Here is a 72089-nt window from a genome sequence, read left to right on the forward strand (position 1 = left end):
AGTGTTGGTGGGGAATACGTGTAAGTCTATGGCTGATTCATATCAATGTATGACAAAACCCACTGAAATGTTGTGAAGTAATTAGCCTCCAACTAATAAAAAAAAAAATTTTTTAATTTTTTTGAATGTCTTCAATATTAGAATTGGGGAGGACAATCTGTTAACAAAGAAAAAGAAGTTGTAATTATTTTATAGTAAGCATTTTTTCAGGTATATTTATTAAGTTACTACTCTGAGAAAGGCAGTATGCTAGCTCTTCTGGTATATCAAAATGAATATATAAGTCAAAAGGGAAATATAGGCTTCTCAGATTACTCAGTGGTAAAAAATCTGCCTGCCAATGCAGGAGATTCAGGAGATGCAGATTCGATGCTTGGGTCAGGAATATTCCCTGGAGAAAGGAATGATTATTCCCCTGAGTATTCTTGTCTGGAAAATCCCGTAGACAGAGGAGACTGGTGAGATACAGTCCATGGGGTCACAAAGAGTTGGACTAGACTGAGCACACATGTATGCAAAAGAGAAATATAATCTCAAATTATTTATTGAAAAACTACTTTGTGTGTGTTGTTACTTAATCTTAAGTTTATTTGAAGAAACTAAATATACACAAAGAATTCATATCCATTTAAAGTCACATAGGGGATTCCATGGCAGGATTTTGGCTGCTTTAAAATCAGGTCATGGTGGAGAATTTTGACAAAATGTGGCCCACTGGAGAAGAGAATAGCAAACCACTTCAGTATTCTTGCCTTGAGAACCCCATGAACAGTATGAAAAGGCAAAAAGATAGGACACTGAAAGATGAACTCCCCAAGTTGGTAGACGCCCAGTATGCTACTAGAGATCAGTGGAGAAATAACTCCAGAAGAATGAAGAGATGGAGCCACAGCAAAAACAACACCCAGTTGCGAATGTGACTCATGATGGAAGTCAAGTCCGATGCTGTGAAGGGTAATGCTGCATAGGAACCTGGAATGTTAGGTCCACGAATCAAGGCAAATTGGAAGTGGTCAAACAGGAGATGGCAAGAGTGAACACTGACATTTTAGGAATCAGTGAACTAAAACAGACTGGAATGGGGTAATTTAACTCAGATGACAATTCTACCTACTACTGTGGGCAAGAATCCCTTAGAAGAAATGGAGTAGCCATCACAGTCAACAAGAAAGTCCAAAATGCAGGACTTGGATGTAATCTCAAAAACAACAAAATGATTTTGTTCCTTTCCAAGGCAAACCATTCAGTATCATGGTAATCCAAGTCTACGCCCCAACCAGTAATGCTGAAGAAGTTGAAGTTAAACAATTCTATGAAAACCTACAAGACTTTCAGGAACTAATACCCAAAAAAGATGTCCTTTTAATTATAGGGGACTGGAGTGCAAAAGTAGGAAGTCAAGAGATATCTAGAGTAACAGACAAGTTCGGCTTGGGTGTACAAAATGAAGCAGGCTAGTGGAGTTTTGTCAAGCGAACACACTGGTCATAACAAACACCCTCTTCCAACAAGACAAGAGGAGAGTCTACACATGGACATCACCAGGTGGTCAAAACTGAAATCAGATTGATTACATTCTTTGCAGCCAGAGATGGAGAAGCTCTTGTTAGCAAAAACAAGACCCGGAGCTTACTGTGGCTCAGATCATGAACTGCTTAATTCCAAATTCAGATTTAAATTAAAGAAAGTAGGGAAAACCTCTAGAACGTTCAGGTAGGACCTAAATCAAATCCCTTAAAATTATACATTGGAAGTGAGAAGTAGATGCAAGGAATTAGATCTAACAGACAAGAGTACCTGAAGAACTATGGATGGAGGTTCTTGACATTGTACAGGAGGCAGGGATCAAGAACTTCCCCAAGGAAAAGAAATGCAAAAAGGCAAAATGGTTGTCTGAGGAGGCCTTACAAATAGCTGTGAAAAGAAGAGATGCAAAAGGCAAAGGAGAAAAGGAAAAATATCCCCATTTGAATGCAGAGTTCCAAAGAATAGCAAGGAGAGATAAGAAAGCCTTCTTCAGTGATCAGTGCAAAGAAATAGAGGAAAACAATTGAATGGGAAAGACTATAGATCTCTTCAAGAAAATGAGAGCTACCAAGGGAATGTTTTGTGCAGAGATGGACACAAGAAAGGACAAAAATTCCATGGACCTACAGACACAGAAGATATTAATAAGAGGTGGCAACAATACACAGAAGAGCTATACAAAAACATCTTCATGACCCAGATAATCAGAATGGTGTGATCACTCACCTAGGGCCAGACATCCTGGGGTGTGATGTGAAGTGGGCCTTAGGAAGCATCATTATGAACAAAGCTAGTGGAGGTGATGGAATTCCAGTTGAGCTATTTCAAATCCTAAAAGATGATGCTGTGAAAGTGTTGCACTCAATATGCCAGCAAGTTTGGAAAACTCAGCAGTGGCCACAGGACTGGAAAAGGTTAGTTTTCATTCCAATCCCACAAAATGCTGACAGCCACACAATTGCACTCAGCTCATATGCTAGCAAAGAAATGCTCAAAATTCTCCAAGCCAGGCTTTAACACTACATGAACCTTGAACTTCCAGATGTTCCATCTGGATTTATAAAAGGAACAGGAACCAGGGACCAAATTGCCAACATCCGCTGAATCATCGAAAAAACAAGAGTTCCAGAAAAACATCTATTTCTGCTTTACTGACTGCACCAAAGCCTTTGACTATTTGGATCACAACAAACTGTGGAAAACTCTTAAAGAGATGGGAATACCAGACCACCTGACCTGCCTCCTGAGACGTCTCTATGCAGCTCAGGAAGCAACAGTTAGACCTGGACATGGAAAAAAAGACTGGCTCCAAATTGGGAAAGGAGTACATCGAGGCTGTATATAGTCACTCTATTTATTGAACTTATATGCAGAGTACATCATGAGAAACACTGAGCTGGATGAAGCACAAGCTGGAATCAAGATTGCTGGGAGAAATATCAATAACCTCAGATATGCAGACGACACCACACTTATTGCAGAAAGTGAAGAAGAACTAAAGAGCCTCTTGATGAAAGTGTAGAGGAGAGTGAAAATGTTGGTGTAAAACTCAACATTCAGAAAACTAAGATCATGGCATCTGGTTCCATCACTTCATGGCAAATAGTTGGGGAAACAATGGAAACAGTGAGAGACTTTATTTTGGGGGGCTCCAAATTCACTGCAGATGGTGATTGCAGCCATGAAATTAAAAGATGCTTACTCCTTGGAAGAAAAGCTATGACCAACCTAATAAGCATATTAAAAAGCAGAGACATTACTTTGCCAACAAAGGTTCGTCTAGCCAAAGCTATGCTTTTTTCCCATCAGTTCAGTTTAGTTTAATCAGTCGGTTATGTCTGACCTACTCTTTGTGACCCCATGAACTTCAGCGCGCCAGGCCTCCCTGTCCATCACCAACTCCCGGAGTCCACTCAAACCCATGTCCATCGAGTCAGTGATGTCATCCAACCATCTCATCCTCTGTCGTTCCCTTCTCCTGCCCTCAATCTTTCCCAGCATCAGGGTCTTTTCCAATGAGTCAGCTCTTCGCAGACATGTATGGATGTGAAAGTTGGACTATAAAGAAAGCCGAGCACTGAAGAATTGCTGCTTTTGAACTATGGTGTTGGATAAGACTCTTGAGAGTCCCTTGGACTGCAAGGAGATCCAACCAGTCCATCCTGAAGGTAATCAGCCCTGAATAGTCATTGGAAAGACTGATGCTGTAGCTGAAACTCCAATACTTTGGCCATCTGATGCGAAGAACTGACTCATTGGAAAAGACCCTGATGCTGGGAAAGATTGAAGGCGGGAGGAGAAGAGGATGACAGAAGGTGAGATGGTTGGATGCCATCACTGATTCAATGGACATGAGTTTGAGGGAACTCCGGTGGTTGGTGGTGGACAGGGAGGCCTGGTTGCTGCAGTCGGTTGGTTCGCCAAGAGTCAGACATGACTGAGCGACTGCACTGAACTGAACTGACAATTCCTAATGAGGTAATTGTTATGGGAGTAGGAGACCACAGGGACCACAGGCGCCAGTGAAGCCTTTGTATGGAGGAAATAAAATGAATTAGACTTGAATAGGCTGAAAGGGTGGAGACAATCCAAAGAGGGCTGAGACTGATGTGAGAACAGAATTTTAAAAGCTCATTTGGAAACTTGCTGTGAGTAGAGGAATGAAAGTGGGAAATGGGGGACAGATTGACCATGAATGAATGAAAGAGTCTTGCTGGAGTGACTAATGGATAGAGTTTGCTTCCTGATGTTGACTGTTTTTAGAAAGGATGAGCCAAAATTCCAAAGAAAGAAAAATGTGGGCTTGATGCATCTATCTTTTAGGGATCATGGCTGCTGGAAATAATTAATTAAAAGTAAATTTTTATTCAAGCAATTTTGCATTTCAGCTTTTCTTCTATTTTCTACTTTAATATGATGCTAATAAATCCCACCTTCATTTAATTCTTTCTGTAGCAGCTCCCTCTTTCGTGTATTCTTTTAATATTGATTCCGTGAGCCACTCCTAATACCAGTTGAAAGATTTGAAAAGGAATAATTGGCTAAAGGCAGAATTAATGAAAGAGTATATTAAATAATCCCAGAAAGTAGTGATTACAGAGGTTGGAATATCTGGACAGCTTGAAATCCACAAAGATGATTTCAACATTTCATTTTTTACTGTGTGCCAGTTTAAAAAGTCTTCTATAGGTATTTACCTCTAATTTTCGTTAAACATTAAACCTTTTTTTTGTTCTAGATATTCCTTCCTAATCCTTTTTTATATTTCATTCCATTTTCTCCTCAATGCTTTAGTTTCTACTCCATACCTTTTCTAAATTTTCTAAATTGGAAATATTTAGTATTAGCCACTTCTGTAATTTCCTCCTGTTTCCCCTTTGACTTCCTTGTGTATGAAGTTTTTAATTAAGTTTCTTTTTCTCTCATCATTTTCTTTTGTTTGCAATTTTTAAATGTCTATTCCTGGTTATTTTTTCTGAGACAGTAAATTAAGTGAAAGTCTTTCTCTTAAAGGGAAGGCTCTTTATAATCTAAAATACACAAATACATTAGAAAATTATTAATACTGTATACATTCTCTTGATACTAAGAGCATGAGTATTATAGTGAGAAAAATTATACACAGTCATATATTATACTATTATTCTAGCAGATGTATATAGTTTTCATTAGACTGTTCTACCCATATCTTAAGCATTTGGTTCCATGATCCTCAACTGGGGGCAAGACTTGTTGCAAACAAATATCCCCTTTTTAATAAATTAATGCTAAGCCCTCTTTGCTCTTTGGGAATGTAGTTTTGTTCAGAAAGGAAATTGACCTTGTTTATTGCTTTCTTTCTTTTGCTGCCCCGAGTGGATTTTCATGCTTGTGAAAATGAGATACTGGCAGGGGCCAGATTAAAAGGAGGAGGATATTGGGCCCATTTCCTCCTCTGACTCTGCCAAACCAACTGCACTCTTATAAGTAACCGTCCTGCTCTTCCAGGCTTGAGCCTCTCCTGTGCAGAAAATTAAGACAGCATCTGAGGAGGTCTAGGACAAGGACAACCGTCCACCAGGGACCAAGCTAAGATTGGCAGACCAATTTTCACTTGTGAACAATGCCAGAATTCAACCCATACGTCTCCCATGGTGAAGCACTGTAGCATGTCATTAACCCACTGAGCCACTTAGCAGCTTCTCTCTGCTTGCTGTCTTGTGAATTAACATCTCAGCTGCCACCACACAAGACCCCGGGTTGATTTCTTTTAGGAGTGTGGCTGAATGAATAGCAGTTCTCTGTAACAAGTGATCAGGGCATAGCACTTTCAAATTTTCAACTGAAAGCAATAGCAATTTGCCATTCAGTCCTATCTTGTCATCATCATTAGGTTGGGAAATCGCAATCCTAAGGCTCCTTGCAATGTGCTGTCAACCTGATATCTTGTAATTTTAATATGTCTCTGGTTAATAATTAATTACTTTAACTCAGTAGGTGGGATCTGAATTTGGCTTCGAAAAAGAAATCCCTCTGAGCTGAAATATTCTTTGAGACTCCAACATCTTATGAAGTTCCCCCTCAATCAGCCTCCTTGCCTTCTTATTTAAATGATCTGCCATATAATAAAATCTGCATCAAAAGCTCCAAGCTTAAAATATACAACAAAAAGCTGCTTCTGGGTGAAGAGTTTGGATCTAAATCAAAACGTTTCTGTGTGCTGGCCATTATCACATGCAGTTAACTGCTGGGAAATACTGATGTTCAAAAGATATGGGGGAAAAAGGCATCTGCTTTCTCACGCTGGTGTATATTTGTCGTCTTGATAAAAACGCAAGGCAGCATATGCAGAACTTGTGCGGAAACGCCATTCACAGGTCATTCCTTTGTATTTGAATAATTTCTTTCCAGGTGCTGGAATGAATAGCAGACTCGGGGAGGGTTTGAGCACCTCCCTGTCTTAAGTTCTTCCATGACCATATTTTAGTGTCTCATTCATTTTTTGATCAAAGTAAACCACTTTGTCAGGTCTTCAGAATGAAGGTACTGTCCCTTGACTTTCCTGGATCATAAGCTATAATGTAGAAAGGTTTCTCACATTTTTGTCTGATGAATTACTGAAAATATAGCCAAGGTAAGAACTTACTAACTCTTTCTCTCAGCCCAGATATTTGGTCTACTACATTTAACAAGTGGAAGGATATGTGGGTAAATTAAACGATGCCTACCATAAATCAAGTCTGTGATAAATCTGAGTGATATTTCCACTTGCAGGTTCCAACTGTGCTCTGCATTCCCATAATATTAGGTGCACTGGCTGCTTGCTCTCATATATACCTGCCCAATGTTGAAATTCAGGAACTCTGAGCATTATTTTATTTCTATCAAGAAAAGCTTAAGACTTTTCAAAAGTTATTCTGGAACTATACAAAATCCTTAAAAAGTCTACAGCATGCTGAAAACAGAAAAAAAGTCTATATGTAAATGTCTATGTGATATTATACCCAGAGATGGTCCCAAGGCTTAATCTCATATTCAGTTACAATTAAGTACTAGTGATGTGCTTGAGGATCCACGTTGAGGCGGACAGGCTATGACCAGCCTCTGAAAGTGCAAGTTCATTGGTAAACCAATGGTGTTTGTTATTTAGTAGAAGGTGGAACTATAGCTCATACCCCACAGCCTTCACTCGGACCCTAGGAAACTGCTTGTGATAGACCTGTGGTGAAGTGCATATGGTAACCAGCTGGCAAAAAGAGAATTTCAAAGTCTCAATACATATTTTTTTTTCTTAAATTCGTCAATACCTCCCCTCAACCAAGTCTTCTCAAATCTCAAAGACCCTTCAGAGGTAGCCAAATTGTTCTTTTTCTGCAAGAGGCACTTTTATGACTACGTATATTCTTTTTTTTTTTTTATTTTAATAAAGATATATTAAACATTAAAATATCTACATTAAACATTACATTAAAGTATCTTATGAACTCTGGTAAGAAACATGATTCATCATCATCCTAAAAATGCTGACATAAATATGACAATAGTGATGATAAAAAAGATTAAGATGAAATTTCTTCTATAGAATTCCTTTACATATTTGATCTGTTGAGAAAAGATTAGAGATCAATTAGAATTACTCTGAGATTTAATTTATGACAATTTAACATTTTAATATCTTTGAACTTTAATTTTGTGAACAAAGTTTTAATTATACTGTTTGATCAATTTGCATTTATTGAACATCTACTATATAGCAAGTACTATACCAGGCTCCCACAAAAAGCTTAAAAGAAATGACCCCTGAAATCTTAACTCACATTAAAACATCCCACAAAGTAATTGACAAAGGAATAATATGGGGGGAAAAGTTTTCTACAATGGAATATTACTCAGCCATAAAAATAATGAAATAATGCCATTTTCAGTAACATGGACGGACTAGAATTTGTCACACGAAGTGAGGTAAGCCAGACAGACAAAGACAAAAAGTCATGTGATATTGCTTATATGTGGGGTCTAAAAAGAAGTGATACAAATGAACTAACTTACAAAACGGAAGTAGAACCACAGGCATAGACAACAAACTTTTGGTTACCACAGGAGAAAGTCGGGGGATAACTTAGGAGTTTGGGATTAACATATACACACTACTATTTAAAAAAAAATACTGCTAAGCATCTTTTGCAGCACAAATACTGCCAAGATAATAACAAGAGGATATAACACAAGAAAATTAAATGCCTTTTTAAGTGGAAAAATTCAGAGAACTCACAGTAGCATATAAACTCTACACAGGGCTATTATGTTTTCTCCTGCAACGTATAATTTTTACAATGTGTACAAACCCACAAGTGATAGTTTAAGGCAGAGAAGCTGCTTCCAAAGTGAGAATAGTAAACTGAACTGAGATTTACTACTTTGGTAGTCATAATGCTGAGGTTAATGCTGCCTGGGATGAAAGGAGTGTGCTCAGTGAACCTTCCAGGATACCCAGGATGCAACGCGGCTTTTTACAAGAATGTGCACAGTGCCTCTGATGCTAGGAAAAGACAGACTCACACCACGTGCTTTACCTATTGGCGCTGACACATTTACTGTTTTCCCAAGCACTCCATATTTATAAATACAAATGGTTTACAAGAAGACTCTCAATTAAATAAAACATTTCCTATCTGGAAGAGTAAATACTACAAACAATCTGAAGCCTTAACTCAAATGGGGACAAGCAGAGGTTACTTGCTGCAGTAGCAGCTAGAATTCTGGGGAGAGGCTCCAGAGCAAAACAGGAATACATGAAGAAGGCAGGAAATAGTAGGAAGGCAAAGAAAGGGATGTGGAGAGGTACTGAAATTCCATGGATGAGGCTGTACTGTTAGCTCTTCCTACTTCCCTGTTCTCTGACAAAGCCCTGCATGTGATGCAAGGCCCAGCAGAGATTTGGTGCTGCCAGGCTGCTCCAGCCACTGTGGCCTCATCTTTTCTCTGCCATCACTGTGGCCCTCACCCAGATTCCTTTCTTGTCAAACTTGTATCCAATCACCCAAGCCCTGTGAGTCTATGACCTCTTGGTCAAACTGTCTGTTACCCAGGACACAAATAGATTGACGGTGTCAGATAACATGGTAATTTGGTGAGGGTGGAGACAGTTGGAGCACAGTAATGCCCCTTTCCCCCACCATATGCATCCTTTAAAGTATCAATAAATGTCCTTTATCCATCTATGTTTCTCTGTATCTCCAAGTCACCAGAGGGCAATTGAGTGTGATTCCTATCTTTTAAAAAATTCATTTCCTTTGATCTGTTCATTCTCTCTGGGAAGCTAATGGCTAGAACATTTGAGTCAATTCTCTTTGTCTTGGGGGAAGAGGAGTAACACAAAGCTGGGTGATGATAAAGTGGGCTGTATTGCTCGATGGGCATCACAAAGAATGTCGTGTGCGCTGAAGTTAGAGCTGTGACACTGCATGAAGCAATGGACATCCTGCAACCACATCTTAAATTCAAAACCATTTCTTCTGGAACTGATTAGTACCCAACTAATACATACACATAATAATACTCCCACATGCTTGATGCCTGCTGACTCTTTGAAAAACCTTGTTCACCCGTGTCTCAGCTGCCACCCTCCCCCACCCCTGGAAACTCTCGGGATCACTATGAACACACTGAAGGAGAAGCAGTGGCCTTTCACGAAGCTAGGACACGACCGTGAGAGTAATGGAATGATGCAGGGTTCACCCCAGACACCCAAACCACCACAGCCACTTTATCACACACCCAGACACAAAGATTTGGGTGAATGCTCTCAGTAAAAATTATGAGCTCATACGGTGGAGGTGGGGAGGGGAGGGAAGTTTACCTGTTCAAAAAATATTTTCTGAGAGGTTATTATGGGTCAGGCACTCTATTTTGAGTAAAGCAGCTATTTTACATAGAAATAAACCAATCTTCTTAAGAGGTTCAAGAACTGTTGTGCACGTTGGTTGGCGATTCCTGAAAGCTTTTGTAACATCACATCTTTCTCCTGCTTGTACCCACTTTATCTCTTTCCTTGAATCGGGGAGAGAGAAAGGAGTCAGAGAGGCAGAGACAGACATACAGAAAGGGAATCACCTTTGCATTCAGGGATTTGCTAACGTTTTCAGGTGAGGGCACAAGAACTCAGGAGGTGCACCGCTTCTCCAGCTCTTGTTATCTTCTTGCAAGTTCTGTACATTGGACTGGGCACGTGGATCTAACACGCAAGTCAGTACCCTTGTAACTTTCTATCATGTATGTTTAAAGAAACAAGAGGTCTGAGTAGGAAAACGGCAGGACCGGGCGAGTGCGGCTTGCGGTGGGACCTGAACTTGGGATTTCAGCCCGAAACCTCTGGCCAGGGCTTGCGCGGTTTCAAGACTCTGGACCGGACACCCGCCCCTTGCGCCGCCCACTGCACGCCTCCACTCGGGCCCAGCTCCCGCTCAGCTCCCTGCACACCCAGCCCTGCCTCCGGGGTCCACCTGGAGGCGCCGGAGCTGGGGCTTGATCTCCGGAATCAACCGCTCAGCCTGGGCGGTCCAGATCCCCTGGGCTGCGGCTCCTCCTGGAACCGTAGCTGCTCCCACTAACCTTTGGAAGAGAGAAAAAACTGTTCCAGACCTTTCTGTGTACCTCAAGTGTGGGAGGAAAGGACGTGAGCTTGTGTTAGAAGGTGTAGACATTGGGCTCCTCAAGGAGAGAGACTGATCCGGGAACTCTGAGCCCTGCAGCCCCCACTAGACCCCGGCCGCCGGCAGCCGTCCTTGGGGAAGTGGCAGGAGGGTCGGTGCGTCGGACCGGTAACATGGCCGAGGCAGCACTGGACGCCGAGCTCGCTATAGGTGCTCTTTCCCAGGATCTGATAGATGATTCATTTTTATACGTAATGTTTTACCCCACTCTATAGCTCCGACTGGTTAATGTTCAACCCCGGGGCTTCGAGGGGCAGCTTGGAGGGAGGCAGCCAGGGAAGACCCATTCAAGGAATTGGCCGCTTGGGAGGAAGGCGAAGAAGCCCCAGAGAGGGTGAGGGGGATGCGGTGTGGCGGGGTCGGGGGGCTCTCCTCCGGCCAGGGCCTCGCTAAGCCGCCTCCCAGAGGGCAGACAAGCAGGCGGATCCGCGGTCAGAGCCCAGCGCGCGTCCCTGGAAGCGCAGCCGGGAGGCCGCGCCCTGGCCGGCCCGACCGCCCACGACGCCGCCGCCCAGGCCCTGAGCGGCGCGTGCAGGGGCGGCGGGCGCTTCGGCCCAGCGGGACTCTGAGGGCAAAGCTGCGGCTCCCGGGCCGCCTGGGTCCGACGCTCGCCCGGGGCGGCAGGCAGGCTAGGCACGCCGCGGGAGGCGGGGTGGGGGTGGGGGGCGGCGGCAGCTGCGGATTAGATTCCGGTTTTGTTGTCGGGAGGGAGCCGAGAAGAGTCCCCGGAGGTGCGTAGGTTGCCCTCTGGGCCGCCGCTTCTCCGGGTGCCTCTGAAAATACCGTCAGGGTCGTGCGAGGCGGCACGTCTGGCCACCGCCCTTCTCCCACGTCGCCGGCCAAAAAAGTGGAACATCAAGATAAAGCAGCTGTTGTGGTCAATAGCAAGTGGTGCCGGAGCCACAGTTCGGGCGGCAGGGAGGCCCAGGGTGATGCCGCCCCCCGGCGCGCGTTCGGGTGGAGCGGCGGCTCCGCGGCTCCCCCGCAGGGCTGGGCCGCGCGGCCCTGCAGAATCCAGGGGTCCAGAAGGCCCGGGCCAGCTGTCCAGGCTGGCACTCCGGGCGCGGGGCGCTTGAGGCAAGCAGGCTCCGGGCTGGGGAGGGGAGCTTCGCGCCGGGAGCTGCAGCCCTGAATTTGCAGACCGGAGTTTTTCGCCCCTGTCGGAGAATCTGACAACCAAGATCCTGCCTCATCAGATAAGAGTGGCTCCTGTGATTTCACGGGTTTTAGGCTGGGGTGGAGGCATTGAGGTTAGGAGAGCCCTGTGAATGAACATCCCCCGGAGGCCCAGCGCCCGCCTAAGAAGGGTTTTATTTTACTTTCTTTTGTTGGATATTATCTTATTTCCTAACAAAGTGACCTGTCCTCTGTCGCCCTGGGCTCTGGCAGTTGGCAAATCCCTTTCTGTGGCGCTGGGGACAGCCGGCAGGGTCTCCACCTCTGCCGTGCCCACATGCAGGGGTGTATCAGTCAGACTCACGGTCCATCCAACACGGGCGGCCGCGTGAAGTGACATTGGAGAAGGCTGTGCCAGTTCATCCGGGAGGACCGAGAAAGACGCCATCAAGTTGCATCTGGGTGCAGTAACCCCACCCAGATATCCGCCCAGAGAAGCAGGGTTGAGTGGGCTGGGTTGTTGATACTAACCAGAACGGAGAAAGGGCCCCCAAACCAGGTTACCATTAGTCGTGGTTCCAAGTCACGTTCCATATGCTGTTCCACCGACTTTTCAGGGACAGCACAAATGACTCCAGGTCTCATCTCCCCAAAGGAACGAAGATAAAGCTTCCTGCCCAGGACTGCCTGCAGGGGGGACTGCGGTAATAAATGTTGACCTGCAGCAAAAATCGATTGAGTGGGACCGAGGTGGTGGCAGTAACGATGGTTGGGGGAGTGGGGGGAGACCCGCGTGGAAGCGGGAGGGGCGAGGGAACCGACTCCGGCAGCTTGGGAACTAGACTTTTCTCACTTGAAGGGAAAAGGAGGTGCAGAAAGGGGCTGAAAGGCGAGCCAGGGTGGGTTGGGAAAGCGAGGTGAGGAGGGTCATTCTCCCTTCTGGGAGTCCTGGGAAAGGCCGACTACGTATATTCTTAAACTGTAATCAGACTGAAGTATTTGGGTTTTTTAATTTTTCTGTGTAAGGTTTAATGTTTGAGGCTATTAATTCATAGCTAGATTTCCAGACAATAAAATATACTATCAATAGGGCAGTGGTGTGTCTCCACTAGGGGCTCAAAATCAAAGCTCAAAGACTTCAGCTAAAAATATGGTTAGGGTGGAGAGGGAGGTGGGAGGGGGGATCGGGATGGGGAATACATGTAACTCCATGGCTGATTCATGTCAATGTATGACAAAACCCACTGCAATGTTGTGAAGTAATTAGCCTCCAACTAATAAAAAAAAAAAAAAAAGATACTCCTCATACATCATAAAAAAAAAAAAGATGGTTGGGGGATGAGAGAAGTGATGAACTGGAGCTACCTTATATCAGTCTTTGAAAGCACATTGTTAAATTCTCAGTACTCTCGTGAGCAAGTTGTTGCACAAAGCCATTACTAAAATTGTATAAACTTACAGTTAAATAATCTTAAAAGCAAAAGAAATGCATTCTTAAAATTCATCAATTCCTGATTTAACTACAATTTGCTATTATCTGTGCTGCGAAGTTACTTATAGGATTTATAACTATATAGTAAAAATAGAAACAGCAATGTGTGGATTTGCAGGTCTTTCCTGCTCTGACTTCAGTGATTATCACATTGGTGTCTTGTAGTTTGCATGATGTAGGCATTTACATCACAATAGTTGTCAAATGCTAAAATAAGAGCATGATCTATGAGGTTAGCTGCCTAGATCATGGAGCAACAAACTTTTCTGTAAAAGGCCAGATAGTATATATTAACAGCATGTAGAACTTTAAATATATACTTTATAGTTTATATGCAACTAGAGAATAATGACTGACCTTTAGGTTGATAATTATTGAAACACTTTTCTATGTGTATGTGTTTAAATATTCTATAATCAAACAGAAATAAAAGGAATGCAGACTCTAATGCTATAGTACAGTTAGGCTTCTTAAAATTCTCTCATCTTGAGAAAGGATTTTCTTTAACTAGAGGCAACTTTTTAAATAATGTTCAAACCAATTTGTTAGGCAGCCATAAAATATATGTCTAGTTCGTTAATTCTACTTTCTTCCAAAAATTTTTATACCTTATCCTCTTTCCTCCTTTCCCATGCTTACTCTCGGGTTAAAACATTTAGAGCAATCAGAACAGATTTTCATTGGCATCTGTCCTCATATTCCCCACCTACTCTTCCTTCCATGTTTCTAAATACAGTTCCTCAACTTGTAGCCTAGATAATCAAACCCCTTATGTCTACTCAGAGACATTTTCCCATCAGTTTTCTCCTTTCTTTCTTATATTATCGTCTTCCCTCTCTTCTTGATTACTCTTGTGCTATTATTTCTCTCATCTTAAACAAGAACTTCTCTTTTTTATATTTTTTAAATCGAAATATAGTTAATTTACAATATTGTGCTAGTTTTAGGTATAGCAAAGTGATTCAATTCTGTATATCCTTCAGATTATTTTGCATTACAGGTCATTACAAGATACTGAATATAGTATCCCCTACTAAGCAAAGTAAGTCAGGACAAAGACAAATATTATATGATAGCACTTTTATGTGGAATCTAAAAAGATAATGCAAATGAATCCGTGTATGAAACAGAAACAGATTCACAGACGTAGAAAACAAATTTATGGTTTGTTTTATGTTTATCAAAGGGGAAAGGGATGGGGGAGTGATCAACCAGGAGTTTGAGAATAACAGATAACAGACTACTGTGCATAAACAAGAACTTCTCTTAACCACACTTCCCCTGCCAGCTGCCATCACATTTCTTTGCTCCCCTTTATACTAAGACTCTTAAAAAGAGATGACTGTATGGGTTTCTCCAACTTCTATTAATATATTACCAGTCTCCACTACTCCACCAAAAAAAAATGATATTATGGAGCTTACACATAACCTTCATTACAGCTAGATGAGTGGCTGGTTTGGGGTTCTCATGCCATTTAGTCTCACTGTATGACTTGACAGTGTTGATCACACCATCTTCCATGATTAGATGGTCTCATTTAGCTTATAAGTCACCACACAGTTTGCTTTCTCCTGCCACCTCACTCATTATTCTTTTCCCCGTCTCCTTTGCTGGCTTCTCCTTATCTCTTTGATTCTCATTGCTGTGGTCCTGAGTTCAAAATTTGATGTACTGATTCTTTACTTACATTCACTCCCTTTAAGATCTCATCCAAATACTGGCTTAAATATCACCTACATGCTGACAGTATCCAAATTTATGTCTTTAATAGTCACCCAAATAAGAAAATGATTTAAAAAATAAATCTACATTTCATTGAAAATTTTATTATGTCTTTTCCCAGCAAAATTAAGTTTCTCAGGTAAGAATTTAGTCATTCATTAAAGATTTGGGTGTATTTTCTGTGTACCTAGTGGCTGGAAGTCAGAGAAGGGAGATCAGAAAAAATTTAAATTATTGGGGAAGACATGATTACAGAAAAATTATATGTCTTAGGTATTTGACAAGCAACAGTCTATGTAGGAGAGCCTTACGGTGCCCTTAAAAATAGGAGTGTTAGAGCCTGAATTAGAGAAACAAGGACAAAATGAATCTCTAAAGTCATTTCATCTGTCATCTCTCAATTCCTCTGGAGAAACTTCTGATTGCAATAGTTTTCAATGACTCAAGGGTTAGAAGTTCAAATACTTTTCTTGTAATGTTATGTCACAGTTATAAGTGACATAATCATTCATTTAATTTTAAAACTCTCTTCAAAGTCTTTACATTACATTTTGCTAGAGAGTCTTATTTATCCCATAGTCAACTACTGCAAAAAAATAAAATAATAATAAGATCTCACTGGGAAACATTTTTTCAATCTTAAATAGGTTAGGACTAAATCTGAATACAGGAGTTATTTGATAGTCTAAATGAAGAGTGGAGTTGATTGTTTCAAGGTACTATCTATAATTGAAAATGGAGGCTGATACTAATACTGAAACAATTTTAATAAAAGTTCTAATACTTGTAAATTCTTTAGTGGGATATTTTCCCCTTACCATACATTTGTTATCTCTTTGGGATACTGGTCAGACAAGTTCTAAACAGGATACCCACATTTAACCACGTATCATTAGATCTTATACACTGTAAGAGATTTGTTGGATACCAAGCCACTTAGCAAGCGTGTGGTCAGCCAAGCTGAATCACTGAAGATACTGTTGGTAAGCACCAGGCCATTGTGGTCTGGGGACGGTTATTTAGGCTTTGGCTCTCCATTCCTAATCTCCTGGAGAAGTGTTTACCTTCTCTGTTTACACTTCTAGTTCTACACCAAGTTGTGGCTTGCATTTTAGATTTTAGTGTCTTCTGGAAATCGGTTGGTTTATCTTTTTCAAGGTTTGCCTTGAGAGTCTGTGTTTCATTGCCAATTAGATAGGTTTCTTAAACTATAGTCTAAAGGGGAGAAAAAATTTCTAAAAACATTAACCATAATAAATAGGTTTTATAAAAGTTTTAAATTCCACTATAGTTAATCAGTTTGAACAAGACATTTAAGCTCTAAATAGCATTTTAAAGTAAACAGAGCTTCATACAAAGTGACAGTTAGAATTATATTTTCCGCTTCTGAGTGTGAGAAAATTAATGTACCAAAATAGTGCCTACTGTTTAAAGATGTCTTGCTCCAGACATATTTAACAACTGAGATTCGCAGTGGGTAGACCACTGAAGTGTCTCGTCATTAAATTATGCACTGTACATTAGAAACAGATGTACTCCTGGAAGTCTTGCATGACAACATTGTTTTGCAATTTCCCGATTAAGACATTGCTAAAAGTGAAAATGGAACCGAACTAACAGGTCAGCTATCTTACTTTAATCATGGAGGAGAGCGGTTGGCTTTGAGAAGGCCTGGTGCCTTTCCTTGGCAGTTTGATATAAACTCTAAATGCTATTTCTTTACCTTGTTTTCCTCTAAAAGCTAAGGAATTAATGAAATTACTTATTTTAAATATTGCTTGACCTTAAAGTATTTAGATTTTAATAGGCCAATGTCACAACTACTTAATATATTGAGTCACAAAACAAATCTTACAAATCAAGTGGAAAAAAAAAACTGGGAAAAATGTTATAGTCATTCTTTCTAATCCATGGAAAAATAGCTATGTATCTCTCTGGAAATAAATTGTATTGAACAATATATAAAAGAAAGTGAAATTTCACTGAAGCATAGTTATGTGGATGGACTTGGACAAAGTCAAAAGATAAGAATGGAGGGTCGTACTTCTCTGGTGGGTCAGTGGTAAAGAATCCACATGCCAATTCAGGAAACACAGGTTCAGGGTCTGGTCTGGGAAGATCCCACCTGCCAGAGATCAGTTAAGTCCATGAGCCACAACCACTGAGCCTGTGCCCGAGAGCCCTGATGCTGCAACTACTGCATCCTGAGTGTCCAGGGCCCATGTTCTGCAACAAGAGGAGCTACCACAATGAGAACCCTGAACACCGCAATGAGAGAAAAGCCCGTCCAGCAGCGAAGACCCAGCACAGCCATATGTAAATCAATAGTAAGGTGTTCCCAAAATTAAAAAAAAAAAGAAGGGTTATTATCTGGCACTAAGAGGTAAAACTGAAAATCACTGACTGGTTCTAGTCTAGGAAGTATTTTTGAAAAGAATAGATGTTAACTATAAAAATCTATCAATTTATATTCCAATGTGTGATATATTTTCCATGGAAATTAATTTAGGAAAAAACTTCAAATTCAGGTCATATATGTGGAAATTCTTTCTTTTAAACTTAACCGTCCTCGAAAGTGTTAGTAATTACAACTTATAAAAGAGTCAGAGTTTGCTGGACAAATAAATTGAGATCAGTTTTGGAAATTTTATTTTATGAAATGTTATACAATGGAGGCTTCTGTTTGAAGTGTCGTAAAATTAACAAACCAAATATTTGACAGAACTGGGGGAAAAAAGGCTTCAAATTGTCTTTATCTGTGGTTGCCATTCTCGAATATGAAACAAGAACAGTAATTTTTCCCTATTTTTTTAAACTGTAGGCCACATATTTTTGACCACCATCTATTTATTCGCATATGTATTTCTTCACTAAAAACGTTTTGTTTCAAAAAGTAAATCTACAGTTGTTCTATATCCACAGTTAATTTTCTTGTGTCCAGATACACACATTTTTATTCCAACAAGATAAACATTCCAATGAGATAAACATTTTCACTAAAAGGTTGCGACACTTCAAAATGGCCACAGATGACTGATTCTTTCTTAGTTACTGCCTCATTGTAAATCTTTGAGCAAGAAAGAATTTCTTCGTACATTTCTCATTCCTTACAAATACAGGTTAGAATAGTGTGACTCTAGGGAAAATAGCCCCAATTCATATTTTTCTAACCTTAATTTTTAAATAATGTCCAATGAAAAAATTACCCATTCAGTTAGTTTTTAGTAAGTTTGTAGTTGTCTCAATTTGTTTGGATGACTGCAATTTCATTAGTTAAAGATACTGTTATATATGTAGTGAGGTTTTACGGGGATGGGGAAAATGCATAATGTTATGAAAGACAGACACATGTTCAAAATGTTGCCATTTGTTTTACATGAATTAGAAAATGATGACACGGCTCTGTTTTGAAATCATCAGTCTTCATGAATTATTTTATAAATAATATAGTTGAAATAAAACCTCAAACTTATTTTTTGACCACATTTCCCCCTGTGATCTTTAAATCCAGGCATATATTTAGGAAAGTTAAATCCTTAAGTTTTAAAGTTATGTATACTTCATGCACCAAAAAGAAATTCGAAGGCTTTTTTTCCCCTCTTTTTTGGCTCCCTAAATCTTTTGAGTAGTTTATGTTTCTTTGTTATAGAGAGGGCTGTAAGTCCTTTTTTTTTTCCTGGTAGAAACTGGGAATTGTGCTTTGCTAAATGTAAACAATATCAAAAACTAAAGTATCTTCTGGATTTGGATTGGATCCCTAAGTCAATGCGATTCAGTAGCTTCTTATATTGGCAAACTATGCTCCCATCTACCAAAGATGAAAAATGGGTCAACAAGTAGCTTAAGGATTTTTGCCAGATATTTACATATGAATCAAAGGTGATGTCTCCTTAAATTGTACTTAATATAGGAAACAGTCTGTTTGATTTCAAACTTAAGTGGTATTTGATGTAGTCATTGCCTGTTCATGATTAAAATCTTACAGAAAGCCCACCAATGATGAGCAATCTAACATTTGCAGTCTCAGTTGTCAACTGTGCCAATTTCATGAAAATCATATTATCATAGTTGGATCCAGGCTAACCACAGAGAGCTCTTTCTCTATCCATAATTACATAATTAGATTATTTTTATCTTAAAGCTTACTTTAAGTAACATTTTCTCTATGGTATATTATTAAAGAATCATGCCTTCTTGAAGTCTCTTTGTAAGCCAAGAAACCCACATGTTACACATTATAGGGGGAAAAAAATAGCTTTCATGTGATTTCTGCCCAGCTTTGAATCAAGGTTCAGGAACTGTATTACAGTCTGCCAGTGACATTTTGGGAATGAAGAGAATACAGTTGCAGAGCAAACTTTACTAAAATAATTGATGAGACAAGATATTGGATGTTAAAAAAATGCTATTACTCTTAGTGCCAAACCTATCTTTCTCAAGAGTTAGACTTGGACATTTGAGATAAGATTTTAAAACTATGTTCTCTATATAGAAAGTGCATCTGCTATCGTAGGCTGAGGGGAGGAGGCAGTCTTGATCTGCAATAAGTCTATTTTGTTTTAATGTTTGGTTATTAATATATACAATATCGTTCATCCTCATTCTCAGTTTTATATAAGCCAAAGAGAGTGTAAATTCATCAATACTACACAAACCAGGCATACAGAGTTTGGTAACTGACTGTGAATTCTGGTAAATTGCTTATATTTCTCTAGAAATCTTGGTTTGCAGATCTCATGCTTGATACGCTAGAAATGTGTGACAAAGATATTGCTCAAGATAAGGACACAAAGCCTAGGGAAATAGAAATATGTGAGATGATAACCCCACTCAACCAAATAGACAATGTTAGTTAAGTAGTGAATGTTTTTATTTCATTTATTTTATTTTCTATAGATTTATAAATGAAAAAAAGATGAGCTTAAGAAAGAAGGCTGCTCTGAATCAAATATGGAAGACTGTCCATTTCAAGTCTTAGCTGAATCTGAGTCTGAAATTGCTTATCAACTTTTTTTTTTAATTACAGAATGCTGCCTTATGCAGATGTGCAGTGAATCCTTGAACAGGAGAGTTATTTGTCCTCCCAGTCTTCCCTGTATCAAAACCCATTGACAACACAACTAAAAGTAAGTTATTAAACTTGTCCTTAATTCTGCCTATAGTGATACAGCTCTTTGAGATTTCTCACAAAGCTTTTCTCCAGGTTGGGATTCTACTCTGAGGAATTATAAACTGGAGTAAATTTCAGTTTCCTATATCTAAAGTTTAAGATCACTGTCGCATCTTTGTTGTATCCTGTGATGCACTGCATCACTGATACATCATTGGATATCTTCCCAACTGTATTAGAAACTCATGGTTTCCTTCTACCTTTAGTAAATTTTCTTTCACTGGCTTTGTTATTTTTCCATGATGCTGAAATTTGAGCATGGATATTTGAGTACACTATAAAGCATCCAGGGCAAACTGGGTTTGGTTATGTCACAACCCACTCCAATGTTTTTGCCTGCAGAATTCTATGGACACAGGAGCCTGCCAGGCTACAGTCCATGGGAACGCAAAGAGTGGGACATGACTGAGCAACTAACACTTTCATTTTTCAACCCAAGAAGGTCTGTGGGTTCATGATGCAAATTCGCCTATCTCCATTCTAACAATATAGACCTATGTATCGATCATTAAAAAATAGTTCTCATCACTGAACTAAAATTATTAAAGACAATATGTATCCACTTTTAGATAGTTTACTACGCATTAGGGGGAAGTGTTGATTTAATGACACTTCTCCTCAGTTGTCTTGTATATTGTTGTTGTTGTCATTTAATCTCTCAGTTGTGTCCAACTCTTAGCGACCCAATGGACGTTAGCCCACCAGGCTCCTCTCTACATGAGATTTCCCAGACAAGAATACTGGAGTGGGTTGCCATTTCCTTCTCCATGGAACCTTCCTGACCCAGGGATCAAATCTCCATCGCCTGCATTGGCAGGTGGATTCTTTACCACTGAGCCACGAGGAAGCCCTGTTTTGTATATGATAACTGAAAAGGGAGAAAGACAGGACACTGAAAGATGAACTCCCCAGGTTGGTAGGTGCCCAGTATGCTACTGCTGATCGGTGGAGCTATATCTCCAAAAAGAATGAAGGGATGCAGCCAAAGCAAAAACAACACCCAGTTGTGGATGGGACTGGTGATGAAAGAAAGGTCTGAGGCTGTAAGAGCAATATTGTATAGGAACCTGGAATGTTAGGTCCATGAATCAAGGCAAGTTGGAAGTGGTGAAACAGGAGATGGCAAGAGTGAACATCAATACTTCAGGAATCAGTGAGCTAAAATGGACTGGAATGGGTGAATTTAACTCAGGTGACCATTAAATCTACTCCCGTGGGCCAGAATCCCTTAGAAGAGTGATAATCTCTAAGAGCAGAGGCACATGATGTGGTTGTACCAACATTACAGCTTAATGATTGGAAGGACAGCACAGGGATGGGGATCCCAAGTGGAGCCAGGTAATCAGGGTAAAGGAAGCAGAGATAAAAGCTCTGGAAGGCTGAAGTGGAATGAACAGTGAATGTGGGGCAGAATATGAGAGTGGAGGGGGCTGCATAATGAGAAAGTTCTGGAAAATTGCAGAAGGGTCACCTTGAGTCTTTGGTTAAGTACTGATCTACACAAACATTAGGGGAAACTCTGAAATTAGAGAAAGAACCTGGGAAAGGCCAGGAGTGACAAGTTTTTTGAGTTCACATAAGATGGAAGTAATTTCTGTTCTTGAAGTCAAAGTGGAAAGACCTCATGATACATCAGGTCTTAGCAGTGAAAGCAAGTGAAAGTAAGTTAGCCTTAAAATTCTCTGTGTGTGCCTGCTTCATCGCTTCAGTCGTGTCCAGCTCTTTGCAACCCTATGGACTGTAGCCTACCAGTCCATGGGATTCTGCAGACAAGAATACTGGAGTGGGTTGCCATGCCCTCCTCCAGGGGATGATCTTCCCAACCCAGGGATCAATCTTAGGTCTCCCCCATTGCAAGCAGTTCTTTACTGCCTGAGCTACCAGGGAAGCCACTTTCCTTTTTAACCTTTTTTAACATGTTTAAAAAGTTAAAAAGAAAGTTTTGAAAAATTAATATGACCCACATGTAACCTAACTGTCTGCCTGGTGAAAATACAGTGCTCTTTAAAGGTATATATATAAAAAAAAAAGTCCTTTATTGTACAATATGAAATACACAGTGTCCAGCATCTAGTCAAAAATTACTAGGCAATCAAAGGAACAGAAAAATACAGATTTTAATCAGGAGAAATATAATTTGATAGAAATAAATGCAGAAATAGCACATAAAGGAATTAACAAATGAAGAGTTTGGAAAGCTGGGACAACTTCCAGTTTATGGTCTACAGTATAGAAATCTTAGAAATTTCACTTCATTTTCAGAAAAAGAAAAAGATGAACAAAGTAAAAATCAGCAATCATTTTTAGATATATGATATACATCAGAGAATTGAAGGTCACAGGGCAAACTACTGCCCCAACTGGAGACAGATTCATATACTGCAAGTCAAAGTGTTTTCTTCACTAGGAGCAAAAGTCTAAGAGCAGAAGTCTGTTAGAAATACTTAAACAGCAACTGCTGAATTGTTGGAAGTTCTGTTTGGATAAGCTTGAATGTTAAGAGACTCCAGGCAGGCCAGTCATACAAGTTGTCTCATGCTTATGAGAGTTTTACCCCCAATAGTCCCACTAGCTTTTGAGGATGAACATTAGAGAGAGATGTCCTCATGATTCCCACAGTGTGAGAAGAATGCAGCATTCTGAAATATTCCAAAAGCATCCTATTATCCTTAACAAAGAATACCCTCTAAAGTTACTATTTTACCAAAATCTGACTGACTTGTATTTTAATAAAGCCTATCTGACTTAGGAGAAGGGAAATATCAAACTCCAGCCCCATTTTACCTTTGATGTGGGGAAAGGGAAATAACCAACTTCAGAAACACCTCTTCATTTCTGTGTCACCCAAGGTGAGAAAACTAGAAAAATAGCAAATTAAATCCAAAGTAAGAACAAACGAATAATAAAAAATTAGGGTAGAAATCAGTGAAATTTAAAACAGAAATCAATAAAGGTGGCAAAACCAAAAGCTAGCTCTTGGAAAGTATCAACGAAGTTGATGAACCTCTAGTCAAATTAACTAAGAAAAATAGTGACCAGTGGTTGCCAGGGATTAGGGTGCTGGGAGTGAGGGATGAGCAGGTGGCACAAAGGCCTGGGAAGCTATCTGTATGTTACACTGTAATGGTGGAGACCTGACATTATGCACTTGTCAAAACCCATAGAAATATACACACAAAGAATGAAGGCTACTGAATGAAGGCTACTGTAATCTGTACACTTTAGCTAATGATAATGTGTATGTATAGGCTTATCAATTGCAAAAAATTTGCCACACTACTCTGAGATACTAAACATGGGGAAAACTGTCTAGTTTAGGGGAAATTGAGTATACATTGGAATTTTTGTACTTTCTGCTCACTTTTTTCTAGAAACTTACTGACTCTATATAGTGTGCTAATTTAAAAGGTAGCTGAAATAAACATTAGAACTTCTCTATAAAGGATATAAAAGAAAACCTGAACATGATGAGATCTTAGACACAATAATCATAATGAAGTTGTAAACAAAATTCAGATAGATTTTCTAGAGATTAAAAGTACAACATATACTTAAAAAAATACACTGAATGTTATTATAAGTATATAAGTCACAGGCAACCTCATTACATTTAAAGGCATGCTAATGAAAAGTATGTTAAAAAGTCATAGAAAAAGATGAAAATAAATTTCACTATTAGAGGGATATTATCAAGTATTATAACACATTAGTAACTGGAGTCCTAGAAGAAGAAAAAATAATGAGGCAGGAAAGAAATGTGATGAAATAGTCATGAAAAGTTTATAAATTTGATGACTGACAGACACATAAATTCAATAATTTAAATAATAACAAAAGCACAATGGTGGTAATGAAACCAACACTAAGGTTTATAATAAAATCACTGAAAACCAGAGACACTAAGAAAATCTTAAAAGAAGGTAGAGAAAAAAGACACATGACAAAGAGAAAAATATACATCAAAATGAAAGCAGACTTCAGAAACTATAAAACCAGAAGACAGTGGCATAAGATCTTTAAGATGCTAAATGAAAAATATTTCTTGACCTAGAATTATTGCATGTATCACAATATTCTTCAAACTTACAGGCAAAAATATGTTTCAGACCAAAAAAAAACTTGTGAGAATTAAGAAGATTCATACTAAAAGTAATACTTAAGGAAAATATTCAAACAGAAGTTAATTGGTACCAAACGTATATTTGAATCTGCAAAAAGAGTGAGAGTGCTGGAAATGGTAAATATTTGAATGCTGTTCAGTTGCTAAGTCATGTCTGACTCTGCAACCCCATGGTCTGCAGCCTGGCAGGCTCCTCTGTCGATGGAGATTCTCCAGGCAAGAATACTGGAGAGGGTTACCATTTCCTTCTCCAAAATATTTAAATAAACATTCAAATATTTAAAGAAGATATATGTTCTCACTTTAAAAAATTTCTGTAGCAGATCATTTCCTTGTCATTATTAACAAATATACTTGACATTTATTATTAAGAAGTAATAATGCATGGTTTCGTTTATAGAATTAGCAGAAATAAAACATATGACAACAATACAACCAAAGAGGAAAAGTGAATATGGAGTTACACTCTTATAAGATTTTTATACTGTATTTGAAGTGATAATAACATAATCTTAATTTAGACTGTGATAAGTTAAAGATGAATATGGTAAACTCTAAAGCGATTACTAATAAGAAAAAGGAACAAGGTGAGCTAACTAAGAGTAAAGATACAATAGAATCATATAATTAATCTCATAACATCATTAATATAAAAATGCAGAAATATTTGATAAGAGAAAGATGAGATGGAACAAATAGAAAATAGCTTTAACTTCAGTCTTATTGATAGCCACACTGAATATATTGTGTCATCCAATGCCAAAGTCACATTTAGGTATTAGGGACATATATGTTTAGGCCAAATTGAAATGTGGTATGAGTATAAAACATGCATTGGCTATCAAAAACTTAGTATGAGTTAATCTAATGTAAAATAGTCAGTAATATATTTTTACATTGATTGTTTAAATGAGAATATTTTTGGATATATTTGAATAAATAAAGCAAAGTATTGAAAGAGTATTTTAACCCTTTTTGGTGTGTCTACTAAATTTTTTAAAAATTACATAAATGTGACTAATATTTGTGGCTCACATTTTATTTTCATTGGATAGCACTGGCCCAAATACCCCAATTAAAAGTCAATATTGTCAGATTGGATGAAAACCAAAACCTATATATACATGTTGTCTACAGGAAACCCACTTTAACTATTAAAATATAAATGCTAAAGAATGGAAAAAGTTATAATATGAAAACACTACTTAGATGAAAGCTGGAGTGCTCATATTGTATCAAACCAAGTTGACCTCAGAACAAGGAAAAATGCCAGGACCAAGAGAGACGTTATATATTAATAAAGAGGCCAATTTATCAAGAAGCTATAATAATTCTAAATTCAGTAAGAGAAGTTTGAAATATGTGAATAAAAAATAACAGCAGACTGACATCTTAAGAAATGCTAAATCAAGCTAAAATGATTCATTCAGGCTGAAGAAATGATACCAAATCCAAATTGGATCCTCAGAAAGAAATGGTAAAAATAAGGGTAAATGGAAAACTGTATTTCTCTTTATATACTTTTACAGTAAAAAATGGAGTTCATTGAATTTATCATCTGTTTAGGCTCATTTATATATGTAGTTGTACTGTGTCTACAATTTACATGAAGTGGTCCAATTTTAACTCTATGTTGGTTAGGAAAAAACTAAATATGTGCACTGTAATCCATCAAGTTAAGAAAAAAAGAAAGGGAAAAAACTATAGTTATTAAGAAAGTAGGTAAAATAAAATTTTTTACGTATTCAAAAATCAGAAACAAATGAGAAAAGGGGGAACAGAGTAACAAAAAAAGGGGGATAAATGAAAAAACTGCATGGCAGATCTAAATTGAATCATATCAATAATTATATTAAACACTAAGAAACTAAACACCCAAATTAAAAACTGTCCAAATGAATAAAAGACCCAACAATAAGTCATATAACAGATACAGTTTAAGTAATAATACATAGAAAAGTGCTGCAATTCTAAGATAAGCACAGCCCTGTTAATAAGAGATTTACTTAGTAAATGGCTAATGAGGAGAAATATATTTAGCACGCCAAGAGTAAGAAAAGAAGGCTGTAGTGGCAGTGTTAATAATAGATAAAACTGACCTTAACACAAATTGTATTCCTAAAAATAGAGATTTCACAATGATAACTCATTTCATTAGGAAGACAAAATTATCATAACTATGTGCTTAAGAATAAAGTTTAAAAATATGAAGCAAAAATGAACAGGATTAAAGAAACAGATAATTGGAAAAATAAAGATTTTGATAGAGACTTTCTCCTCTTTAAGAAATTGATAGAGAAACTAGACTTTAAGCAATCAAAATCAATTCACCTTCAAAGAAGATAAAGTATCAAATAATTCAATATATATACATGGAGATATGTATATAAAAGCAAAAATAAAAATTTAATCCTTAAAAAGTTTTGGCTCTCTACATTTTATGCTTCATATCAGAAGATAAAACAATGTCTTTTATATAAAACAATGAGAACTAGGTTTACTTTCTTTTATTCTGATGTCTTTGTAAAAAGTTATTTTCTATTTTGATTAACCTTGAAAACAAACATTCAGCTATCAGGGCAAACAATGGCAAATATATGACATTTTATTAAGCCCTGTTCTAAACTAAGTCAACACCACCTTTGCTTCACCTTCTTACTTAGAAGTTAATGGCAAAAAAGTCAACGGCTAAAACTGACAGTAGTTTTTGAAAATGAAAATTATCAGAAAGCATCTCAAACTCAAAATCTTTCGGGCATGGGAAATATAATTTTGCTTTATTTATTTATTTATTTTTTTTCAGGTTAAACAACAATTTGTAACCAAAACTTTAATCCCAAGGATTCTCACAAAACATATTACAAATGACAGCATGAAAAAAGAATCTTGCACAGTAACTCAGTTCAGCTCTACAATGTACCCTTAAACTGGCAGGACATTTGTTATCTTGAGTATCTCAGATTTCCAAATAAAGAATGTTACAAAGAGCTATGTATTCATATACAGCAATCACAGAAGGAACTTACAACCTAAAGCAAAGGTAAACTAACTTCCTTCAAACTTCTTAGATTCTACACCAACTGGACAACCTTTTTGTCCAGTGTGAAGACTAGTGGGATTTTTAAACCTCTAATCTAGTTTAAGGGTGAAGCTTTAATTTTTCCAGCTGGTTTTTGAGTTCACAGCAGTTTTTAAAAACTGCTTAACTACAGCTGCATACCATATCCCAGCTATGTTGAAAAAAATCTTCCAATTTTTGCCAGTTTTTATTTCCATAATGTTAAACATTGACTTTAGCTGGGCAGGAGTTAAGAGATTTATTATCAGCCTATGCAAGACTAAAATTCAAAGCAAATTAAATTTTGCTTAAGGGAACATTGTAAAGTAACAATTCTTGATATTACATGCCCCATATGATCCATTTCAAACCATAGAGAATTACACCTTTGTGTCACTGTTCCAACAGACAAACAAATGTGAACAGCTAAAACATTTTAAAAATGCACCAAGCTTATGAAGTCTCAAACAAAACTTGAATTTTCTGTACATACTCCTGTCAAATGAAGTTATTTCCTGTACACCACTCCTCTTGCAAACTTGTCTTCTATTTCCTTTCATTTGACCTAGATCGGCTACGAGACCTAGAGAAAGATCGGGAAGGCTTGTGATTTCTCTCCCGGGACAGTGATCTCTCTCTTCTCCTATCTCTAGAAAGGGACCTGCTCCGGCTGCGGGAGAAGCTTCTCCGTCTTGGAGATCTGCGTCGAGGTGGAGGACTCCTCCTCCGATAATCATCTCGAGGGCGACGACCCCAAGAAGGAGGTGGGCCACGATTACGACTTCTCTTTTCACCATTCGATAGTTCCACTCTTACTCGGCAGCCACACAGTGTTCTCCCATCTAGCTCTCGAACAGCATCAGCTGCATCTCGGGGATCTTCAAATTCAACAAAAGCAAAGCCGGGAGGGTTTCTAGCAACCCACACACTTCGGAGTGGTCCATAATAGCCAAAAGCTCGTTCCAATTCAGTCTTGTTACCATTGTTTCCAAGATTACCTACATAAACTTTACAGTCCAATGGACAGGAATCACGATGCATTTCGAGATCTTGGGTTAGAAATGCGGAGGTCCAAATCCACAGAACCTAGGCTAGGTCTTCTCAGTCCCCTCCCGCCCAGCGTTCCCGGATGCTCTCGCACACCCGGCGTCCACGAAATGGCCTATAATTTTGCTTTATGTCTCATAGTCTATGAGAATGTTTGCTTTTTACTGTTAAGTCTAGGATGTATCTAGTGGTTGCAATGCACCATAAGCTTTTTATATGGAAAACATGCTTCTTATACAGTGGTCAGTATGGTATGACATTTGAGTAGGCACAAAGTGAAAAAAAGATTTTTCTGAAAAACATCATCAACCCCTCACAAGACCAAAGATTGGCATAGTGGTGGAAGCAACCTGTGTTGTTCATTAGGTCTGACACCAATTTTGTATTAATCTGATTTCTTTTTCTCTTAGCCATGTGAGTGATATGCATGTGCCCCCTCCCTCACCTGATAGCTCAGTTGGCAAAGAATCTGCCTGCAATGCAGGAGACCTGGGTTCAATCCCTGGGTTGGGAAGATAAGATCCCCTGGGGAAGGGAAAGGCTACCCACTCCAGCAGTCCATGGTGGGCCACAGAGAATCGAACAGGGCTGAGCGACTTTCACTTTCTCCCTTACAACAATTTCCCCCTCCTTTTACAACTGGCACTTTTGGTTGGTGATATGTGTAGAGTTTTCCTGTTGCTGGTCCCAAATCTGGCATTATTTCTGACAGTCATTTTCTTTGGATAAAATCCAAATATTTTAGAAGATTGAAGTAAATTAATTGTGTTATCTATTTCAATAAAAGAGCCACCACAGCCAAGCCAACATAAACAGGCTATAACAGTGATGGCCAATTTAAAGGTTCATTAACAAATACCAGTAGTAGCACTATAATTTCCAACCTTTTATCACTCAAATATGAAACTACAGGCATTGAAGACACCAGAGAGAAAACTATGTCACACCACAGACTGTCGATCAGTTTTTTACTTATCATTATAAACTTCCAAAATGTAAGTTAAGTTCTCGCTGTCTTGCTAATTTTCAGATTTAATTGTGCCCCCAAAATGATGACAGTGTTTTAGTTGTTCTTTTTTGTGCTTCCTTTCCCATTTGTCTCCTCTGGCAAACACTTACTTTCTGATCATTTACCCTTCTTAACGAATCTCCTTGTTTAATTGTTTAAAATGATCTATATAGTTTTAAGTGAGTTTGGAGCCTCAATGTTTACTTCACTTGTTCACAGTGTGATGGCAGAAAGATGTAGAGGAAACAAAAATGACAGTGGTACCCTAGAATTGAGGTATGGTTTCTGCTCTCTCTTCTGGGCAGAAAAGAAGTCACAGTCACAGGTAAGTTGAACTCCACCTTACAAAAACACCTGGTTGTAACTTGTGTACAAGAAAAAGCTAAAAGTCAAAGTGACAAATTGGGAAAAACTATTCACAAAACCCTGTAGATTAATAATATTTATTATTCATCTGCTACAAATTTGTGAATGTTTTGCCTAGTTTTAATAATAACATTAATCATTTCTCTGCAAAAGACTTTTAACCTTTCAAGTGGCAATTTTAAAACTCTTAAGAAATGAAAATTGATTAAAATTTATAAAAAATTATAGAGGAAGAAATCTAAACATAAAGATAGGAATGACTTTTCACTCTTATCTGTGCCTTCATTTGTAATAATAGTACAATAAAAGAGCACACAGTTTTCACTCATCCTCTTAGTAATGAAAATTGAGGAATAGTGTTGGGTACTGTTGAGGGTGGATGAGACAGGAAAAGTAAGTGCGGATGGTGCTCAGGGCCGATGGGACATTTATGCACTCTCTCCTTTGACATTCAGCTGCAGGGAACTAGACATTGTAAAATTCAGTGAGATAGTCACGTTTATGAACTAATTGTTTGAAGTACAAATAAGTATAATATTTTTGATATGTATTTGGTATGTGCTGTGATAATTTTAAAAGTGAATCAACTCTGATATTCTAGTGTGAGGAAACAATCACATGTTTAGACAAAAACTTAACTACTAAGTTGATTCATAACATAATACCATATAGTAATGGAAAGTCAGATATAATCTAGATAGCCAAAAGCATGGCTTAAAAGAACCTGACAATCTTTATGATGACATGTCATGCAAACAGTGAAAGAGAATATCAGGCAATATTTATTAACACGAGAAAACATCTATATTGTGTTGGTTGTTAAAATCAGAGGCAAAATTGTTTATAATATAAGCACGATCTTGTCAAAAGATATGTATAATGTCATTACATACATATTCATGTAATTATATAAAATTATATAAAAATTTAGTTTTATATATTCATATTTAAGGTCAAAAGGAAATGATGGTCTCTATCATCACTTATATTCGTCCACTCAAACTGTTAAAACACCATAGACTGGGTGGATTAAACAACAGAAATATATTTCTCACAGTTCTGGAGGCTGGAAGTCTGAGCTGAGGGTACTGGAAGGGTAGGTGTCTGGTGAGAAGTCTCTCTGGACTGCAGATGGCTACTTTCTCACTGTGTCTTCACATGGAGGAAAGAGAGAGCTCTTCTTATAAGGACACTAATTCCACCATGAGGGTCTTACCCCATCCCCCATGATCTCATCCTAACCTAATTCCCTGCCTATGTCCATACATTCAGATATCATCACCATGGGATTTAGGACTTTAATGTATAAATTTAGGGGATACACATACAGTGTAACTGAACACTTCACAGATGACTTATAATTTCTTCTTAAACAAAGCAATTAATCATATTCCATAGATTCTAAATAGGTTAATTTTTATATTAAACAGTATTAAAAACAGTTGAAACATTAAAATTCTAAATGGCAGGATGATGAATCTGGTTTCATTGTATGCTTCTGAGCATTTCACAAAGCTTCCCTTGATCACTTCTCTCATATTCAGTAACTTTTTGAGATCAGAATGACAATCATTAGGCATCCTATTTCTTAGTTATGCACATTAGTATTTCAAATAAGAGTCATAATTTAATCAGGGTGCATAGTTGCTACTAGGGCAAAATTGGGAAAGGAATAGTTTTAGATTCCTAATGTTTTACACACTATAGCAGTCCTGCTGTGTTTCCAGTAAAATACCTTGGAACATAGTCCATGACAAAAACAGATCAGGCTTTTCCTTCAAACATTAATTACTCAAGTACGAAAGTGCCAGTGAGGAAATAGTGCCAACTACAGGGATCACATGGGGGCAAGAATGAGCCTGCCGGGAACCCCTTCTTAAAACTTTACAGCCCAGTTCTATTTTTCCTAATGTATGGCAAACAAAACCATGAAGAAAAAGAGTAAGGAAGAAAGAGTAGGAGAGGAAGGAAGCAAAGAAGGAAGAAGATGAGAAAGGAAGACAGGGAAGGGAAGAAGGAAAGACAGCAGGAAGGAGAGAAAAGAGGAAACAAGTGATACGAGGTTTGGCCCGCAATCCAAAAGTTAATCCTGTTAGGGGAAGAACTATATAAGCCAAATTTCACTGGTTGAAATTTTCACTTAATTCGTTACAAAATTGTATGAGAAGATGCTTTGGACTTACTTAGCTTTCTGGTTTGTTTTTGTTGGCTTAATAAACATACTTTGGAAAGAGAATGTACATTTGGAGCCCTGATATACCTCTACCCTCCCCAGGATACTCTACCCACTCCTGCCTCTAAGGAGGCAGAAGCCTTTGGTGCTGAAGCGCTGGCAGCACACTCGGGGCAGACAGTATCCTTAAAGACCACAGCCTGCTGGAAAGCAGAGTTGCTGCAAAAAGCAAGCTCCTAGTAGCTATCTCAAAACACTTTTCTTCTTTTTCTCCCTATTTTGGTCACCCTGGGAAACACTTTAAAAAAAAAAAATCAACTCTATTGAAATGTAATTTACATAAAATAAATATTACTCTTTTAAGTGTATAGCTTGGTGAATTTTGACAGATGTAATTATCCAGGTAGCTCCTGGAACAAACAAGATGTTATTTCCTTCACTCCAAAACTTTCCCTTATACCCCTTCCCAGTTATCTTTCCTATCTCCAACACCATTCTGTTACTCTGAATTAGATTTGTCTCTTAGGAACTTTCATATAAATAGACTGGACTGTTTTGTGCTTAGCGTTTTGTAGTTAGAAAGTTTTTGAGATTCATTCATACTGTTGGACATATCACTAGTTTATTCCTCTATATTGTAGTAGATATAGTTTTACCGCTCTTTCCTGTATAGTCGATACATTTTCTATTTTTTGTCTAGTCTTACTGCTCAAGGCCTTTAGTCAAATAAGTGATAAGAACATCCTTGCCTTATCTCCAATTTCAGGGGGAAATCATTAATTCTTTCAGCACTAAATGCTTGGCACAGGGTTTTTAGACATGCTCTTTATTAGGCTGAGGAACTTACTTTCTATTTTTAGCTAGATAATTTTAACATATTGAGTGTTTAAGTGTTTTAATTTTTTCTTACATCTGTTGAACTGATCATATAATTTTTCTGTTCAAATAATGAATAAGGTGAACAAAATTGATTTTTATGAGCTATTATTCAACCTTGCAATTCTATTAGAAACTCCAGTTGCTCATTTTACATATTCTCAAGCTCAATTTGTTATTATGTTTTAAGGGAGTTTTGATCTATGTTTATAAAGAATATTAGTCTGCAGTTTGATTGCTTATAAATGTCTTTGTCTTGGTTTAACAGAGTAATACTGGCCCTGTAACATCAGTTAGGAAGTGTTTCTTTCACTTCTATTTTCCAAAACATTTTGTTTGGGATTATTGCTCTACTTCCTTAAAGTTGAGCAGAACTCATCAGAGAAATTATGTAGTCTAGAATTTTATTTGTAGGGAACTTTTAAAGTAAAATTCAAATATTCTTAGTAGTTAAAAACTAGGGTTTTACAAAGAATTTGGCATGTCATCTAGTCTGCCAAATGTACTTGCCTAAAGATTTCATAACATCCCTATTATCAGATTAATGTCTGTAGGTTCTGTAGTTATATTCTTTCTGTTTCATTCCTGATAGCTAAAATCTGTGACTTTTCCATTTTCTTCTTGATAAATCTAGCCAGACATTTTTCAGATTCATTTTTTTCCTTCAAATTACCGATTTATGTTTCTGTTAATTTTCTCTATGATCTGAGCCACCAAGGATGCTCTTATCTTTTAAAATGTTCTTCCTTATACTTAATTTGGGTTTACTTTATGCTTCATTTTTTAGCTTCTTAAGGTAGAACCTTAATCTATTATCTTAAGATAATAGATTCTATATGTTCAATATAAGAATATTAAATCTATACATTTTCCCGTAAGAAATATTTTAGCTGCACCACACAATTTTTATTATATTTTCATTTTCTAAAACTATTTTCCAATTTCCCTTGTGCTTTTCTTTTTCCTTTGACTCATGGGTTATTCTGCAACACTTTGCATCCTGCCAAATGATAGAGTATTCTTCTATATATCCTACTAATGTCCTTTTTCTGGTCCATAATATAAATTAGGTTCTCTCATTTCATTTAGTTGTCATGTCACCATGTCTTCTGACAGTTCCTTAGTCTTATTCAGACATTTGAAAAATGAAAAAAAAAAAAAAAAGAGTACCAAAATTGGGCAGGTCATTTATTTTTGTAGAATATCTCTCAACTTTAATTCTTCTGGCGTTTTCTCACAATTACATTAAAATTAAATATTTTTTTGGTAAAAAAACACCACAGAATGGATGTTATGACCTGCTCAGCGCATCATATAAGAAACTCCATGTCTTTGATGTATCTTGTGACGAGTAGCATTCAATGTGATCACGTGGCTAAGGCGGCACCTCCACTGTAAGTGTGCCATTTCATAATGACGCGTATTGTGGGAGATGCTTCACACTGTTCAGACAGCTTCTCAATGTGCCTGTGTCACACTGATTTTAATATTTCTCAAAGGTTCTGCCTTGTGATGATTATTACTGAAAATGAATGATTTTCTATTTTCTTTACTCCTTCTATATTCAGTGATGAAAGTTTTACTGTAAGAAAGAGCTGGCCCTTGTGATTCTTCCCCTTTTTTGTTGACATATTCAATTATTTATATTAGTATGGACTCGTGGATATCTTATCTTCTTCTCGAGGTTATAAATCTAACTATCTTTATTATTTTACAGCTCAAAATTTCCCAGATTTGGCTATGAGAGCTCCTTCGGGTTGGGTTTTGTGTCTTCTTCAAAAATCTCCATCATCATTCTGGGAGCACTTTCTTACTTTCTGGCATCAAAATATCCCCGACTCATCTTACATTTTCCTTGCCCGATCCTGATGCCAAATGTTTCTCCAAGGATCTTGACTCCTCTAATTAGGAACAATATTCTCATTGTTACTTCAGTGGTATTGCTTCTAGGCCCTTTTGCTGGAGGAGGTAGGAAATATATATATATATCAACTCATACACTCATATACATCTATGTTTCTACATTTATCTACTTGTCTGAGTACTAAAAACATACCATATGCTTTTCCCCCTAGTCTAACACTACAGCATTCATTCTGGCCTTCCCTTTTCCCTCATTTGTATCAATAACTATTTTCTGAGAGTAGACGCCCAGGCTTTCATTATCCACCATATATTTACTTTTTGCTCAATCCTAGCACACACACAAAGTAATTTCATATCTACAAACTCATAACCTTGTGAAAAGCACATTTACAAACTGGAGTCTAATATTGTTCACACAGTTCTTTTTTGTCTTTAGCCTTACAGATACAGTCAATTTGTGTGTGTGTTTAAGACTTCTTTGGCTGGTTTTTTCTGCCCCAGTCTAATCAATGTGATTATATTTATCATTTTGTAATAGAGTCAAGTTTGTTACCTTTTGAATTTTATTTTGTATATACCGTATTCTGACAGGTTTTAATCGCTTGAGACTATGGGAAACATTATCACCATTCTAAGAGTCATAGCTCAAAATATACTCAACAAAGTGTCATTTCTTCCTCTTCTGTCATGTTTCATTTCCAGCTGGGCTCTGAGGGTGAACTGTCTCAAAGGTTTCAAAATTACATTTCCTGCGTATTAATATCTTTTGCACAGAAGATCATGCATACATATTTCTTAAATCCTATTTTTTCTTATTGTATACTAAGGAGAGTCTTTTGCACTTTGTTTTTTATTGCTTGCTAGTTTATTATGTTCAATATCAAAATAGTTAAATATTGGTATAAGAGCTCCAATAACATCCTTTTTCCTGAGTTCCCAGAGAAAACCCTTCTCGTTTCTGAATTTGTTTCAGTTGTCTGATTTACTCCTGATTGTGGCTCATGTTGTCTTGCTTCTTGCCATGCTCAGTACTTTTATGTTGGAGTCATGTCTGCACTGTTGTTTTCCTTGAAAGAGTCTGTCCTTTCATCTGGCAGCAGTTTAAGCTACTAGCAGATCTGCTTGATCTCTTTAAGGCCTCTTGTTAAGCTTTGTTATGGTTGGCCTAGAGTAGGCTTCACTCCAGATAGAGTTTAGCTCTAGTAGTAATGCATGACCCAGTGGATTATCACCAGGGACCCTCAGTGGCCTGATCAAATGTCTTTCTACTTTCTCTGATCTCTGGGATTGTTCAGCTTACAAGTTACGGACTATCCTTTGTTCAGCCTCACGAACTTGAACTCTATACATAGACTGATTAGTTCTCAGCAAAAATGCAAGAGTACCCCGAGCACGTTTCTGAAGCTTTTTCCCCTTGTACTTCTTTGTCTGCAACTTTGCTGTGCAATCTCAGCATGCTCCTCCATGGTTTCTGTATCCTCAACTCAGCAAGACCTGGAGGATTTGCTTGGACTCCCTCTTCCAGTGCCCATGATTCAATAACGCAGCCAAGCAGAACATGGGTCCTCATGTGCTAATCTTGTTTCCTTTCTCTCAAGGTTCCCTGTTTCTTCTGTCCATTGTACAATGACTGAAAACAATCGATGCCTATATCTTGTTCAGCTAAGTTTTTACCTCACTAAAGCAACTTTGGTTTCTGTTTTTACATCAGGCTTGAAGGCTGAAGTTTGCCCTTTCTGAGTCAGTGATAATCAGATTATAAGCAGCACCCACTAGCCAGCATGCCACCTTTGTGCATCGTGGGATTAGTTGTCCATTCTTTAAGATGCTTAGTCACCATTCACTAATTGTGACAATAAATAGTATGCCAGTCTCTGAGGACTGTGATATGAACAGTGCTTCTGTGGCCGTGAGATGTATAACCTAAACCTGCACAAGTAATGAATTTTGACTCTGAAAGGATTCTAGAAAGAGAGAAGAATTACTGATACCACATCCTGAGAATGTATTATGGAATTCTACTTGCAGAATAAAATGGGCACTGTGATCTTATGTTTTTGTTAGAGGCTATGATGACTTGAAAGAATTCTTAAAACAGATTAGAAATATTTTGACTACTAAAAGAAATAGGTATATAGGTCAAGAAATAAGACAAGCTAATAAATATAAACTTTGAGAGGAACGTTGTGAAAAACCAGTCAAATGGTTGGATGCTGGAAACTAAACTGCAGGGTGTGATGCAATGAAGACATTAGGGATTCCCAGGATGTATATAATTATACACACACACACAAACACACACACACACATTATAGGTGTATATATGTGTGTGTGTGTGTGTGTGTGTGTATACACCTGTATACACACAAAGATTATGTATATTATGTGTGTGCCTACAGAATCACACATAATAGTTAGTCCTTGAGTCATTTTTATTTATGAGAAATCAGTTTAAGTAAGCAACAGAAAGACTGCCTTAACTGGGAACAAAAGGGAAAAATTAGATCTGAAACTGTGGACAACCTGTCTCTCTTGATGCTCACTTGTTGACAAGTGAACTATGGGATTGAGACCTTTTTTAAAACCACTAGCAGATTAAATAATTCTCTGTCCTTAGCATCTTCTTGATTTACTGCCTAGGCATTTATATTATGGAAGTTCTCTAACTTCATCCACTAGTTTATTGACCCATCTAATAGCCATTATGATATATAGTGCCATGACAAATAAGACAAATAAAATGTGACCTTTGTCTTTGAGGGATAGACAAAAGAAAAGTCATTTCAATGGAAGTGATAGCTTTCCAAAATGAACCGCATATGGAAGATGAAATTTTAAGGCGTATTAGTTGTGTAGAAGCATCCTCCCAAATCATTATAATCTACAGACCTCTCTCACTGCATATATGTCTCCATGCGACTACATGTATATATTTATATGCTCATTTAGAGCACAGTGTTTGTGAATCCTTGTAAATAATTAACATAAGGTGTATTAAAGTTTTTGCTTCAAATCATATATTCTCTAGCATCAAAGGTAGATATTTATTGCTCTGACAAATATAATTTCAGTAATTAATGTGTTTCATGTAACACTGTCATATCCATCAGGCTGTATTTGGTGAGAATAATGCAGTTGCAATTGCATGAGAGCTTATATCATCTACTGCTATCTTTTGGGCTTCCCTGGTGGTTCAGAAAGTAAAGAATCTACCTGCAGTGTGGGAGATCCAGATTGGATCTCTGGGTCAGAAAGATCGCAAAGAAAGGAATGGCTACCCACTTGCTAGTAGTAAAGAAACTGCCTGCCAATGCAGATGTTTAAGAGACACAGGTTCGATCCGTGTGTCAGGTAGATCCCCTGAAGAAGGGAATGGCAATCCACTCCAGTATTCTTGCCTAGAGAATCCCATGGACAGAGGAGCCTGGTGGGCTACAGTATGGGGGATCACAAAGAGTCAGACATGACTGAAGCAGCTTACCAAGCATGCATACTGCTGGTTTTTGCAATGGAACTCAGTGAGCTTGCTACATTTCCAGTGAAATTTAGCAGACAGGTTGCTAAGCTGAATGAGGAGCATTAACATCTAGTGCATTTGTATGGAAATACAAAAAACCTCGAATAGCCAAAGTAATCTTGAGAAAGAAGAATGGAACTGGAGGAATCAACCTGCCTGACTTCAGACTCTACTACAAAGCCACAGTCATCAAGACAGTATGGTACTGGCACAAAGACAGAAATATAGATCAATGGAACAGAATAGAAAGCCCAGAGATAAATCCACGATCCTATGGACACCTTATCTTTGACAAAGAAGGCAAGGATATACAATGGAAAAAAGACAACCTCTTTAACAAGTGGTGCTGGGAAAACTGGTCAACCACTTGTAAAAGAATGAAACTAAAACACTTTCTAACACCATACACAAAAATAAACTCAAAATGGATTAAAGATCTAAATATAAGACCAGAAACTATAAAACTCCTAGAGGAGAACACAGGCAAAACCCTCTCCGACATAAATCTCAGCAAGATCCTCTATGACCCACCTCCCCGAATATTGGAAATAAAAGCAAAACTAAACAAATGGCACCTAATGAAACTTAAAACCTTCTGCACTACAAAGGAAACTATAAGTAAGGTGAAAAGACAGCCCTCAGATTGGGAGAAAATAATAGCAAATGAAGAAACAGATAAAGGATTAATCTCAAAAATATACAAGCAACTCCTGAAGCTCAATTCCAGAAAAATAAATGACCCAATCATAAAATGGGCCAAAGAACTAAACAGACATTTTTCCAAAGAAGACATACAGATGGCTAACAAACACATGAAAAGATGCTCAACATCACTCATTATCAGAGAAATGCAAATCAAAACCACAATGAGGTACCATTACACGCCAGTCAGGATGGCTGCTATCCAAAAGTCTACAAGCAATAAATGCTGGAGAGGGTGTGGAGAAAAGGGAACCCTCTTACACTGTTGGTGGGAATGCAAACTAGTACAGCCACTATGGAAAACAGTGTGGGGATTTCTTAAAAAACTGGAAATAGAACTGTCATATGACCCAGCAATCCCACTTCTGGGCTTACACACTGAAGAAACCAGATCTGAAAGAGACACGTGCACCCCAATGTTCATCGCAGCACTGTTTATAATAGCCAGGACATGGAAGCAACCTAGATGCCCATCAGCAGATGAATGGATAAGGAAGCTGTGGTACATATACACCATGGAATATTACTCAGCCATTAAAAAGAATTCATTTGAATCAGTTCTAATGAGATGGATGAAACTGGAGCCCATTATACAGAGTGAAGTAAGCCAGGAAGATAAAGAACATTACAGTATACTAACACATATATACGGAATTTAGAAAGATGGTAACGATGGCCCTATATGCAAAACAGAAAAAGAGACACAGAAGTACAAAACAGACTTTTGAACTCTGTGGGAGAAGGTGAGGGTGGGATGTTTCGAAAGAACAGCATGTATATTATCTATGGTGAAACAGATCACCAGCCCAGGTGGGATGCATGAGTCAAGTGCTCGGGCCTGGTGCACTGGGAGGACCCAGAGGAGTCAGGTGGAGAGGGAGGTGGGAGGGGGAATCGGGATGGGGAATACGTGTAACTCTATGGCTGATTCGTGTCAACGTATGACAAAACCCACTGAAATGTTGTGAAGTAATTACCCTCCAACTAATAAAAAAAATAGATTAAAAAAAAAAAGATCCAGTGCAATACCTGATCCTAAGGATTTCCAAATGGATCACACCCATGGTCCCAGTGAGCAGCCAAACTGATGTCCTACTAGAAAAGATGAGACAGTACTTAACACTGAGAAATAGAAAGATAGATCTTGTGGCATATAATCAGTGGGGAAATCTTAGAGCTGTGTTAAAATATAATTTACTAAAAGGATAGTTTGCCCATTGTATTAGCTCTATTGTTGCTGGAACAAATTACTACAATCTTAGTGTCTTAAAACAACCACTGTATTACCTTACAGTTCTAAAGTTCAGACATCTGAAATAGTCTTGTGTGGTTAAAACCAAAGTCTCTACAGGCCTTTCTGAAGACTCTAGGGAAGTGTTTAGTTCCTTGCCTTTTCCAGTTTTCAGAGGCTTCCTCGGCTCAAGGTCTCTTTCTAATTTCAAAGTCAGCAATCTCATCATTCTGACCTTGGCTTTGGTTGTCATATTTTCTTCTCCTCCTGTTCTCTTCCCCTTATGCCTGTTTCACTTATAAGGACCTTTGGAATTACACCAGAGGCCACCTGGATAATCTTCCCATCTCAGTGACATCTGCAAAGTTTCTCCTGCCATGAAGGTATCATAGTCTCAGGGCAGGACTTAGTCCATATACTTCTTTAGGGGGCCATGATTATGACTACCACACCCAGACTGTCATTTTTTTTTTTTAATTTCACCATGTTATTAATTTTGGTAGGTTATATTAGTTAGCTGATAATATTAAAAAAGTAATTCTGAGTTGCTGACTTAAATTAGGCATAGGAAACAATTTGATATTCAAGGTAAATTTAACTAAGTGTAGAAAATCTCTTTGAGATGATACAATACCTTTTCGTGTTGAATCTGTTACTAGAAATGCCTGGAAGCAAGGAGGCCTTGCATATTTAAAATATTTGATTTATATTTCTGTAAAAGAAGATGTCCAGTGTCTGCAAACCAGCTTGCTCTCTCTGTACTCCTGGTGCTTGTCTATCCGTTGGTTATTGCTGAGCATGGATACCACAGAGTACTTGGTCAAAACCTCCTTGTTGCTCTATTAGAGAACTTAATTGATTCTGCGTTATACTGGTGGCTGAGCAGAGAATCAAGTTTTCTGAGGACACATATTTTGGCTCTGAGAGTAGATTTTGGGGGAAAACAAACAAACAAAAAGCCTAAGCTGCATCCTATCTGCTAAATACCTCCCAGGCATCAGAAAATGTACTTGTCAGTAGCCATTATACCTAACTGCAAGGGGGAATACTTAAGGCAAATAGTCTAGGGACCTGGTTTCTGTTGCGAATATTTTTTGCAAAATTCCTATTTACCCTGGACCCTCCCTTACCTCTTACAAGCAGTCCCTCAGAGCTGAGAGGCTGTCTTCTGGGTTTACATCCTCAGAAATTCCTTCAAATAAAACATAATTCTAAAACAAACAAACAAAGAAACAAAACAGCCTGTGTGTTTTTCCTTTGCTGAAGCATTCCTGCCAGGGCAGTGTCCTCTTCTGACTTTGAACAGAAACCGAGTCCCTTGAATCTCTGTTACCAGGGGTCTTATTTCTCTTCCTCTGCATCCCTCAGCACTGACTTGGAAGTTAGAGAAGGAAATGTGTGTTGTGTGCTGTGCAGAGATCCTCACATCGTTGGATGGGATGAGACTTAGTGGTAGTGGGTGTTAGCTATATTGGGCACATGTTATTGACAACTGACTCTTATTTCCTGTTAATTATTATCTTATGGTGTCGTCTCATTAAGTAGCAGGATGATCGGATTTTGAATAAAGGAGATAACCATGCTTTAATTTTGTTTTCGGGGGGGAATCCTAAAATTTGATTATATTATTATAAAATTTTATTATATTAAATAATTTACATGGATACATTTATTTAAATCTTCACCAGTTATTGAAAATCTGCTTACTCCAGGAGTCCCTGTGCTTATTAATATGTGATTAATATATGATTCAACCATTTAATAAATACTGCTTATTTATATTTTTATAGGGTCTAGAAGAGGCATCTTGTGAATGAAGAGAATAAAAATACATTTTGAAAATGATAAATACCCTAGATAATTTTTAAATTTTGTCTTCTGCTTCATATCAGCAGAGATAATAAAGTAGTTTGGTAGCAGTGAGTTAAGTGGTTATATATTTACTCCTTGGAAGGAAAGTTATAACCAACCTAGACAGCATATTAAAAAGCAGAGACATTACTTTGTCAACAAAGGTCCGTCTAGTCAAGGCTATGGTTTTCCCAGTAGTCATATATGGATGTGAGAGTTGGACTACAAAGAAAGCTGAGTACAGAAGAATTGATGTTTTTGAACTATGGTGTTGGAGAAGACTCTTGAGAGTCCCTTGGACTGCAAGGAGATCCAACCAGTCCATCCTGAAGGAGATCAGTTCTGGGTGTTCATTGCAAGGACTGATGTTGAAGCTGAAACTCCAATACTTTGGCCACCTGATGCGAAGAACTGACTCATTGGAAAAGACCCTGGTCCTGGGAAAGATTGAGGGCAGGAGGAGAAGGGGACGACAGAGGATGAGATGGTTGGATGGCATCACTGACTCAATGGACATGAGTTTGGGTAATCTCCGGGAGATGGTGATGGACAGGGCGGCCTGGTGTGCTGTGGTTCATGGGGTCACACAGAGTCAGACACAACTGAGAGACTGAAATGAAAGATAACTTCATGTAAAAAATTGGAAATTTCTGAAAATTAATTATCTTGTTAACTTTATTGTTGGTTTCAAAGGTAGCTTTAAAGATGTTAAGAATATAATGAAATGTTCAAGTGTCCTGTCTGTATGATGTGCACCCATCAGATGTTGAATTTGATGAGCATCTCCCAAGAAATATCTCCAATGAGTGGAGCCCAGATTATAATCCCTGGAACCTCTGATTATGTTTACATGCATGGAAACGGGATTTTGCAGATTCAGTTAGGTCAAGGACATTTAGATGAGGAGATTATCATAGATTATCCAGGGAGAGTCAGTATACTCACAAGTGTCCTTACAAATGGAAGGAATCAGAAGAGAGTCAGAGGGAAGGATGACTGTGGAGGAAAGCTTGAAGTGATGTGGTGTAGTCAGTCAATCAGTTCAGTCGCTCAGTCGTGTCCGACTCTGCGACCGCATGAATCGCAGCACACCGAGCCTCCCTGTCCATCATCAACTCCTGGAGTTTACACAAACTCATGTCCATCGAGTCGATGACTCCATCCAGCCATTTCATCTTCTGTCGTCCCCTTCTCCCCCTGCCCCCAATCCCTCCCAGCATCAGGGTCTTTGCCAGTGAGTCAACTCTTCGCATGAGGTGGCCAAAGTATTGGACTTTCAGCTTCAGCATCAATCCTTCCAATGAGCACCCAGGACTGCTCTCCTTTAGGATGGACTGGTTGGATTTCCTTGCAGTCCAAGGGACTCTCAAGAGTCTTCTCCAACACCACAGCTCAAAAGCAGCAATTCTTCTGCTCTCAGCTTTCTTATAGTCCAACTCTCACCTCCATACATGACTACTGGAAAAAACATAGCCTTGACTAGACGGACCTTTGTTGGCAAAGTAATATCTCTGCTTTTTAATATGCTGTCTAGGTTGGTCATAACTTTCCTTCCAAGGAGTAAGTGTCTTTCAATTTCATGGCTGCAATCACCATCTGCAGTGAATTTGGAGCCCCCAAAAATAAAGTCTGTCACTGTTTCCACTGTTTCCCCATCTATTTCCCACGAAGTGCTGCGACCAGATGCCATGATCTCAGTTTTCTGAATGTTGAGCTTTAAGCCAACTTTTTCACTCTCCTCTTTCACTTTCATCAAGAGGCTCTTTAGTTCTTCACTTTCTGCCATAAGGGTGGTGTTATCTGCATATCTGACGTTATTGGTATTTCTCCCGGCAACGTTGATTCCAGCTTGTGCTTCTTCCAGCCCAGCGTTTCTCATGATGTACTCTGCATATAAGTTAAATAAGCAGGGTGACAATATACAGCCTTGAGATACTCCTTTTCCTATTTGGAACCAGTCTGTTGTTCCATGTCCAGTTCTAACTGTTGCTTCCTGACATGCATATAGGTTTCTCAAGAGGCAGGTCAGGTGGTCTGGTATTTCCATCTCTTTCAGAATTTTCCACAGTTTATTGTGATCCACACAGTCAAAGGCTTTGGCATAGTCAATAAAGCAGAAATAGATGTTTTTCTGGAACTCTCTTGCTTTTTCAGTGATCCAGCAGATGTTGGCAATTTGATCTCTGGTTCCTCTGCCTTTTCTAAAATCAGCTTGAACATCTGGAAGTTCACGGTTCATGTACTGCTGAAGCCTGGCTTGGAGAATTTTGAGCATAATGATGTGGTTTAAGAAGGGCTCAATTTTCTTTTGCTCATTTAAAGATGTAGAAAGGGGCCATGTGCCAAGGAATGTGGGCAGTCTCTAAAATCTGGAAAAGGCAAGGGAATGGATTACCCTCTATAGAGTCCAGAAAAAAAATGTAGTCTTTTGGACACTTCTGTTTAATCTCATAAGGGACTTTTGACTCCTGACCTTAAGAATTATAAGATATTAATTTTGCATTAGGCCACTAAGTTTGTAGGGATTTGTTATAGCAGCAATAGAAAACTATGCACATGAACCAGAGAATATTAGAATTATTACTATTGGTTTACATGCAACAAGCAGGTAAAATCATCTGTAGTTTAAAGTGAATTACAGAACTTTCAGATTGTTCCAAGAGAGAAAAAATGAAGAACTCTAAAAATTATTAGCTTTAATTAAAAAAAAAAAGATATTCATGCAAGCCAAGTTTTGAAGCCAACTTAAATTTAGAAAGTTATGATTTTTTAAAAAATATTGAATAGTTGATTTATTATGTTATGTTAATTTCTCTTCTATATAGGAAAGTGGCTCAATTATCCAATATATTCTTTTTCATATTTTTTCCATTATAGCTTATTACAGGGTATTGGATATAGTTCCATGTGCTATATAGTAGGACACTGTTTATCCATCCTATATATACTAGCTTGCACCCACTAATTCCAATTAACTCTCAGTCTTTGGGAGTTTGACCCTCCCTTGGCCAACAGTTTGTTCTCTATATCTGTGTGTCTTTTCCGTTTTGTAGGTAAGTTCATTTGTGTCGTAGTTCAGATTCCACATCTAAGTGTTGTCATATGTATTTGTCTTTCTCTTTCTGACTTATTTTACTTAGTGTGATGATCTCTGGGCTCATCCATGTTGCTACAAATGGCATTATTTCATTTTGGATGGCTAAGTAAATACTCCATTGTATGTATTTGCCATACTTTCTTTATCCATTCATCTGTTGATAGACATTTAGGTTCTTTCCATGATTTGGCTATTGTAAACAGTGCCGCTATGGACATAGGGGAACATGGATCTTTTCAAATTACTGTTTTGTCTGGGTAAATGCCCAGAAGTGGGATTGCTGGATCATATGGTAATTTTATTTTTACTACTATTTTTATTTTTACTACTTTCTACAGTGTCTGCACCAATGTACATTCCCATCAACAGTATAGGAGGGCTCCCTTTTCTCCACTCTTTCTCGAGGGGTCTTCCTTGGTGGCTCAGATGGTAAAGAATCTGCCTGCAATGCGCGAGACCAGGGTTCAATCCCTGGGTCAGAAAGATCTCCTTGAGAAGGAAATGGCAACCCACTCCAGTATTTTGCCTTGAGAATTCCATGGACAGAGGAGCCTGGGGAGTTACAGTCCATGGGGTCACAAAGAGTTGGACAGGACTGAAGAACTCCTTATTGCCCAATTCAGACTTAAATTGAAGAAAGTAGGGAAAACCACTAGACCATTCAGGTAGGACCTAAATCAAATCCCTTACAATTATACAGTGGAAGTGAGAAATATATTTAAGGGGCTAGATCTGATAGACAGAGTGCCTGATGAACTATGGACAGAGGTTCATGACATTATACAGGAGACAGAGATCAAGACCATCACCAAGAAAAAGAAATGCAAAAAAGCAAAATGGGTGTCTGAGGAAGCCTTGCAAATAGCTGTGAAAAGAAGAGAAGTGAAAAGCGAAGGAGAAAAGGAAAGATATCCCCATGTGAATGCAGAGTTCCAAGAAAAGCAAGGAGAGATAAGAAAGCGTTCTTCAGTGATCAGTGCAAAGAAATAGAGGAAAACAAGAGAATGGGAAAGACTAGAGATCTCTTCAAGAAAATTAGAGATACCAAGGGAAATTTTCATGCAAAGATGGGTACAGTAAAGGACAGAAATGGTATATGTCTAACAGAAGCAGAAGATATTAAGAAGAGGTTGCAAGAATACACAGAAAAACTATACGAAAAAGATCTTCATGATGGAGATAATCATGATGGTGTGATCACTCACCTAGAGCCAGACATCCTGGAATGAGAAGTCAAGTGGGCCTTAGGAAGCATCTCTAAGAAAAAAGCTAGTGGATGTGATGGAATTCCAGTTGAGCTATTTCAAATCCTGAAAGATGATGCTGTGAAAGTGCTGCACTCGATATGCCAGCAGATTTGGAAAACTCAGCAGTGGCCACAGGACTGGAAATGTCAGTTTTCATTCCAATCCCTAAAAAAGGCAATCCCAAAGAATGCTCAGACTACCACACAATTGCACTCATCTCAAATGCTAGTAAAGTAATGTTTAAAATTCTCCAAGCCAGGCTTCAGCAATACATGAACTGTGAACTTCCAGATATTCAAGCTGGTTTTAGAAAAGGCAGAGGAACCAGAGATCAAATTGCCAATATCCACTGGCAAGAGAGTTCCAGAAAAACACCTATTTCTGATTTATTGACTATGCCAAACATTTGACTGTGTAGATCACAATAAACTGGAAAATTCTGAAGGAGTTGGGCATACCAGACCACCTGACCTGCCTCTTGAGAAACCTGTATGCAGGTCAAGAAGCAACAGCTAGAACTGGACATGGAACAACAGACTGGTTCCAAAGAGGAAAAAGAGTACGTCAAGGCTGTATATTGTCACTCTGCTCATTCAGCTTATATGCAGAGTACATCATGAGAAACTCTAGGCTGGATGATGCACAAGCTGGAATCAAGATTGCCGGGAGAAATATCAATAACGTCAGATATGCAGATAACACCACCCTTATGGCAGAAAGTGAAGAAGAACTAAAGAGCCTCTTGATGAAAGTGAAAGAGGAGAGTGAAAAAGTTGGCTTAAAGCTCAACATTCAGAAAATGAAGATCATGGCATCTGGTTTCATCACTTCATGGGAAATAGATGGGGAAACAGTGGAAACAGTGTCAGACTTTATTTTTGGGGCTTCAAAATCACTGCAGATAGTGACTGCAGCCATGAAATTAAAAGACGCTTACTCCTTGGAAAGAAAGTTATGACCAAACTAGAAAGCATTTAAAAAGCAGAGACATTACATTGCCAACAAAGGTCTGTCTCGTCAAGGCTATGGTTTTTCCAGTAGTCATGTATGGATGTGAGAGTTGGACTATAAAGAAAGCTGAGAGCAGAAGAATTGCTGCTTTTGAGCTGTGGTGTTAGATAAAGCTCTTGAGAGTCCCTTGGACTGCAAGGTGATCCAATAGGTCCATCCTAAAGGAAATCAGTCCTGAGTCTTCATTGGAAGGACTGATGTTGAAGCTGAAACTCCAGTACTTTGGCCACCTGATGTGAAGAGCTGACTCATTTGAAGACCCCGAAGTTGGGAAAGATGGAGGGCAGGAGGTGAAGGGCACGACAGAGTATGAGCTGGCTGAATGGCATCATCGACTCAATGGACTTGAGTTTGGGTGGACCTTGGGAGTTGGTGATGGACAGGGAGGCCTGGCGTGCTGCGGTTCGTGGGGTCACAGAGTCGGTCAGACATAACCGAGTGATTAAACTGAACTGAACTGTTGGGAAAAACCATACATTTGACTAGACGAACCTTTGTTGGCAAAGTAATGTCTCTGCTTTTTAATATGCTTATTAGGTTGGTCATAGCTTTTCTTCCAAGGAGTAAGCATCTTTTAATTTCATGGCTGCAGTCACCATCTGCAGTGAATTTGGAGCCCCCCAAAATAAAGTCTCTCACTGTATCCATTGTTTCCCCAACTATTTGCCATGAAGTGATGGGACCAGATGCCATGATCTTAGTTTTCTGAATGTTGAGTTTTACACCAACATTTTCACTCTCCTCTTACACTTTCATCAAGAGGCTCTTTAGTTCTTCTTCAATTTCTGCAATAAGTGTGGTGTCGTCTGCATATCTGAGGTTATTGATATTTCTCCCAGCAATCTTGATTCCAGCTTGTGCTTCATCCAGCTCAGTGTTTCTCATGATGTACTCTGCATATAAGTTCAATAAATAGAGTGACTATATACAGCCTCGATGTACTCCTTTCCCAATTTGGAGCCAGTCTTTTGTTCCATGTCCAGGTCTAACTGTTGCTCCCTGAGCTGCATAGAGACATCTCAGGAGGCAGGTCAGGTGGTCTGGTATTCCCATCTCTTTAAGAGTTTTCCACAGTTTGTTGTGATCCAAATAGTCAAAGGCTTTGGTGCAGTCAGTAAAGCAGAAATAGATGTTTTTCTGGAACTCTTGTTTTTTCAATGATTCAGCAGATATTGGCAATTTGATCCCTGGTTCCTGTTCCTTTTATAAATCCAGATGGAACATCTGGAAGTTCAAGGTTCATGTACTGTTAAAGCCTGGCTTGGAGAATTTTGAACATTTCTTTGCTAGCATAGGAGCTGAGTGCAGTTGTGTGGTTGTCAGCATTTTGTGGGATTGGAATGAAAACTAACCTTTTCCAGTCCTGTGGCCACTGCTGAGTTTTCCAAATTTGTTGGCATACTGAGTGCAGCACTTTCACAGCATCATCTTTTAGGATTTGAAATAGCTCAACTGGAATTCCATCACCTCCACTAGCTTTGTTCATAATGACGCTTCCTAAGGCCCACTTCACATCACACCCCAGGATGTCTGGCCCTAGGTGAGTGATCACACCATTCTGATTATCTGGGTCATGGAGCTGTTTTTGTATAGCCCTTCTGGCTATTGTTGACACCTCTTATTAATATCTTCTGTGTCTGCAGGTCCATGGAATTTTTGTCCTTTATTTTGTCCATCTTTGCACAAAACACTCCCTTGGTAGCTCTCATTTTCTTGAAGAGACCTATAGTCTTTCCCATTCAATTGTTTTCCTCTATTTCTTTGCACTGATCACTGAAGAAGGCTTTCTTATCTCTCCTTGCTATTCTTTGGAACTCTGCATTCAAATGGGGATATCTTTCCTTTTCTCCTTTGCCTTTTGCATCTCTTCTTTTCACAGCTATTTGTAAGGCCTCCTCAGACAACCATTTTGCTTTTTGCATTTCTTTTCCTTGGGGAAGTACTTGATCCCTGCCTCCTGTACAATGTCAAGAACCTCCATCCATAGTTCTTCAGGTACTCTTGTCTATCAGATCTAATTCCTTGCATCTATTTCTCACTTCCAATGTATAATTTTAAGGGATTTGATTTAGGTCATACCTGAATGTTCTAGAGGTTTTCCCTACTTTCTTTAATTTAAGTCTGAATTTGGAAATAAGTAGTTCATGATCTGAGCCACAGTAAGCTCCGGGTCTTGTTTTTGCTAACAAGAGCTTCTCCATCTCTGGCTGCAAAGAATGTAATCAATCTGATTTCAGTTTTGACCACCTGGTGATGTCCATGTGTAGACTCTCCTCTTGTCTTGTTGGAAGAGGGTGTTTGTTATGACCAGTGTGTTCGCTTGACAAAACTCCACTAGCCTGCTTCATTTTGTACACCCAAGCCGAACTTGTCTGTTACTCTAGATATCTCTTGACTTCCTACTTTTGCACTCCAGTCCCCTATAATTAAAAGGACATCTTTTTTGGGTATTAGTTCCTGAAAGTCTTGTAGGTTTTCATAGAATTGTTTAACTTCAGCTTCTTCAGCATTACTGGTCAGGGCGTAGACTTGGATTACCATGATACTGAATGGTTTGCCTTGGAAAGGAACAAAATCATTTTGTTGTTTTTGAGATTACATCCAAGTCCTGCATTTTGGACTTTCTTGTTGACTGTGATGGCTACTCCGTTTCTTCTAAGGGATTCTTGCCCACAGTAGTAGGTAGAATTGTCATCTGAGTTAAATTACCCCATTCCAGTCTGTTTTAGTTCACTGATTCCTAAAATGTCAGTGTTCACTCTTGCCATCTCCTGTTTGACCACTTCCAATTTGCCTTGATTCGTGGACCTAACATTCCAGGTTCCTATGCACTATTACCCTTCACAGCATCGGACTTGACTTCCATCATGAGTCACATTCGCAACTGGGTGTTGTTTTTGCTGTGGCTCCATCTCTTCATTCTTCTGGAGTTACTTCTCCACTGATCTCCAGTAGCATACTGGGCGTCTACCAACTTGGGGAGTTCATCTTTCAGTGTCCTATCTTTTTGCCTTTTCATACTGTTCATGGGGTTCTCAAGGCAAGAATACTGAAGTGGTTTGCTATTCTCTTCTCCAGTGGACCACGTTTTGTCAGAATTCTCCACCATGACCTGATTTTAAAGCAGCCAAAATCCTGCCATGGAATCCCCTATGTGACTTTAAATGGATATGAATTGTTTGTGTATATTTAGTTTCTTCAAATAAACTTAAGATTAAGTAACACACACACAAAGTATTTTTTCAATAAACATTTTGAGATTATATTTCTCTTTTGCATACATGTGTGCTCAGTGTAGTCCGACTCTTTGTGACCCCGTGGACTGTATCTCACCAGTCTCCACTGTCTACGGAATTTTCCAGATAAGAATACTCAAGGGAATAGTCATTCCCTTCTCCAGGGGATATTCCTGACCCAAGCATCGAACCTGCATCTCCTGAATCTCCTGCATTGGCAGGCAGATTTTTTACCACTGAGTCATCTGAGAAGCCCATATTTCTCTTTTGACTTAGATATTCATTTTGATATACCAGAAGAGCTAGCATACTGCCTTTCTCAGAGTAGTAATTTAATAAATATACCTGAAAAAATGCTCACTATATAATAATTACAACTTCTTTTTCTTTGTTAACAGATTGTCCTCCCCAATTCTAATATTTGAGACATTCAAAAAAATTAAATGTTTTTTTGTATTAGTTGGAGGCTAATTACTTCACAACATTTCAGTGGGTTTTGTCATACATTGATATGAATCAGCCATAGAGTTACACGTATTCCCCATCAACACTAAGCAGAATCATTAAATTCTCTATTATTAATTTGATGATGACATTTAAAAATAATAAGACTGCATTTTGATTTTAAAACACTTCATTCAATACATGGAATATTAGGATATAACTCAAGTGCAATTTTGGATTCATTCAAAACAAATTGTGACAAATTAAAATTCTTTAAGACCCTCCAAGACCCTTCCTACAGAGCATAAAATCAGTTAACATTTAATTTTAGGCATAGTAGAATGTCAACTAGAAATATTTATGCTTCAAAGTAGTTGGAAAAACAACATGCCAAAATATATCCCACATTTAGATTATTTGAAACACTGAGATGTTAAGAACCTGGAGCTCCACATTGGTAGGATGGTGGTCCATGTGAATTCTTCCAGTCAAGTAGTTTTGAAGAGAATAAATAAGGGAACTACTCATTGAATAATTTTACTGGAATAAAAGAATGTTTGAAGAGTTACATCCCCATCCCTTCTCTGTGTTTTTTGTCTACTAATGTTTAAAAACTAATCAAAGCAGGAAAATTACCATGTTCCTCTTCACTTTCTCTTCCTCGTTTAGAACCATTCAGTCTATTTCTCCTAAAATACAGGAAAGTCATCCTTTCATGTGATGGTCAGTTTCTTGAGGGGGGAAGAATGCTGTCTATGCCTGTCTTAAAGTTTAATGCTTCTCCTCTGATCTTTGATGCTCTGACTTTCTGCACAAGAAAGAGAGACAGATGGACATGGACACACACACAAGAAACAAAGTAGAAATGACTGAAGGGAGAAAGGAAGAAACTCAAGGGGAAAGCGGTGGCCACTACTGGTACAATACATTTTGAGGGATGTATCAACAAGGGCTGCACTGTAGTTGTGGCAGGAGACAGCAGACTGAGAACACACATAACTCTGTCCATGGGAAAGCATTTGGTCTGGATGGATTGCTTCAAGAATCTGGTGTCACAAAGAAAAATGACAATAACAACAAAGACGTGAGCTATGAAATTTCCATAAGACAAGGGAAAATAAATACGATTCGAGATGAGTGTCTATAGCCAAGATTACAGCCAGTGTGCTGGCACTCATCTAGATGTGGCACGCAGACTACAAGTGGCAGAAATTTATTCTTTTCAGCTCTCAAAGTAACCAGGGGGAACCTGACATATAGCTGGAACCCATGAGCACTCAAGTTTGCCCTGATTCAAATGTCCCTTTTCTATGTGTTTGAAGAACGATACCAGAAAAAAACAAAAGAAATGATAATAAAATTATTCACTATCCCTGTAGTAAATAAAATGGCATGATTTTCACGAAAAAGAAGGAAAAGACGATTAAGTTTTTAATGTCTATATTTGTTTATGTTACCATCAATTCAAACATGAGGTTTCTGGATCAAGACAGATTGTTATTACTGACAGTAATACTTGTGTCAGTTCACTACACAACAATTTCTACCTTCTTCTGGGGTGATGCTATATGGACAAGCTGGTGTGTTTGGGTGTCATATAACAGGAGAAAAGTCATGAAATTAAGAATCAGGAATTCAATACACATGCTGTCCAGTTAACATCCTTCCTTCCTGAGAAGAGAAATGATTTTCCCTTATGCAAACAAATTCTCCTAGGGTAGAAAAAGGGAAGTTCCCTTGTGGGAAGTAAGTAGTGGTCTCTAGATGAACTGTAAGTCAAGTGTCTCCAGGTTTATATATCCTGGTATACACCCAAGGTTCCAGGTTTCCTTCCCTTTTGGAATGTAAATATATAGTTTGGGGAGGTAAAGTTCTCTTTATGGGAAGCACAATCACAGAAAACTAACCAAACTGATTACATGAATCACAGCCTTGTCTAAATCAATGAAACTATTAGCCATGCAGTGTAGGGCACCCAAGATGGACGGGTCATGGTGAAGAGTTCTGACAAAATGTGGTCCACTGAAGGAACGGAAAGCCACTGAAGATTGTTGCGTTGAGAACCGCATGAACAACATGAAAAGCCAAAACTATGACACTGAAAGATGAACTCCCCATTTTGCTCGGCGCCCAATATGCTACTGGAGAAGAGCGGAGTAATAGCCCCAGAAGGAATAAAGAGGATGAGCCAAAGTGGAAACAGCCAGGTGTGGATGTGTCTGGTGGTGAAAGTAAATTCTGATGCTGTAAAGAACAATATTGCAACAGAAACCTGGAATGTTAGGTCCACACATCCAGGTAAATTGGAAGTGGTCAAACAGGAGATGGCAAGAGAGAACAGTGAAATTTTAGGATTCAGTAAACGAAAATGGCCTGGAATGGGTGAAATTAACTCAGATGACCATTGTATCTAGTACTGTGGGCAAGACTCCCTTAGTAGAAACGGAGTAGCCCTCACAGTCAACAAAAGAGTCCAAAATGCAGGTCTTGGAGGTGATCTAAAAAATGACAGAATGACCCCTCTTTGTTTCCAATGCAAACCATTCAATATCACAGTAATCCAAGTCTGTGCCCCAACCACTAATGCCAAAGAAGCTGAAGTTGAACAGTTCTATGAAGACCTACAAGACTTTCTAGAACTAACACCAAAAAAAAAAAAAAGAAAAGATATCCTTTTCATCACAGGGAACTGAAATACAAAAGTAGGAAGTCAAGAGATACCTGGAGTAACAGGCAAGTTTGGCTTAGAGTACAAAATGAACCAGGCTAACAAAGTTTTGTCAAGAGAATGTACTGGTCATAACAAACACCCTCTTCCAACCACACAAGAGATGAATCTATATGTGGAGGTCACCAGATGGTCAATACCGAAATCCAATTGATTATATTCTTTCCATCCAAAGATGGAGAAGCTCTATACAGTCAGCAAAAATAAGACCAGGAGCTGACTGTGGCTCAGACCATGAACTCCTTATTGCCAAATTCAGACTGAAATTGAAGAAAGTAGGAAAACCACTAGAGCATTCAGGTATGACCTAAGTCAAATCCCTTACGATTATACAGTAGAAGCGACAAATAAATTTAAGGGATTAGATCTGAGAGAGAGAGAGTGCCTGAAGAACTATGAACAGAAGTTTGTAAGACTATATAGGAGATGGAACCATACCCAAGAAAAGAAATGCAAAAAGACAAAATGGTTGTCTGGGGTGGCCTTACAAATAGCTGAGAAAAGAAGAGAAGTGAAAGGCAAAGGAGAAAAGGAAAGATATCCCCAGGTGAATGCAGATTTCCACAGAGTAGCAAGGAGAAATAAGAAAGCCTTCCTCAGTGTTCAGTGCAAAGAAATAGAGGAAAACAATTGAATGGGAAAGACTATGGATCTCTTCATGAAAATTAGAGATACCAAGGGAATATTTCATGCAAAGAGGAGAACAAAAAAGGATAGAAATGGTATGGATCTAACAGAAGCAGAAGATATTAAGAGTAGATGGCAAGAATATACAGAAGAACTACACAAAAGAGATCTTAATGACCCAGATAATCACAATTGTGTGATCACTCACCTAGAGCCAGACATCCTGGAGTGTGAAGTCAAGTGGGCCTGAGGAAGAATCACTACAAACCAGGCTACTGGAGGTGATTGAATTCCAGCTGATCTATTTCAAATCCTAAAAGATGAGGCTGTTCAAGTGCTCAACTCAATATGCCAGCAAATTTGGAAAACTCAGCAGTGGCCACAGGACTGGAAAATGTCAATTTTCATTCCATCCCAAAGAAAAGCAATCCCCAAGGTGTTCAAACTACCACACAATTGCACTTATTTCACATGCCAGCAAGATAATGTTCAAAATTCTCCAAGCTAGGCTTCAACAATACATGAATCCAAAACTTCCAGATATTTTAGCTGTATTTAGAAAAGGCAGAGGAAACAGACATCAAAATGCCAACATCCACTTAATCTTAGACAAAGCAAGAGAATTCCAGATAACCATCTACTTCTGCTTCAGTGACTATGCAAATCCTTTCAGTTGTGGATCACAACAAACTGGAAAATGTTTTAAGAGATAGGAATACCAAACCACCTTACCTGCCTCCTGAGAAATCTGTATGCAGGTCAAGAAGCAAGATACAACCAGACATGGAACAATGGACTGGTTCCAAATTTAGAAAGGAGTATATCAAGACTGTATAATGTCACCCTGCTTATTTAACTTATATGCACAGTACATCATGTGAAATGTCAGGCGGCTGGATGAAGTACAAGCTGGAATCAAGATTGCCAGGAGAAATATCAATAACCTCAGATATGCTGATGACACTACCATTATGGCAGAAAGCAAAGAGGAGCTAAAGAGCCTCTTGACGAAGGTGAAAGAGGAAAGTGAAAAAACTGGCTTAAAACTCAACATTTAAAATAAATGGATTTAAAAAAAAAAAACCTCAACATTCAAAAAAATGAAGATCATAGCATCCAGTCCTATCACTTCATGGCAAGTAGATGGGGAAACAATGGAAACAGTGACAGACTTTCTTTTCTTGGGCCCCCAAATCACTGCAGATGGTACTGCAGCCATGAAATTAAAAGACGCTTGCTCCTTGGAAGAAAAGCCATGACCAACCTAGATGGTCTATTAAAATGCAGAAACATTACTTTGCCAACGAAAGTCTGTCTCGTCAAAGCTGTGATTTTTCCAGTAGTCATGTTTGGATGTGAGAGTTGGACAATAAAGAAGGCTGAGTGTCAAAGATGTGATGCTTTTGAACTTTGGTGTTCGAGAAGACTCTTGAGAGTCATTTGGGCAGCAAGGATATCCAACCAATCAGTCCTAAAGGAAATCAGTCCTGAATATTCATTGGAAGATCTGATACTGAAGCTGAAGCTACAGTACTTTGGCCACCTGATGTGAAGAGCTGACTCACTGGAAAAGACCCTGATGCTGGGAAAGCTGAAGGCAGGAGGAGCAGGTGACAACAGAGGATGAGACGGTTGGATGACATCACTGACTCAATGGACATGAGTTGGAGCAAGTTCTGGGAGATGGTGAAGGACAGGGAAGGCTGGCTTGTTACTGTCTGAGAGGTCACAAAGCATCGGACACAACTCATTGATGAACAACAAAAGCTTTCTAGATTTCTCACTAGAATGCCTGAAAGAACTATGGACAGGTTTATAAGACTATATAGGAGGTGGTAATCAAAACTATGTATTTTCACACATCTTTAACTTCCATGGCTTGTTTATTAACTTTGTTCCATTTATTCCTTGCGTAGAGGGCCCTAACCTTGCAGAAAGATGAAAATATTTACTTGTTGGCAAAGAAAGAGAAAGAAAAAGCTGAGGTAAAAAGATGGCAGAATACAATAAAAAGGGTGGGGGAGGGTTACAACAAGTAATCAAATTCTAGGAACTAACAAAAATGTTAGTCTGAGCTAGACAACCTACAGAACTCATTCAAAACTGCGTGAATCAAGGTAGACCTGTGGGATTAAAAATGAGAAGGCAGCTAAAATAATACAAAAGATGAAAGTAATGAGCTGAGGCACTGTGAAGACAGTCCTGAGGAACATGAACTTGTACGAGACGAAGACCATTGCAAGGATCCCAAGAGAGAATATCCATAGGACTAGAATCTAATCAAAGGAATCTGTAGTGTTACAAAAAGGAGAAAACTTTAAGATGAGCAGGAATGTCAAATATTATTTTAAGCAATTTAACAGAGGAAAAATATTGTTACGAAGTATAATAAATAAGAAGATATTGGCTAAAGATGTTCGTAGGAACACAAAATGTGTTCAGACTCTGTGAGGAATGATTGGATGGCACTGAAGGGGTGATACAAATTTAATTTTTGAAAGTATATAAGCTATTAAGAGACAGGAAAGAGTAAATAAATAACTGGAAAAAGAAACTGTGTTATGCTGACATGTTTGAAACTTCATAAATGTTGTTAACTATATAATTCATAGAGTAAGGGTCCTGAGAAGGGCTGGAGATGGCATAGACAGAAGCTATCAATGGACAGGCAGAAGAGTCCTTCTTTAATAATATAAAAAGAGGAAATGTCAGGCAGATATGTTCTTAGGTTCCAGGACAGAAATTTGAGAGACTTATCTTCTGATGCTTTGATTTTCTCCGTGAATTAGAAGGTGGGTGATGAGGGACGAAATGGAATCATAATAAGAGTGGGTAACTATTTCAACAGATGCTATAGAGAATTGAAGAGTGAAGAGTAAAGAAACAAGGACACTTGGCTAGGCAGCGATAAATGTTGAAACCATTGTGTGATTGTTTTTTTAAGCATCACTCAGAAACCCAGCAATGGGAATAAAGAAGATAAAATGTTGAGTGTTCAGGATTGGTGTGTCTCAGGGTGTCTGTGACAGATGGACAATGGGTAAACAGACATAAGGATATCGACAAGAAAAAAGGTTGACATTACACATTTTCATTAGGCAATTTTGTTCCCCAAAGGACATCTGATAATCTTGGAGACATTATTGATTGTCATAAGAATAGGCTATGGGTGAAATAGCAGTTATTTTAAATTATAGCTCTGATATAAACTTTAGTACAAAGAACTAGTGGTCACTGTTGGCAGAATTGCCAGAAGCCCAACTTTAGGCTTGCCCTGACATTCAAAAGGAATTCCTTAGCTAAAGTAGATCTAGGACCTTCCAAAATTGGTCTAGAAGTTCAGTAAGGAAGAAATAAACATGAACACACTTATCAATATGATTTTCCCACCCTCTGCGGGGCTCCCTTCTGGCTTCACTCTTTGTAGAAAGACTTGTACTTTTACAGAACTGTGGAGCTTTTGATGAATTTCTTCACCACCAAGGATCATGACTTTTTTTGTTGGTTTTTTTTTTTTTTTTTTTTTCAGATTAAAAGCTCATCGATCATTTCTGTTGGATGAACCTCTCTGGTATACCATCTGAAGGGTATTAGGGAAAAAAATGTCATATTCCTCTAAAGACTGAAAAAGAAACATAATATTACTGATTCAACATGATAGCTGTTTCGAAGGCAGAATTAAAGGAACATAATTTCAGCAGCTTCCTCTTTTCCTCTAATCCCAGAGTTCATTGTTATTTTATACACTGAGGCACTTTGGAACCTCTCAGATGCTTTTAATCTGGCACTTCCTAGTTGGCAATTACTACTTCATCCTCGGTCTTTATGCTCTCAAGAATTTGAGCTCATAAAACAACATTGTTCTTATAATTGTGGAAAAACCACAGGAAAAGAAAAATTCCCTGTCTTGATCAAGCCCCACTTGTGAACATTTTTATATTTATTATACTTATTATACTTTAACATGTTTTAAATTTAAGGTGGAATTGCACTCTCTTTTTGAAAAAGGGGGAGAAATCAAGAAATCATTCTCACTGAACTACACTGGGAACATACATTAAGGGGTGTAAAAAAATTAAAGCGACTCCCCATGTTGCAAAATGAAGTTTAAAAGGCGTCTGAACTAAAGCTAACATCGCATGCGGCCAATCCAATGCCCAGGCAGAATGGAGGGATGCTAACCATGCCTGCCTGCAGTGTCACAGGAGCCAATTCATGGGAGAAGAATGAAGGGACTTAATTAAAGGTGGATGATGTCACTTGAAACAACTTTTGGACTGAGGTTAGGTCAGGGTTAAGTTAAATTCTATGAGGAGTCCCTCTATGCCATGTCAGTGGACAGTTCAAACAAAGTTGATAGAAGGGAGGTAAAAGCCAAGAAGTTAAAAGTCGCACAGTAAAATAAGTGTCAATGTGTAAAAAAAATGATGACAGTTTAAAGCATTTTGAATGCTGAAAATGTTTAAGCAGGAGCATCAGAAACAGGCTTACAAAAGCTGTTAGACCCCGGTAAGGGTGGAGCTTTTATAAGATATATCCAATGAATCCTGGCTCTTTGAAAAGGGCTCCATTTCAAATGAGTCACTTACATACTTTCCCCTGCACATCAAGAGCACCATCTTAAAAGGACCAAGGAACACTAGAAAAATCTCGTGGATAGTACACATTTTAATAGCATGTTAAGATTATGTAGGCAGGGTACACGGTTGAGAAATGTGAATTTGATCTACATAAGTAAATGATCTTTGTAAAATAATTTTAAGGAAGAAAAATTTACTCTTGGTACTATGAATTTTGCCTAAAATGTTTGACAAACAAGATATATCAATGTAATAGTCAAGAAATATGTATTGATTTCCCCATTGATAGACATTAATATAATGTCTGGAAATGTTTTAGAAAATGTAAAGATGAAATGGACATGACCATATCTTTAACAAGTAAGAGAAACAGGTATTAAACAAATGGTAACACTTAATTTAGGTAGGCATAGATATAAGAAGTCTATAACAGGTGTAATCAATGTCATGAGGAATGATAGGTATAATCAATGTCATGAGGAAAAATGATAGATATGATCAACATCATGAGGAAAAATTATGGCCTCCTTCACCTAGGAATAGTAACAATTATATGATAGGTATAATCAATGTTGTGAGGGAAAAAAAACAACAACCAGTATCCTTCACCTAATTTAGAATTATAAACATGGATTATAAGCTTACCCCAGTAAGACTGGTGCATCTAACCACATGAACCAGGTCTAATCACATGGTTCCTCTAACCACGTGGACCACACTCTTGTCTAACTTAATGAAACTATAGACTGTGCCAAGTAGGATCACCCAAGATGGACGAGTCATGGTGAAGAGGTCTGACAGAATGTGGTCCACTGGAGAAGAGAATGGCAAACCACTTCAGTATTCTTGTCTTGAGAACCCCATGAACAGAATGAAAAGGCAAAAAATATGGCGCTGAAAGACGAACTCCCCATTCGGTAGGTGTCCGATATGCTACTGGAGATCAGTGGAGAAATAACTCCAGAAAGAATGAAGAGACAGAGCCAAAGCAAAAACAATAGCCAGTTGTGGATGTGACTGGTGATGAAAGAAAGGTCTGGTGCTGTAAGAGCAATATTGCATAGGAACCTGGAATGTTAGGTCCATGAATCAAGAAAAATTGGAAGTGGCCAAGCAGGAGATGGCAAGAGTGAACGTCGACATTTTAGGAATCAGCAAATTAAAATGGACTGGAATGGGTGAATGTCACTCAGATGATCATTATAACTGCTACTGTGGGCAAGGATCCCTTAGAAGAAATGTAGTAGCCATCATAGTCAACAAAAGAGTCTGAAATGCAGTACTTGGATGCAATCTCAAAAAACAACAGAATGGCCTCTGTTTGTTTCCAAGGCAAACCATTCAATATCACAGTAATCCAAGTCTATGCCCCAAACCGTAATGCTGAAGAAACTGAACTTGAAGAGTTTCTTCAGCAGAAGAACAGAAGAAACTTGAACGCTTCTATGAAGACCTACAAGACCTTCCAGGACTAACACCCAGAAGGATGTCCTTTTCATTATAGGGGACTGGAATGCAAAAGCAGCAAGTCAAGAAACACCTGGAATAACAGACAAACTTGGCCTTGGAGTACAGAATGAAGCAGGGCAAAGGCTAATAGAGTTCTGCCAAGAGAATGCACTGGTCATAGAAAACACCCTCTTCCAAAAACATAAGAGAAGACTTTACAAATGGACATCACCAGGTGGTCAACATTGAAATCAGACTGATTATATTCTTTGCAGCCAAAGATAGAGAAGCTCTATACAGTCAGCAAGAACAAGACCGGGAGCTGACTGTGGCTCAGATGATGAACTCCTTATTGCCAAATTCAGGCTGAAATTGAATAAAGTACAGAAAACGACTAGACCATTCAAGTATGACCTAAATCAAATCCCTAATGATTATACAGTGGAAGTGAGAAATAGATTTAACGGACTAGATCTGATAGACGAGGGCCTGTGTTTCTCCACTTCCCCCTCCAGCCTGTGACCCTGGTGCTTCTTTTCATCACAGCCCCCACTGAATGCTCAGGGCACAGCTGGTAAGTGAATAGATCAGAGGCTCCATTCCTCCACTGAGAAGCTCGGATGCTAGTAGGAGGAGGTATAGGCCAGGTCAGGGGCAGGGGAATGTGTAGGAGTGCAAGGGCCACTCTCCTCGCCCCCGCACTGGACACATGACCCCTTTGATGGGAACCTCTCATACTGCACACCCAGCAGGGAAAGCACAGCACAGACCCTACCTCTGAGAGACTTCAGGACACCAGCATTCCGTGGGCCCCAGGAGGGAATGTGAGAGGATCCACAGGAAGCAGGGGCTTTGAGAGGGACCTTGAAGAGGACCCTCAGCCTCCTCTTGTCCACTTCAGCCGGGGGGTGTCTCATTCGCTTCTCAGGACTCCTCACCACAGCCAGTGCAGATGTCCTGACCTTGATTCCATACGAGGTCCAACAAGGTGGTCTTTGCCTCAGTCCAGGAGAAATGACGCATGTTTCTGTCACCGTTGCCACCCCAAGGTCCACCCCTCCCCTGACCCCACTGCCTATGCTCCCTTCCTCTGACGTATGTCAGTGTGTACTTGTGTGCACACGCAGAGAATCTGCTCCACATTGCCAAAATATCCTGGGGTCTCAGGACCTCTAGTTCCCACGGCAAACTACGTGGCAGGGAGACAGCGCTAGCCTAGGAGATCCTAACTCTCCCTTCATCTCAAGACTCTGCCCCTGCCGAGGCTGATTAGTAGTAACACACACACACACACACACACACACACACACACACTAAATAAAACTTCACAGGCTAAAACGTATTGACTGAAAATTTATAGAAGCAATAGATAAGTTTGGTACCTATTATCTGACTCAGTTGACCAAGTAGAAATTATTATTCTTAAATCTTACAAAGACAGAATCTATAGTCATGAAATGATGATTAGGATAAGAAAACTTGACATTTATTTTTTTAAACAACTGATATCAAGTCCAACACTCTAAGGAAATGTAAAGTCAGGATTTTCCAGCCAGGAGTCCTGGGGCTGACAAACGCCCCTCCCCGCCCCCACTGGGCCTGGAGCGAGTGCGCAGGCGCGAGAGGCTGCAGGTGCGAGTGCGCAGGCGCGAGCGGCCACAGGCGAGTGGGCGGAGGCACAGGGACGCCAGAGCTCCCGGACCGCTCCTGAGGGGAGGGAAGGTGGAGACTGGGTCGGTCCCCACTGCGAAAGGCCCCGGACCGGGGAGCAGCGCAGACACGAGTAAGTGCAGCTCTATCCGCAGCCCCTCACCGCGCGCCCCCGCCTGCCCAACGGCCAGCGGCCCCCGACTCCTCCAGCCTCGGGGAGCGCGAGCCTCGCTGGGTCCTCGGGTCCGGGGTCGCCGCCACCGGCCGCAGGGTGAGGACCCCGGGCCGGGGCCCAAGACGGTCGTGGAACTGTGGGCGCCCCGCGCGCTCGCAGCCCTCCCTAACTCGGCGCCCCTCGACCGCGGGGGGCGGCCTCTGGGTCTGTGGGCGCCGCCTGGACCCGGTCGCCGCGGGCTCGCGGGTTCGGGAAGGGGAGGTGCCTCCGAGGAGCCCGAAGTCGGGGCCGCGGGGTGCGCGTCGGGCGCGTTGGGTCCGCGGGTGTGAAGAGGTCTCTGCTCCCGGATGCGCGCCGGTGATGGGGGCGCCCAGCTCGGGATCCTGTTCGCTGGCCGCCAACAGCGGGTGTTCAGGTGGGACTCCGTGCTCTTTGCTAAAGCCTTCTGGAGGATAGGCTACAAAAGGTTATTAACGTTCACTTTCAGCGTTTTCAGGCTTTATTGACGGTCACTGACTCTAAGAGCGCGTCTTGGAGGGCAGTTTGTGACATACTAACATCTAAGCAAAGTTTGAAATAAAACTATTCCCGCCTTTGTATGTTTTGGGGTATGGTGAAGAGTTTTTCTTGATTCCGTTAGGCTTTTCAAGCCTAACGACTTTTGGCGACTTTTGGCGGAGCTGCACTGCTCTTAAATGGTGACAGTATTGTCGCTAAGTCATGTCCCAACTCTTGGGACACCGTGGACTGACTGTAGCCCTTCAGGCTCCTCTGTCCGTGGAATTCTCCAGGCAGGAATACTTGAGTGCGTTGCCATTTGCTTCTCCAGGAGATCTTCCCAACCCAGGAATCGAAGCCGAGTCTCTGGCATTGTAGGCAGATTCTTTAGCAACTGAGCTACTAGGGAAGCTCCTAAGTTAAATGAGCATTTAAAAAATACTTCTTTGAGCAGTTACCATAGACGCTCAAATATTTGAGAATTTTAGTTATAGTAATGGGCGTGGTTTCTTTGGTTTTTTGTTTGGTTTTGGGTCTTTGGTTATTTTTTGTTGTTGGTTGGCTGGTTTTGGGATTTTTGGATTTCTTTGGGTCGGGGTAGAGTTTGCATCAGGAGGAGATGGTATCCAAATCAGGAGAAATGTTTATTTCATGGTGTTCTGGTATGCAGTGTTGCAGTTTAAAGTATCTAATCCTGGTTAAATCTCAGATTGGCTCCAGCAAATGGATACTTTTATTGAGAATAGTTTGGGTTTTGTTCTGTGGGTTTTTTATGTGCTTTTCTTTTTTAGTACAATCTGCTTATTTAGCATGCTTCAAATCATAATAGATTGTAGTTAACACTGGTGGTTGATGCAAGGAACAATGCTTTGTAACACAGAGATGGGTTGTCTTTTTCTACAGAAATTTGTTCTTGAGTCAGTAAATTTCCACGTAAAACTCTCAGGAGTGACTTTTGCTATAGCACTTTGGTCTCTGTAATGAGGAATAAAGCATATCATTTCACTGTTGAAGATAATGGCATATACTATAAAGATAGGCATCGGGTACATAAAAGGAATTCGAGCCTTGAGTTTGGTGAATTAGTGTCCTCAATGAAACGGCTTGTCTCTTCGAAGAGAAGGAGAGCGATAACCACATGGTGATGACCAGGGTTCTTTCCCTACCTTGAACACCAAGAGGAACGGGAGGAGACAGAGTGATTTTCAGAAGAACTGACGTTCATTTATCAACCACGTACCCTCGTTCCTTGCTGTTTCTTAATTCCCAGAGAAATTAAAAAACGTGGTTCCTAACCAGGATATTTGAATGGGAAAGGTCCTTTCAGTTCCCAGGCAGGTAACTGAATCCGTTGTATAAGCGTTCATCTGCCTGTACCTTGGAAGTAACACTGAGAAAATCGTCTTCTCTAATGGATGAAGTGGGCAGAATAGGAGGGTGGTGGAGCTTTTTGGGGCAAGTTTTCCAAAAGTTGGAGCAAAAGTAAATCAGTCTCTTCAAAGGAACAGACTCATTAGATACCAGCATTTGGGCCTTAAGGTCTTTTGCAACATCATGTAGCTTGTTAGTAAAAATACTCCAGACCAGAGAAAAATCCACGTGGTCAAATGCTTATTGGATGAAAAGTAATGAAAGAAAAAGAACATGCTGAAGATTTTTAATATCTGGTATTTGACCCAGATCAGTTGACTGAGTACAAATAAAGGTCAGTCAAGAAATCTTCCAGAGAGAGAATTTAGTCATTCAGCTGTGATGTGGACAAGAAACCTGCTATTTATTTGTTAAAAATTAATCCCAACTAAAATACTTTGTTAATTAGCAATAAATATGGATAAACTGCAAGTAGTTTACTATGCTGTGTTTTCAAAGCAGGATCAAGGAATTAAAAGTTACTGAAGTTTTCTCTGGAAAGTACTTTCTCAACATTATTTTTCAAATATTGTAATTCTGATTGCAGTGTGTATGAATCTCAGAGTAAAATCTGTTGAGGAATTGATATTCTCTGAGGTCAAATGACTGATTCAGAAGAGCAGGGTTAAATTGGAGGGTAAAAGTGTCAATAACACAAATTGATGTCTGTCATTTTAAATGTACTAGATTGAGGGCCATTTAAGTGGATCGTATAATTAGCATAATTGTGCGTATAATGGTTTATGCTAAATTACCACACAACTCCCCAAATTTCAGCAGCACAGCACTATGGTTCCCACATCACAGCCCTGGGTGGGTATTCACTTTGGGGAGACTGCACTCCTTCAGATGGTCATTCAGGAACCCAGACTCCTCCCATCCTATACCGTCTCCCTTCCCTTAGACCTCATCCCCATCTGCATCCTTCAGCAGAAGGGGTCAAGAATATGGAGAAATGCATATGGAAGTTTCTGATGAGCCAGCTCTGGAAGGATCCAGGTCAGTTTCTCTGCTGCTGTTTTGGCCACAGTCCATTTCTGTGGCCACAAGAGAGACTGGGGATTCTTCCAACTGTTCTCCCCAGGAAGGGAGAACAATTAAAGTTGTCAGCAACCGTGAGTCATTCATTTCGATTTAATTCGTTTTCAAATCTTTATTGGCTGTTTGCCATACACCAAGCGCTGTGCAGAGTGTGACCTGAGAATTGGTTGAGCAGCATCTTGATCTTGGAGGAGTTGTGAATCCTCAGGAGAGAAGACAGAGTATGAAGTGCCTGCCATCCTAGGAGAAAGGGATTAAGAGAACCTGCTTTGAAAGTTCAGGGAATGATTCTAGATTTGAAAGCTGCCTGGAAATGATTGATTTGGATTCCACTTTCAGAGATGAACAAGATATGATTGTGAAAGAAGCTGGCATCAGGAGCCGTAGAAACAGGTCCTGCGATACAGGGTATCATAAAGAATATCATGTCGTCATTGTTCAGTTGCTAAGTTGTGTCGGTCTCTTTGCGACTCCATGGAACTAAGAAGAGATATATCATTTTACAGCTAAAGCAGCTGAAGCCTAGAGTAGGAAGGTGACCATCCAGGTCAGGTAAAGGGGTTGAAGATCAGGTTTCAAGCTGAGAAAGAGTCCACGGGGACTCAGTCTGAGCAGTTCAAACACTGAAAGGAGACCACTAATGTTCTGGGAAGGCTGGCATCTGGCCTCAGTGTGGGATTTGAGACAGAGAGTGGGCCCAGGGGGAACTGAGCCTCCGCAGTGGGCAGAGGAGGCCACCCCATCTCCGAAAAGTGCCACTGACCTCAGAGTGGGTGGAATGAGCAGTGAATTCTAGTCCACCTGAGAAAGCAGTCCAATCTGAATAACTCTGAGTTTAGGTTTATCTTACATACTTCTTAAGAAAGAACTTGGACAAGGCCAAGTCAAGTGCAGCCTCTTGAATTCCACACCCAGTATTCATTGGTGGAAGTGCTTAAACCCTCCAAGTGATTCCAGTATTTTAATTTTACTCAGTATTTAATTCCAAAGTTCTCTGTGCGATACAGTGGGTTCTTATTGTTTATTTTATATATAATATGCCTTGCGTGATTCACGCTGGTCAGACTACATGATTATGTTCACTTCTGATATAATCTTTTTAGGTACAGCCTTAAAGTCTTTGATAAGATATTTTAAAATAATTTTAGCATGTGTGTGTTCTATGATTACTTAATGAGCAAATAACTGGAATCAAAAAGAGTGTGAATGTATTTAATGTGAGGACAGGTGAAGTGAAGCAGTCTGGAAGAGGGAACCAATAAAAAGGGATCTTGGTAAATAAATAAAGACATCGTTTAGAAATGGAGAGGTATTTGGAAGGAAATTAGTGCCTGACACCATACTCTGCTCTTTGCATGTTTAGGAGCTAGTTTCTGATGTTATTTTCACCACAGATCTCCCTGTGGTGAATTGTATTTGACCTCCACACTGTTTATCTCCTGGACACATTGTGAAATTTTGAGAAGAAGCAGGTATTAGAATTTGTCTTGAGAGCAGCTATAAACATTTCCTGGAACCCCTCTAGGGTAGAAGAAAAAGGAAAGGAAAATGGAAACAAGGGATAAAGACAGCTAATAATGTTGGAGATACCACTGGGATTTGTGGTCTCTTTTTGAAATGGCTTCCCTGGTGGTTGAGACAGGAAAGAATCCACCTGCAATGCAGAAGTCCTGGGTTCGATCCCTGGGTTGGAAAGATCCCCTGGAGAAGGGAACGACTACCCACTCCAATATTCTGGCCTGGAGAATTCCATGGACAGAGGAGCCTGGTGGGCTACAGTCCATGGGGTCACAAAGAGTCGGACACAACGGAGCACTTTCAATTCACTTTTTGAAACTAAATAGAAGAAGTCAGAACGTGACTGTTTCTTGATCATGGTTTGTTTTCATTTTTGTCTTTTTTTTCTTACTCCTTCATCAGTTATTCCAGTTGATAGAACATTATGTCATCTTCAGTTTCAGTGTGAGTGCTTGTCTTGCTTCCATTTGTATTATTCATGCAAACGTTGATTGAACTGATGACCCCAAGTCATCAAGGAAACATTAAATACACTGATGAATACATTTCTTAATTTTAGAAAAAATTAATGAGTGAAGGTTAAAATACTCTTCTTAAATTTGTCATTTAAAAAATTCTCATATGCATACCTCATTGCCTAATACTGCCAGAAAAATGAGGAATTCCTATGTGTTAATGAGCCTGTATATTTTTTACAGGTATGACTATTACCGAGTGTAACAGCCCAGTTTGCTGGCCATGTCCTGTCTCCAGGAAAGTTGTAGCTGCTGTTGTTTCAGGTAGTCCCTTGGGTACCAGAGGTGAGTTTATGAAGCTATACGACCTTTTACACTTATTTAAAAAAATTGAAGTGTCGTTGATTTACAGTGTTGTATGTCAGCTGTACAGGTAAGTAATTCAGTTGTGTGTGTGTGTGTGTGTGTGTATTCTTTTCCATTACCGTTTATTACAAGGTATTGAGTAAGTTCTCTGTGCGATACAGTGGGTTCTTATTGTTTATTTTATATATAATATGCCTTGCGTGATTCACGCTGGTCAGACAACGTGATTATGTTCACTTCTGATATAATCTTTTTAGGTACAGCCTTAAAGTCTTTGATAAGATATTTTAAAATAATTTTAGCATGTGTGTGTTCTAATTCCAGTGGTAGTTATTAGAGATATGATTTTGCATGAAGTATTTCTCTTTTTGTTCTTGACCAATTAAAAAAATTGTTTTTTTTTTTTCTGATTGGTTTGCTAGATATTTGTGACTACATTAAAAATGTTAACTTTTGTCTCATCTTAAAATACGATCTGAATTAGCAATGAATATTGTGCTATACATAAGGGCTGTGACATAAATCTAGTTTCTAACTTCATAAACACATAATCTAGAAGGGAACACAGACACATATGTAACAACTGCATTTGTTTACTGAGTGAAATAGTGAGATGGATAAAGTTCTAGTAAGCCTTGAACAGCCAAATCAGCTTCAGAAATAGATGTGCAGTTATTTTAAAATATTTTAAACATTTTCCAGCTACATGCAGAAAATAGTGTGAAAGAGGTATGGTTCTTACTATAAGCAATTTAGCATTTTGACATTCTGAGCATCCTCATCATGAAATTAAGTCCAGAAGGAGTTTTCCCACATCTCTTGAAATGGTCCTTGTTCGTCCACAACATTTCCCATAATAACAGAGGTGCTTCCAAGGGCAGGAAACGTCAACGTTATTAAAGTTTCACAAAGCAAAGTCACTTTTAAGAATATGATGTCCCCAAACTGACAAAGGTCTTGAAAAATAATTTCAAGGGCGGCATAAATTATTTTCTGCTTGTCAAAGGGCAGAAATATTTAGGTTGAGCTAATGAATGGTAGAGTTTTAGAGTGGAGAATATCCTTAAAATATTACATAGATTTATACTGTCAGTAGATGCTACCTACATGAGGTTATTTGTATTTAAACAAATTTTAAAATTAAAACTGCAGTTTCTCAGTTGGATTTGCCATATTTTAAAGATGTTTATTAGCTACATGTGGCTAGTGAATACTGCATTGGCTAGTACAGATACAAAACATTTTCATTATCATAAAAAATTCTATTGAGCAATACTAAATATATACCCAGATATTCATAGAGGAGGCAACCAAGTCTCAAGGAAGTAATAAAACTTCCAGAGGTCACACAGCTGTGTTTTTAAAGAAACGCAGAATGATGCAAAGCAAGTAATAACAGAGGCATTAAAGAAACCCAGGAGGTTTCTGGAACAGATAAAGTAGAGTTTAACAGTGCAGGCTTAGTTGTTAGCAGGGTTGAAGCTCATGATCATTAGGACGACCTACCTGATTGAATTTGGACAGTTAAAATTTTATGCAGTGAATTAAAAGCAGAAAAATATTTCAATTTCAATCAAAGGCTGCCAGCTCCATATTTTTAGCCTGTGCTGTGCTTCCAGATTATGTTTATCACTTTAGTATACAGGGCACCACTCAAACCAAACCCGAAGTTTGGTTTGCCTGGCCCCAAGAAATGAAACAATCTTGAGGGGTTATGGCTATATTTGAAAAGGTTGATTTTTCAATGCATCATGCAGACTGGCCCTGTTTTAAAAGGGACTCCTGCCACCACATAGTCGAAATGTGAACTCTTTTCTCTCTTGGCAAAAGTCAAAGATAGGCCCTGCATTTTTATTATTTCATTAAAATCCAAGTATTATTTTTCCATTTTCTACCTTGTTTTCATCACAGTGTGATCAACTGTAGTCAAGAAAGGAAAGGTTAGATTTATCAATCGAAGTGTGATAAAGGCCCTCTAAATAATTGAACCCTCAGGAGAAACAATCCTCATGTATTCTTTTTCTGTTGCTTCAATATCTTCATAAAAAGTCATTTCAGTATGTTTGGTCCTGTAGCAGAGATTCTGTGAAGTGCTTATCTTCCTCGGAGGTCCAGAAAGCCTGTGAGTGTGTGGATAAAGGTGGGTCTTAGAGAGAGAGAGGGAGGATGGAGAGAGACTTGATGCTGAGAGAGGACAATGTTCTAAAACCTCCTTGGGTTGAAGGTAGGGGAGCAGAAATACCCATGAGTAATCTAGAGTAAAAGTTAAATAATCAAGGAGATGAATACTCTGAAGGAATATGGTAACTTCCCTCCTAGAAATAAAAGTTACCCTTATTAATTCTCTTCCTTTTGCCCCAGAAAAGCATTAGTTAGGTCTAGAGAGGGGTATTATTGCCAGAAATGGAAAAGGCAGTTTGAAGAGACTAGCCTGGAGCAGAGAGAGCAAGAAAGCTGAGCCAGTAGATGGAAAGCAGACTTCATGGAAGTCTCCAGCTCAAGTTCTGGGAACACCAAGTTCAAGTCCAAAAGGGCCCACATGGGAACTGAGGAAGACTGGCAGAGAGGGCAAAGTTACACTGAAGGTACAGTATTTATTATGGGATTGAACTCCTGAAAGGCCTTCCAGTAGCTTCCGATCTGTTCAAGAATCCTTCATGTCCTGCTGCTTCCCAGTGAGTGGCTCACAGCTTCAAGACCTCTTCTCCAGGCTAAAGAACTATTTGTAATATACCCTGCCTGTATTTTTTACTTTGGCAACCCAGACAAGGAAAGTTGAACAATTTTCAGATTCTAGAGCTTTTGCCCCAGCCCTGGAAATGCTGCAGACAGCCAATCTCAGCTAAAGGGAGCCACTTAGCCCAGGGTCACATCACCCCTTCGTACAATGCCCTTCATCCAATGACAGGTGTAAGAATATAAAAGTTAAGACATCCTCCTGAATTGGGACATCCCCCTGAAGGGGTCATCTCATTTTAAGAACTCTCCCCCAAAGGGTCACCTGAGGTTTCCTGAGGCTGCAACACAACTTTACTTCTACCTTTGCCCAATCTGATGTCCTTTTCTTCCATACGTTGTTGATGCCAAGAGTTGTCCCTAATTAATCTCTTAGACACTAATCACTGTCTCAGGGTTAGCTCTGAACATGGTGGCATTTGTTTATGATTTGGAGTGCATACCTAGACTTTAAAGTGCAGCAGTGCCCAATTGCACAAATATGTCTTTCTATTTCTCTCTCTCATCTCTGTTTTCATTTTCTCGCTGCTAGATTAGTCAGGGGACTCCCAAGTTCTTCATTGTGTCATCCTGGTACCAAGATTCTCCTGGAAATTATAAAGTTATTCACCTTCTACATCAAGTACTTCTTATTTTTTCCCTAGAAACATAAATCATCCTTAAAAGGAATTAGAGTGTCAAATCTTAAATATATTTTAGTTTCTCCACCACTTTATACATTAAATGCTTTTTCCTGGAGACTGCTTCTGACATTGGCGTTCACTGTGCTCTCAAACTGCCTAATTTGGAAGCTACTCCTGTTTCCAAATGCTGCCTTCTGCTGGTCTCCTGAAGTTCTGAAGTCTGCCCTGCCTCCACTATTAGGTATAGTTCAGTAGTTGTCTACCTCAAGGTAATAGGGTATCTTTTGGAAGCTTTATTCTTTTTCCATTTACACAACACACACACACGTATATGATTACATATATTATATAATTCTAATACTTAAGCGTCTATGTGACCACAGCTTTATCTGCAGCCCACAGGTTTTGCTACAGTATATTTTCATTCAGTTCAGTTCAGATGCTCAGTCATATCTGACTCTTTGCGACCCCATGAACTGCAGCATGCAAGGCCTCCCTGTCCATCACCAAGTCCCAGAGTCCACCCCAACCCATATCTGTTGTGTTGGTGATGCCATCCAACTGTCTCATCCTCCATCGTCCCCTTCTCCTCCTGCCCTCAATCTTTCCCAGCATCAGGGTCTTTTCAAATGAGTCAGTTCTTCACATCAGGTGGCCAAAGTATTGGAGTTTCAGCTTCAACATCAGTCCTTCCAATGAACACCCAGGACTGGTGTCGTTTAGGATGGACTGGTTGGAGCTCCTTGCAGTCCAAGGGACTCTCAAGAGTCCTCTCCAACACCACAGTTCAAAAGCATCAATTCTTTGGTGCTCAACTTTATAGTCCAACTCTCACTTCCATACATGACCACTGGAAAAACCATAACCTTGACTAGACGGACCTTTGTGGCCAAAGTAATGTCTCTACTTTTTAATACGCTGCCTGGGTTGGCCATAACTTTCCTTCCAAGGAGTAAGTGTCTTTTAATTTCATGGCTGCAGTCACCACCTGCAGTGATTTTGGAGCCCAGAAAAATAAAGTCAGCCACTGTTTCCACTGTTTCCCCATCTATTTGCCATGAAGTGATGGGACCAGATGCCATGATCTTCGTTTTCTGAATGTTGAGCTTTAAGCCAACTTTTTCACTCTCCTCTTTCACTTTTATCCAGAGGCTCTTTAGT

General features: G+C 39.2%; 1 protein-coding gene and 2 long non-coding RNA genes across 3 annotated transcripts in view; 2 read left to right on the plus strand and 1 right to left on the minus strand.

Moving 5' to 3' along the window:
- Positions 1-20070: 20070 nt before the first annotated feature.
- Positions 20071-58089, plus strand: LOC136172200 (uncharacterized). Its single transcript, XR_010663973.1, has 3 exons — positions 20071-20177; positions 29675-29780; positions 57957-58089. It is a non-coding gene; the product is annotated as an uncharacterized lncRNA (long non-coding RNA).
- On the minus strand, positions 27155-28551 carry LOC136171644 (serine/arginine-rich splicing factor 3). Its single transcript, XM_065940468.1, has one exon. It carries the CDS (start codon positions 28438-28440, stop codon positions 27946-27948), a length of 495 nt encoding a protein of 164 aa, XP_065796540.1. The 5' UTR covers positions 28441-28551; the 3' UTR covers positions 27155-27945.
- Positions 58090-62120: 4031 nt separating the features above from the next.
- Positions 62121-72089, plus strand: part of LOC136172405 (uncharacterized) — an 18880-nt gene continuing 8911 nt past the window's right edge. Inside the window, exons 1-2 of the long non-coding RNA XR_010664022.1 lie at positions 62121-62239; positions 67447-67548. This is a non-coding gene — a long non-coding RNA (uncharacterized lncRNA). The remainder of the gene's footprint in view (positions 62240-67446; positions 67549-72089) is intronic.

Source organism: Muntiacus reevesi, chromosome 7 (assembly GCF_963930625.1).
Source record: "Muntiacus reevesi chromosome 7, mMunRee1.1, whole genome shotgun sequence".
NCBI classification, from domain to species: domain Eukaryota; kingdom Metazoa; phylum Chordata; class Mammalia; order Artiodactyla; family Cervidae; genus Muntiacus; species Muntiacus reevesi.

What these genes read in the sequence shown, in the direction of transcription:
- LOC136171644 (XM_065940468.1), bottom strand. Translation starts at nt 28,440, where the DNA reads ATGCATCGTGATTCCTGTCCATTGGACTGTAAAGTTTATGTAGGTAAT.